Source organism: Danio rerio, chromosome 21 (genome assembly GCF_049306965.1).
Source record: "Danio rerio strain Tuebingen ecotype United States chromosome 21, GRCz12tu, whole genome shotgun sequence".
In the NCBI taxonomy this organism is placed as follows: domain Eukaryota; kingdom Metazoa; phylum Chordata; class Actinopteri; order Cypriniformes; family Danionidae; genus Danio; species Danio rerio.
In genome coordinates, this window is record NC_133196.1 from 6518260 (window position 1) to 6590348 (window position 72089).

Sequence of the window (72089 nt, forward strand, 5' to 3'; positions counted from 1 at the left end):
AATAAAAAGATTTTAATAAAAGACGTTTGTTTGAGGTCTATGTGATTTCAATAATCATTATAAATGTGCTGAAGTGGTTTTAAGAACAGTTTTGGTTTGATTTCTGGTTTTGCTGCATTGTTGCTTAAAACTTTAGTTCGTTTGAAAAAAAAAGTTTGCATCCGAAATTTGCTAGCAAGCAGAAAAAAATCGGGGGTTGCCACAGCGGAATGGACCGCCAACTTATCAAGCATATGTTTTAAGCAGTGGATGCCCTTCCAGCTGCAACCCATCACTGGAAAACATCCCTCACTTGGCCTGTCAAAACAAATCAGCTGCCTCGGGAGTCCTGAAAGCCAACCAAGCCCTGTAGGACTCCTTCAGCTTGACGGCATCCCTTACTTCTGGTGTCCACCACCGGGTTCGTAGATTGCCGCCTCGACAGGCACCACAGACCTTACGGCCACATTAACAATGGAGTTGGAGAACATAGACCACTCAGTCTCCATGTCTCCAGCCTCACTTGGGATCTGGTGAAAGCTCTACCTGAGGTGAGAGTTGAAAATCCCTCTGACTTGAGGTTCAGCCAGACGTTACCAGAGAACCTTCACAGTACGCTTGGGGCTGCCAGGTCTGTCCAGCTTTCCCCCTTGCCAGCGGATCCAACTCACCACCAGGTGGTGATCAGTTGACGGCTCTGCCCTTCTCTTTACCCGAGTATCCAAGACAAATGGTCGGAGATCAGATGGTACAACCACAAAGTCGTTCATTGACCTCCGCCCTATGGTGTCCTGGTGCCATGTGCACAGATGGACACCCTTATGCTTGAACATGGTGTTCGTTATGGACAAACTGTGATTTACCGGTCAATCTACGTTCCTACTCTCACCTATGGTCATGAGCTTTAGGTCATGACTGAAAGGACAAGATCTCGGATACAATCGGCCGAAATGAGTTTCCTTCGCAGGGTGGCAGGGCCCACCCTTATGGATAGGGTGAGGAGTTCTGACACTCAGGAGGAGCTCCGAGTCTAGCCGCTGCTCCTCCACGTTGAGAGAAGTCAGCTGAGGTGGCTCTGGCATCTGTTTCGGATGCCTCCTGGACGCTTACCTAGGGAGGTGTTCCAGGCATCTCCCACCGGGAGGAGGTCTGGGGGAAGACCCAGGACATGCTGGAGGGATTATGTCTCTCGGCTGGCCTGGGAACACCTCGGGATCCCCCCGGACGAGCTGGAGGAAGTGTCTGGGGAGAGGGAAGTCTGGGGTTTTCTTCTAAGGCCATACTCACACTAGGTACACTGCAAAAAATGGTTTTCTTGCTTAACTTTTTTGTCTTGTTTCTAGTCTAAATATCTAAAATTTCTTATATCAAGAAGCATTTTCTAGACAAGCAAAACATATGGTCTTGTTTTGAGAAATAAAATGCCAATATTAAGTGAGTTTTTCCTTAAAACAAGCAAAATAATCTACCAATGGGGTAAGCAAATTAATCTTGTCTTTTCGAGACGTAAGATTACTTTGCTTACCCCTTTGGCAGATTATTTTGCTTGTTTTAAGGAAAAACTCACCAAATTTTGGCATATTAATTCTGAAAACAAGACAATTTGTTTTTCTTGTCTAGAAAATGCTTCTTGATTTAGGAATTTTAAGATATTTGGACTAGAAACAAGACAAAAAATCTAAGTAAGAAAAGCATTTTTTGCAGTGTACAAATGCCTCGAACTGGGCCAAAAGCACGCTTGTCCCCCCTACCGTCTCCCCCGACGGCCAGCACTCACACCACAATCGGGCCTGGGCACGCTTACGTCATCGCTGCTGCGCTGTTCAGTGAGAAGCGCTCTCTCACTCAGCAGCACAGTGGAGATTTCTCTAGTTATATCGTTTCAGTCGTTTGTTATGCAGTGACATGCAGTCAAATATTTCGCCAAACAGTCCTTAGGGATGCGGTGACACGCAGTCAGATATTTCACCAAACAGATCCGCCACTTTTGGCACTCATAAACAATCATAAAGCTCTCGTGCTGAAGGAATGAGGAGGTCTGCTGAAGGTGCGCAGCTGTCATGCTGTGAGGAGTTCTCGTCTTTAATAAGCTACGGCAGTTTGCGTTCACTGAACAGTAAGAATTATTAATAAATCATATGAAACAGTGCCTTAAAAGTCACGTCTTGCTTTCAGTTTCGGGCTTTAGCGCATTTTGCACTCACACTACAAGCGTACCGCGCCAAAGCCCAAGTGAACCGCGCTCAGGCACACCTCTTCCAACCGGGCCAGGGCCGGCCAAGTGAACCGTGCTTGAGCCCGATTCAGCGCACTCACACTTCTCAAACGATCCAGGAAACGGGCCTGGGCACGGTACAGATGGCATAATGTGAGTAGGCTCTAAGACTGCTGCCCCCGTGACCCCGTCCCGGAAAAGCGGCAAAAAAAATTAATGAATGAACGAATAACTCATAGAAATAACAATGGAAACAGTCTTCAGCCCTTCAGTTCCACTCGATGTCTACGTTACCTCTGACCTAGTTTGGTGACTCCTGAAAAGAGTTACAAAGAGGCAAATGCACTGAACAGTCTTAAATTAAGCAATGTGTTAACTTTATTTATTATTCAATAATCATCTTTAATAAAAATAATGAGAAACAGGATGAGAAAAGGATAAACGTTGATCCAAGCGGAAACGGTTTGGAAGGTAGAAATCTGAATCCTTCAACACAAAACATTCAAATATGAGCGGTAATTTTGTCTTATTTTGTCTAAACGCGTTTATTATTTTTAATTCTTTCAGTACTGTGTTGTTTCTTTATTCACAATTAGTATTTAGATAATAATTAAAAAGGATTTCTCTGCACCCATTTTTACACATCGCCTTCTGTGAGTTTACCAAAACAGCAAATGAGCATTTCAGAGAGTTTTAGACTTACAGTCAGACTGCATTATTCTATTATACCCTGACAGGTTTTTAGCATATTATTGTTTGTTTGTGTGTGTGTTTGTGTGTGTGATTGTGACATATTAGGACTCAAATGTGTATAAAGGCATGGGTGACACAAGTATTACAAAAAATGTAGTGAATTATGAGGACACGTACTTCTCCATTTTTTCAAAAGACATATAAATCATAAAGAATGAGCTTTGTTTAGAAAGTAAAACTGCACAGAGTTTCCTGTAATCGCTAGGGTTAAGTGTAGAGTTGGGCAAGGTAAATAGAGCATGTTAAGGGATGTAAGCAATAACACTGTTCCTAATGTAGTTTCCGAAAATACCCTATTGATAAATAATGTTATGACAGCTGTTTTATTGTTACATTATGATTGAAGCATCTTTTGTTACAGTTATGATAAGCAGGAAATGTTCACAGGCCAATTGACCTTATTCTAAAATGCGGAAGTGCGCCTGTTTTCGCGATTGTCTTAGAACTTCCGATTTAGTCGCCTATGGGAGAAATGACTAGGAATAATAAACGGCAAAAACGGTCAAACTACTCGCTCAACAAACAAATGTTTGCATGACTACACAGACCAAGTAGCATAATATAATAAGAAAATATTAAATTGCAACATCAAGCAGCGTAACGAGCAGTTTTTAACGTCAAAAAATGAATGAAAGTGAATGTGACCGGAAGTCGCAAGACAAAAAGATTCAAATGGCAGCGCCCACTCGACAGCTGAGAATAAGGTGAATAACACCACCGCATTGAAATGGTCTATAGAAAATTCAGTTTGTACTTTTGGATGTTTTAATTTTACAATCGATTTGTCAATTTTCTGATTTGCGCTCATTACTTTTCTATCTGTGACCGCAATACTTCAGCTGGTGATTTGATCCCATACATTTCCAACTAAAACAGAATATTGAAGAGGGGGTGGGGATTAAAAAAGTGGAAAAATAAATAAAGAAATAACACTTTCCAAAGCCTTAAAGAGCTCAAAAATATCTTTATTATCACTTTTATCAAGAATTGTACAGTCAATTTCTAAACACATTGGAAAAGTCCAAGCTTCCTTCAAACAGAGCTGACCTTTGGAATTACAAAAAACCTCCGCTGTCCAGCATGGCAAAAAGCAAAGGAAATAACGGCGTGTGATTAAGAGACACGACGACCAATCAGAGTGCGCGATGAGAAGCCAGGGAAAATAATAATGATATTTTATGAGCAATACACACAAATGATCACAGGATTTTGGTAAATCATAGAAACGTATGATTCTGTAGCTACTGGCGAAATTACAGGATTTGACCAGGAGATGGTAAAAAGACACTAAACTCGTACTCATGACGGGCCGCTTCATTCTGACAGGAAGCTTAATAAATATCTAAAACATTCTGGTACGCTGCACTGTTCCCATGATAACAGGCCTGTCCGCCCTCAAACTCATGCTTTCCGTTAGCAGGACACGGCCACGTTTCCTCCAAACGCACATGCGCTCATACACACTTGCAGACATCCTGCTGAAATGAGCAGACTACACTAGCGAAATCAATCTACACAGGGCTAAAAATCGCAATATTGCACTTTTAATTCACACTGCTCATGTTGAGGAAGCGCCGCCCGGTCCGTACACACAACACACAGGCCGTATGGAGAAACAGAGTCTCGTCCAATTGCAAACATCGATTATGACAGTGTTATTTGAAGGGTTTGGATGGCCACATGCCAGCGCTTCCAGGAGTCCGAACTTCATGATCTAGAACCACAGTCTGATCTAGAACTACAGCGGTACTGTTACTTCGGTGTTGGGTATCCTCTCTGTCCCAGGCGCCCAGGGCGAGTACGGTTTGTGGGAACAGACTGGAGATTAGAGAGAGAAACACATTTATATATGTTAATTTCATCCTGTGATAATATATGCACGTTTACTTAATGAGGTTCTCATGCAAAACCTGTAGCCAGCCTGGGGTCCGTTCTTCGTACCTCGCTTAAATGATCTAAGATTATTTGGCAGATCCTGGATCTTTTAATCTTGATAATTTATCTCTCGCTAATTTGGTTCTTCAAACGAGTTCGCGAATCAGATTAGAATGTCTGGATGAACTGATCTGAGATCGCTGCGTGTGTTATGAAGGACAGATCTATCGATCCTCGAAATCATGATCAGCAATGCAACGATTGGCTGACGGCACAGCAGCGTAATGACATCATCTGATTAATATTCAATTATCCATGTGAGCAAAATGACATCAAATTAGCAGTCGACGGTTTGTTAAATATGACGCGCAATAACTTTACACATTTGTTGTGAGCTGCAGGCTTTACACTTTCATTTGTCAAGACAAGAGTATTCATCATGTATTTCAATGCAAATCAATGTATTTAGTTCTACATTTAGAAAAGATTTTCTTTATTATAGTAGCCGTTTTTTAATCGGTGTAAAGAATAACTGGTTGTTTACAAAAGCATTTTCATATTGGTAAAGGTGTCTGCAACTTTTGTGAAGCATCAAATCACTGGCATATTAACTATCAAAACATGTTTATGACTGCATAAATGTATTATTGCTTTAAAAAAAGTCACATATTGTGCATTTCTATTATACACAATTTGTACTAAAGCGATCTAAAAAGTTCATATCAATAAGTTTTCTCTTTGCACCAGATGGCAGTCTTTGTACTTTCATTTCGAGGGTGCAGATTGCATAAGTTTTATTAATATGTATAACTTTATTTATTTTATTAATGACTATAACTTTATATATATAGTTAAAAAATATGTACCATTTTCCCAAGTGTATATAACTACAACTGTAAGAAAATATCAGAATTCGGAACATACTTTCTGTATTATCTTTGCTTGAACTGAGCCGATCTAATCCTGTTTATATGAATTGAACCTGCTCCCGATCAGGTTTGACCTAGCAGAACTGTTGCCATGACAACAACTCTCGGATCAGCTTTGAAGAACGAAACGATCCTGGATCGTGTCAAATCGTCAACATCCAAATCCAGCTAACTGAGTAATCCACGTACGAAGAACGGACCCCTGGTGAAACGGGTGATTATTATTATTTTTTTCTTAAAAAGTGGATCTTTTTGCAGTTATTCGGCTCATTTTCTATTTAATTATGAGGTTTGAATCCTTCATTTTAGGGAGATTTTTTTGATGGATTAGCTTGTTGCATGGTCACACTTTTTGATGGACACTGTAAAAAAAAAAATCCATCATTTTACAGCAAGGGTGCCAAAAATAAACCGTTAAAGGGTCACGAAACACCAAAACACATTTTTTGAGCTGTTGACAGACGTATTTGTGTCCCACGCTGCTAAAAACACTATTAGGACACATATGTTTTACTAAAAAGTGAAAATTGGTTGTTTTTGCGTTATATCGGGCAAATTCGTTCTTCCGGTTTGAAACTAATTTTTTATGCTGCGTCACGGCCATGAGATCTTAGCATGTATTCTAGTGTGAAGACTGGACGTCTGTACCTTATTACGTCTCTGAGTGTGCTGCATTCATTCATGACTTGGTTCAAACCAATCAGTGCGCTCTAAGTTGAAGCAACTTCATTAATATGCATGATACCTTGCAAGATTGTTTTTACAGGTTGCAGTGTTCAGATGGCAGAGAGACGCCTTGTTGTGTTGCCAAAACAAGCGTGCAGTGTTGCTTTTATAATTTGCTGCAGTGAAAGTTTCGTTTTCATTTTCTCTCTATGAGAGCGCAGCTGGACTCACGTGTGGATTAAAGTGCACGCGATGCTCAATAACGATACGCTTTAAGAACATTTTTTAAGCCGAGAGCTTTTCTCATCTGGAAATGGTGAGATCCGTATTTGCTGCTCGTCTCCTTATAATAAAGATGAGGCTCTAGCTGGTGGTGATTGTCCTGTCTCTACAGATTTGGTAAGTAAGCGACCAGTGCTCTTTGTTTGTTTTTTCAGATGGCAAAGTTAGTTTGTATCGAACTAACTATTACACCGAGTGTAAACATGTTAGCACCACAATCAAACTTGCCGTCGTGTAGGATTTTCACCGCATTTTGTGACAGGAATAACATACACGGCTTTTTGACGCTACTTGCCGTGTGCATCTAAGTTTCCGGGAAATGCAGAGTTTTTTTTTTTTCTCTCATTCGCCGTGCGAACAAACATTGCATGAAAAATACATGCTTAGAGCAGTTCCTCAAATCAAATATCTCATTTGTCACGAGGGGTATGCATGAAATTCCTTAATAAAAGAGCCAAACTGCAGTTAAAGTCCACCATTTAATAACTTGTCAAATAATTTGATTACTGATGTCCAAGTAAACACAGTCACTTACTTTCTCCCCTGTGTATGTGTGTGTTGCCTCTGAGAAAATCAGCGTGTGCCCAAACCGACACTCCCATTTTTATGCAATTTTTACAGGCCCTCCCTCTTTAGCTCCCCCCTAAACAAACTTGGACACGCCCACTTTTCTGACTTTTTCCAAAGTAGAGGTGTGAAAAAACCCTGCTGAAACAGGGGGGTTTCATGGCCCTTTAAATTACTGATATTTACTGTAAAATAACAGAAGTTGAATTACAGAAATTTACCAGAAATTAAAATTGAAGTTAATTTCTATAATTAAACGTCCATTATTTTACAGTAAATTTCTATACTTTAACGTCCATTATTTTACAGTAAATTTCTATATTTTAACGTCCATTATTTTACAGTAAATTTCTATATTTTAACGTCTATTATTTTACAATAAATTTCTATACTTTAACGTCCATTATTTTACAGTAAATTTCTATACTTTAACGTCCATTATTTTACAGTAAATTTCTATATTTTAACGTCCATTATTTTACAGTAAATTTCTATACTTTAACGTCCATTATTTTACAGTAAATTTCTATACTTTAACGTCCATTATTTTACAGTAAATTTCTATAATTTAACGTCCATTTTTTACAGTAAATTTCTATATTTTAACGTCCCTTATTTTACAGTAAATTTCTATACTTTAACGTCCATTATTTTACAGTAAATTTCTATACTTTAACATCCATTATTTTACAGTAAATTTCTATATTTTAACGTCCATTATTTTACAGTAAATTTCTATATTTTAACGTCCATTATTTTACAGTAAATTTCTATACTTTAACGTCCATTATTTTACAGTAAATTTCTATACTTTAACGTCCATTATTTTACAGTAAATTTCTATATTTTAACGTCCATTATTTTACAGTAAATTTCTATACTTTAACGTCCATTATTTTACAGTAAATTTCTATATTTTAACGTCCATTATTTTACAGTAAATTTCTATAATTTAACGTCCATTTTTTTACAGTAAATTTCTATATTTTAACGTCCATTATTTTACAGTAAATTTCTATATTTTAACGTCCATTATTTTACAGTAAATTTCTATATTTTAACGTCCATTATTTTACAGTAAATTTCTATACTTTAACGTCCATTATTTTACAGTAAATTTCTATATTTTAACGTCCATTATTTTACAGTAAATTTCTATATTTTAACGTCCATTATTTTACAGTAAATTTCTATACTTTAACGTCCATTATTTTACAGTAAATTTCTATAATTTAACGGCCGTTATTTTTCGTTTTCTTCCCCGCACCCATCTACAGCCACTCATGATGCAGAATACAATGCACTGTAGAAAAAAAGCATGTCAAATTGCACGAAAAAAAATCTGTGAAACTGTGAGGCTGCGAAAAGTTAACTGTGTTGTAGCGAGGAAACGCTGTATTTAAAAAAATACATCTTAAAATTCTGGGAGATATTTCAAGAAATTCATATTTTGTTGAGTCTTCTTGTACTTGTTAAGGCCTGTCGTTACCAGTAGGGGGCAGCAAGTCCCTGTGTTAATGAGTGAATCACTGAATCATTTATTTACTCAAAGGATTTGTTTAAATCTACTGATTCATTAGTAAAAAAAAATAATAATAATAATAAAAAAATTCCTTACATTTATAAAGCACTTTTTTATATACTCAAAGTGCTTTACATATTGGGGTGAATCTCCTCACCCACCGCCATTAAGAAGCAAGTGACTGTGTTTATGAATGGTTAAGAGTTTTTACCTTTCATTTCGCCAATTATGATTCGGGGCCTGATAAATCTAGTTAACATTTGAAAACAGCATCTCAAATGACAAAAATATGATTGTCTATGACATGTTCAGCCAATAGTTCAGCTGTTTTTGTGTATATTTTTACAGTGTTGTCATTTATACATCAAACGTTTTGAGCTGTAATGGCTCTCTGTTCTTCATAAATGCTCCTTGTGTTTCCTACCTGTGCAAACTGGGAGGGGTTATAAAAGGTCACACCCCCTGCAGGCGGAGCTCCTTGCACTGGTTGTTGAGCAGGAGCCTATGAGGACACATTAGCGGTTACCATTGGAACAGGAGAATGACATCTCTACCCAAACATACAGACTGACATTCGTGATTAGCATGCAGCATGTGATTGGTTAATATGTGCATGGACCAAAAGAGGGTGTGGCCTCAAACTTCAGCACACCCAAGAGCCTTTCCTACTGGCCAAGTAGTCAGTCAGGCAGTGCTGGAGGTGTGGCCACAAGTGTGTGACATCAGAAGCGTGCACGTGTTTTACTACGCAGCACTTTAAAGCAGTGTCTGGAAAATGTGTGTGTGTTTCAGATAAAAACCAGCTGAAAGTACCTGATTTAAATGCTGACTCACTTCTCGCGATAGAGAACTCATTGAGCTAGAACGTGACAGCTAGAGCAGCAGGAATAAACGAAACAAACAAACAAAAAAACACCACAATCCCGAATTAATCCCATGCAGCGCCATGTTAAATCACACATCATCATGATTTCATCACACTCAAAAGTCTCCATTGTAACACCTCAGTAGTAAGTATTTCTTCAACATGCGCTCTTGCTCTCGAGACACACTCATGCGCACACTCACACTCATCATAATGAATAATTAATCAGGAATATAGTTACATTTGCAGGATTAATTGTGTGTGTGTGTGTGTTTCTGATGTATTAAATACGAGCATATGTGCTGTTATAAGTGTGTTAATCTGCATTCATGGGTGAAAGAGCAGGGCATGGTTGGATGAAGTGGCTTTAGGGAAGAAGTAATGGAGTATTAAAGGATAATCTGACCTCTCCAGACTGGGTTCCCTCCGGGCCGGGAGGCAAAGCAGCATTCGGATTAAACATCTACATAGAAAGATACATACTCTTTATAGAGGCATGAATAAAGCAATGAATATTCACAAGCCAAAATGCTCTTAAAATAAAATAATCAAATGCCAATAATTGTCCAAAAAATTGTCTAAAGTGACATTTAAAAAAATATATATTTTTTTTATTTACCAGCTAATAACCTTCTCTTTTTTATTTTTTTATTTTATGTTTATTTTGAACATTCAATTGAGTAGTTATACAGCATTTCAAGGTATATTGGTATCTCAGTATGTGAACTTAGGTGGTATAAAAGTTACGTACATTATTGTCAGGTGGATTTACTACATAGTAAGTAATTCCTTCAAGAGTAATCTCAAATGGCCATCGTCATTATACACATGGGGACACATTATAATATGAATAAGTGTAACCATATACATGTACATACATTAGCATATATTTATCTGTCAGAACATCATCTTCTATTCATTTATAGCAACAAAGTCAGGTCTTCTAACTAAAATATATTCAACCCATTTCCTCAGGAATATATCCTTCTTTAAATTGACAACAAAGGTGATTTTTTCAATTTTATAGATCTCAATAGTTGCGTCTACCCAATTCCTAAGGGTTGGTCGCTCTTGCTGTAGCCATTTACGTATGATTACTTTTTTGCTGGCAGCCATGAGAGCACGCATGAAGTATTTATTGTCTGCCGTTACTGTATCTGGATCCACACAGCCAAAATAGCCAATAACCTTTTCATTATCTATTAAATAAAACTTCTGAACCTAATTATTCTTCATATATATATATATATATATATATATATATATATATATATATATATATATATATATATATATATATATATATATATATATTTAAGCAACGTTTTACCCTTCAGACATTTAACTAAAAGTGTCAAAAAGTGCATGATAAACAAGGCAGTAGACACAAACTCCTGCATGCAACATATGTGAGAGGAAAATAAGGTAAAACTAGGTTATAGGCAGTGTGCAAATTATACACAGACGAACACGCTTCAGTCATTTATGCATTTATTTTTAATGACATCTAGTTTATTAATAAAACATATTTAAGTTTCCAGCGTTTTGAGGGAATTTTAGTAGAGCTGTAATCGGGCCGTAAAAATGAATCGAGCCCGACAGGTACATTTTAATTGACAGGTTTATAAAGCCCGAACCCGTTTATAGCCTGACATTATTCAAATGTGCACAGTCACACAGCTCATTTGCCTTTCTTCATGAATGAGTCCTTTATATGTTTAACATAATTTATTCATAACAAACATAGGCTATAGACCACTTAGAAGTTGGAACAAAGAAATAAAATAAGTCTTCTGTAACATAGTAATATCTCAGCACTCTAAATAGGCCTGGGTACATAGACTTTACATTGGCCAACACACCAATCAAAAGAAGTCTTTCTTAACAAATTAAATTAAAACAAATTATAAATTATGATGGGTATGTGGCAGTAATGAAATTAGAATAAAGGCTCTGCAGGATTTGTTTCGCAATTTCTCTTCACAATCTGGCCTTAAGGCGACGGTGAAGCTGAATATTAAAAAATATTGCCAACATTAGCCTGTCTACTCTGGCTACATTATGCATTTATGGTTTCATTAATATTTATTTATAATTTAAAAACCCTTTACTCATCAAGGTTAGGCTACGTGTTTTTGTGAAGGAACATTATTGAATCCACTGTGAATGGCTTTAGCGCAGTCCTGCGCTCAGGATGGTGCGTCCAGCAGCACCAAAAACCCTTTCACTGCTGCTGCTACAGGCCGAGATGCATAGTACTGATCTGGCTAATTTTGCAAGTTTTGGGTAGGATTGTTTGCTCATCCTCTACCAGTCAAGAACATGCATTTAATTTTCCATGACAGCAGTTTCAGTGTAGCAAGTGACCTCGTCATTTTCCCTGTCAGCTTGCTGTACATACATTGCTGTTTAGCACTCTACTGTAACACGCAGTGTATGAGTGACCGCTGAAATACCTCGGATAGAATGACCGTTCTTTTTGGACTGGCAGCTGGCCTGACCGCAGTCAAAATTAGCTCTTTTTAACTAATCCGTCATTATTTATTTTACCTTTGCAGGGATGGATTTTAATGTTGTAACACATGATTTGATTACTTTCTCGCGCTAATCAAAATGCATCACATGACTATTCATTTACCGCGCAAGCCAAGCCCGGTCCGACCCCATCTAAAATTTTCGAAATTAAACCAGTGTCCCGTCGGTTCTGGCAAATATCTTCAGCTCTAATTTTTATGCCTAGTGCAGGGGTGGCCAACCCTGTTCCTGGAGAGCCACCTTCCTGCAGATTTCAGTTGCTACCCATATCAAACACACCTGAACCAATTAATTAGGACCTGAACACCACGTGATAATTACAGGCAGGTGTGTTTGATATGGGTTGCAACTGAAATCTGCAGGAAAGTGGCTCTCCAGGAACAGGGTTGTCCACCCCTGGCCTAGTGTATTCTGAGCTACAGTATTTTGATTAGCAATTTCAGATGCTACTGTAGGTCAAACTACAAACGTTATTATGCATCTAATTTGACTTTAGTTTCAGGCTAAATGTAGATACCAACAACTATTTTGAAATCAAAGTCTTGAGAACACGATGTCTACCTGTGCTCTAGATCAAGGGTCACCAATCTTGGTCCTGGAGGGCCGGTGTCCCTGCAGGGTTTAGCTCTAACTTGCCTCAACACACCTGCTAGGGTGTTTCAAGTATACCCAGTAAGACCTTGCTTAGCTTGTTCAGGTGTGTTTGATTAGGGTTGGAGCTAAAATCTGCAGGACACCGGACCTCCAGGACCGAGATTGGTGACCCCTGCTCTAGATCATCCAATTTCAGAGTTTTTCCTAGAATAGACTGATTGGTGTGATTATGTTTCCCAATGGTTTTAGGGGTGGTCAAATGTATATTTATCAATTATTTTGATTAATAACATTATTATTTAAAACACAGATCAGAGTGAAACATTTCTCAGTATTAAAGGACTGACTCCCACCATACATCTTGTTTTGACGTCCTTCAGGGGGGATCAATCGTTAATTAGTAATTCCCACCCTGGTTATAGGGCAGGTGTGTGTGTACCTGTGGCACTGTGGCACTTGTCTGCAGTGTGTTTTCTCCACTGGTGTCTGGAACACTTCCCTCCATCGGCTGCTGCTCATCTGGGGCTGAAAGAACAGTGTTACACTTCTCACAAACATACACTGATGTACTCGCATACATACACACAAACACAGTGATGCGCATACACACACAGTGACACACACACAGCCATGTGCATTCAGACAGCGACATGCACAGTAGGACACACACAGTGCCAGACTCACAGACACAAACACACACACACACACACCTGCAGCTGGTGTGAAGAGGTTGGCTGGCATGGCCATGGGTGCGAGAGGAGCGAACAGATCAGCAGGAGGAGGCACTGAAGCCACTGCTTTAGCTCCTCCACGACCAGGATTCAGCACATCCACATAACGACTCCTCGTGCCTGAAACACACACAGATTATTATTTTACACATATTTCCTTTCATTTTTTATGAGCCAAACCCAAGCTCACATCAGACTAGTTAAATTAGTAATAAATAAAGGCAAGTAATATTAAATGCAGGCAGCGCGATGGCTTAGTGGTTAGCACTGTCGCCTCACAGCAAGAAGGTCACTGGTTCAAGTCCCGGCTGGGAGGGTCAGCATTTTGTTGCGTGGAGTTTGCATGTTGTCCCCATGTTGGCGTGGATTTCCTCCGGGTGCTCCAGGTCCAAACAAATGCACAATAGGTGACTTAAATAAACTAAATTGGCAGTAGTGTATGACTGTGTGTGAATGTGAGTACTGGGTTGCTGCTGGGTTGCTGCTGGAAGGGCATCAGCTGTGTAAAACATATGATGGAATAGTTGGCGGTTCATTCCGCTGATAAATAAGGGACTAACTCAAAGGAAAATTAGTGAATGAATGGACAAATGTGCAAATCCTAGGATTGTGACAAAGTTAATAGATTAATATTAATAAGTAGCACGGAAGTGTCTTATAATGCGTCACCACATTATTCTTGCTCTAAACATGCATATATTTCTGTGGAGTGTAAACTACTGATGAACTAAATGAATTCCAGTGGTTCTCTTTTGTAATCATAATCAAATATATATGATTTCCATAAGTGGTTAGAAGGGTAAAAGAGGTATAATTCCTGGTAACGGCACCTGCTCTTCTGGAGAACATGTTCACAGGAGGCCCTGATGGTGGGCCGGCCACTCCTGGAGGTACCATAGCTGGAGCGCTCATTGGAGCTTTGGGGAAGCCGGTGGGTGGGGGAGGAGGAGGTTTACTCTGAAACACACACACAAGCACCATTACACATTCAACAGTTCATTCAGTGATTAGGACTGCCGCCTCACAGCAAGAAGATCATTGGTTTGACTCCCGGCTGGGTCAGTTGGCATTTCTGTGTGGAGTTTGCATGTTCTCTCCGTGTTGGTGTGGGTTTCCTCCGGGTGCTCCGGTTTCCCCCACAGTCCAAACACATGCGCTATAGGTGAATTGAATAAACTAAATTGGCCATAGTGTATGTGTGTGAATGAGTGTGCATGGATGTTTTCCAGTACTGGGTTGCAGCTGGAAGGGCTTCTGCTGTTTAAAACATGTGCTGGATAAGTTGACGATTGATTCCGCTGTGGAAACCCCAGATGAATAAAGGGACTAAACCGAAGGAAAATGAATGACTGAACTATTTAAATTTGCATACTTTACCTCTTCCTCTGGCTCATCCAGATTCACCCATTTCTGCTTCTTTTCATCCCACACAATCTGAAAAAAATAAACAGCGTTAAAAAATAGCTAATAGTTCACACCACACTTTCCCAGTTGATTGAATACATTAAAAATGACTAAGATTTGTTTGTATTATGCATTATTTTAATGTATGCAAATTATTGACATAATTTGCATTCATTTCTATCAAAGAAATAAGATTCATAATTCATCTTTGCTTTATTTTTTTTATATAGCCAAAGGTTTTTTCACCCCATTATTCAAAAATAAAAGTTTGTTAATACTTCATATTTTCAACAAAATATTGTGGCTATTTGCAATATGAAGTATTAACAAACTTTTTGCAAATTTCCATAAACCTATACAGTGCTCAACATATACGAGTTCACCCCTTTACAAATCTCTCATTTAGATGAATACTTTCTATAGGAAATTCTATATACAGTATTATATTTGTGCATGTAAATTAGATTAGTCAGCACTGAAGCCAAATCTAGAGCTTATCTACCAAAATAACTCAAGATAATGCTCTAAAATTAGTGCACCCAAATGCATATGCTGGGGAAAAATCTTAAATAAAAAATTAAAAGAGCAAGAAAATTCACGAGAAGCAAAAATTTAATAAAATTGTTGAAATTTTGTAGTTTGTAGAAAGATGGGAGAAGGAAAGTAGTATTATCTTCTCAACTGAGGATTGGGTAAATATAAGTAGATTAAAATGGGCAACTTCCTGTTCTCCGTATTGGAGAGAGCATGTCATTTTATGGGAACTCAAATTGTTGGAGGCATTGCGGATCTCAGGAAGCTAACCATTTTCACATATTTTGAGGATGTCCTAATAAGTTTTTAGAAAGGTAAACATAGCAATTTAAAAAATATCTTAAATACTTTTTTTAACAGTTTTTTTTTATTATTAGAACACAACACAAAATCAGAGATACATTAAAATAGTCAGTAAGGATACAGATGGATACTTAAAAGATTAGGGAGAAAGGGAAAAAAAGGACATCTGCACATTCTTTTTTTAAAACAATATATATTGTGTTGAAATTATATATAAAAATACATTAAAATGAACACTATAAATAAAAGATAAAGGGGGGGCGATCTATGTAATGTAGCTTTTTATTTAATCTGAGTTGTATGTTTAGTGATGTATAATTGTTAGAATTGGGTTCCATCTTGCTTCAAATATATTCATATGGAGTCTCAGGCAATACGTTTTTCTTTCCATTTTATAAATTTAAAAAAAAAATTTATTCATTGTTCATACATAGATGGGTCTGATATGAGCCAGTTATACGTAATACACTTTAGTGCTGCAGAGAGCAGTATTTGAAATAAATAAAGACTTCTTCTTTCCCACATGCTCTCAGGCGCCATACCTAGGACTGCCACAGTTGGATCAAAGGGAATATCAATAGAAAATATGTCTCCAAGTACCTTATAGATATCATTCCAAAATTGCTGCAGTTTTGGGCAATACCAAAAGATAAATACTTCACTTTTGAGGTACTCTATTTGGGTATGCTGTCAATGGATTCCTTGGGGGAAAAAAACAAATATATTATGTATAGAGTCGTCCTTGCTTCAAGTAAAAAAGCCATTACTAGATTCTAGTATAAACCTAATCCACCACAAATGCAAGATTTGATTGATGTTTTGGAAAAATATATTCAATATGGAGAAAATTTTATACTGTGTGCATAACCATAATAATACATTTGTTAAATTTTGGTTCAAATGGATTGAGCACATTACTCCCATTCAAACTAATGTCTTTTTGCTATAGAAATTGAAGATTAATTTTAATAAAATTAATTAATAAAATTAAATATTGCCTCAACACCCCCACCCCCCTCTTCTATATATAGTTTTGATATGGATGTTGTAAGATAAGGCAAAGGGTTATGTTGTTCTGTTACTGTCATGGAGAAATTTGTGTTTCCTCTTTGATCCCTGATTAGGTCATTTTGTAGTTTGTAATTTTTTCCTGATATTTTACATCAATTTAAATGTATTTTCTTTTAATTTCTAAAGATGTTCGGCGACTTAAATATTATTTTAATAAATATATCTGTTTTATAAATCTGTTTTGTTCAAATACACCACTGAGAAATGAATCAAAATATTAATTTTCAAAATGGGCTGTACTTGAATATGTTGAGCACTGTATTTATTTTAATTGTTTTCTTTAATGATCAATGGATAAACAATACTTATAAAAATTACTAAAACAAAATTCAGTTTAAGTAATTTTCATAAATCATGTTCTTTTGCATTTGTACACAACATGAAAACATAATATCTGAAAATTAATAAAAATAGAGTGATTGGTTTTGACAAATAAGCACTTATATTCAGTTATATTCAGACAAACTATGCTTAAACATATCAAACAGAAAATGCGTACAGATTTGTTTTTGTCGTCTGGAAGATGTGCTTCATTCTTCCGCTTTGGAAACAGCCAGGTCAGCAAGCCGCCACCAGATCCCTGCTTTATGAAGCACTCATTACAATCATGAAAGATTTCCTAAATGCATGTTTAAAGGGTGAATATATGTTTATAGGCAGGTACATACTTTTTTAGGAGAGTCTTTCTTGGTTCTCTCTGGCACATCCTGTGGTGGAGCCTCTGGGATTGGTGGAGGGGGTGGAGATCCCTGATTGGCAAATGAGCTGCTGCGTTCCCGGCCAGAATGATTGGACGATTCAGATGTTGTCCGAGATCGACGACCCGGTGCCTATAAATCAGGACAAGAAATTTTATAAATGATCTTCAAAATGTTATTTTTTAACATTCCATGTTGCTAAAAGAAGTCTCTACTGCATTTATTCATCTAACAAAAAAGTAAAAATGGTAATACCATGAAATATTGTTACTTAAAAATCATTGCGTACATTTAAAATGTATTTTGTTCCTGTAGTGTAAAGCTGGATTTTCAGCATCATCGCTTTAGTTTTTAGTGTCACATGATGTTTCAGCAATCTTTCTAATATATTGATGTACTGCTGAAAAAAAGACCACATTACTGAAACTATTATTATTATTGATAATAGACGGCACGGTGGCTCAGTGGTTAGCACTGTGGCCTCACAGCAAGAAGGTCGCTAGTTTGCATGTTCTCCCCGTGTTGGTGTGGGTTTCTTCTGGGCGCTGCAGTTTACCTCCAAAGACATGCGCCATAGGTGAATTGAATAAACTGGCCGTGTGTGTATGGGTGTTTCCCAGCACTGGGTTGCGGTTGAAAGGGCATTCGGTGCGTAAAACATATGCTGGAATATTTGGCGTTTTTTTCTACCGTGGTGCCCCCTGATAAATAAGGGACTAAGCCGAAAGAAAATTAATGAATGTATTATTGATAATACTTATTATTACAATTTTAAAATTAAAAACCATGATAATTTTCAGAGGTTTCTAGGATGAAATTAAAGTTTCAAGTATTTTGTAACATAATATATGTATTTACAGGCACTTTTGATTCATTAAAAGCATCCGTGTTGAATCAAAGAATTAGAATCAGTTAAAGTACCATATGCATTGATGACTGTGAAGTTGTTCTTGATCTTCTGCCTGGGCCCTTTAAAAACACACACACAAACAACAGTAATGTATCAACAGTAAAAATTAAACATTTTACCTCATCCTAACAGGGAAAACCACCAACAATCAACAAAGCATGATTATATGGTGTCATGGCTTTACAATACAAAAATGTGATTATAATGGAAGTCAAAGGGGCAAAAACTGACACTAACATAACGAAAGGGTAGTCAATTATCCCAAAGTGTATTGTTGAATTTTCTTTAATATTCCAAAGCATTTTCCCCAAAACGTGTCAAAATAAAATTAGTCACCAAAAATCATTCAATTTGCTGAAACACAGAGAAAGTTGTGGGCAAATTAAGACTAAAAATCAGGCCAGACTGGATGAAAACATCCCCTAAAGCACACAAGGGTTAATATAAATTGGGACACCGACAAGTAAAAAATGAAAACACAGTTAGCTGTTGCAAATTATAGAGTAAAAAAATCAACAGGAATTCAAATTTTCTAAACATTTCCAACTCACCAAACGTGCCATTTCATCATAGAAGTCCTTCCCCGGTGGAGGAGGGTTAGCGAACGTTGGAGACGGCTGGGGGAACTGCTGAGGGGAGGAAGGAGCTGAGCCCCGTTCGGCTCCGTGCATCGGTGGAGGCATCTGACCAGGCATTCCTTGTGGCATCTGTGGAGGCATTTCTGCAGGGTTGTATGTCGGCATTTGCGGGGGCATATGTTGGGGTATTTGGGGTGGCATTGGCATGTACTGCTCTTGCATTTCAGGTTGGTACGGAGCCACAAAGTTTGGCTGCGGCGGCCCTGGAGCCACTGGGTAGAACGGAACACTTTCACTTGGAGGCGGAACTTGCTGAAGAGAAACCGCCCCATCCTGAAGAATAGTGGGAGGGGCTACAGGGACAGTCATAAAAGTGGATGGTGAATCATTTACATTATGTCATTTAGCTTTTTATCTAAAGCAATGTACAAATAGGGATAACAAGAAGTGCTTCAGTATTCAGTATATATCACCATTTTTCTCAGAAATCTTTTTCTAAAGGTGCTGTTGACTTCATGTCACCAGCTCCTTTAAAAATAATATTCCCAGACATGTTCAATACTTATTTTTCCCGCTGAATATAAAATGCCATGAAAATTCTATATTGGATTGCTTTTTTTTAAATTAGATGATAGAATGAAATTATATTTTTTTCCTGAGTTCACATTATACTCCTGTCATACCTGGAGGCATGAGTTGTACAGCAGCTGGGGGCACAAGAGAGGTCATGAGAGCGTTGTGGGGGTCTGGGGTCAGAGCTGGGGGTTCAGGCGGGCTGCACTGGTCTTCTGAACTGGGTGTACTGCAGGGGTAAAGCTGTGGGGTGCTGCGGTCCGTACGCAAAGAGATCACACCCTCCTGAATGGGACAATACCATGCAGATGATCGGCATACAGAATAATGTGAATGCGCACAAATTTGTTTTATACCCTTTAAATTCTGGCATAAGAGATGCACCATTTGGGCGGAGAATAATAATTTATTTTCTTTTTTTAATTAGATTTTATATGACTATATGATTTGGCCAAAATGTTAGGATGTCACCCTCTTTTTACTGTATAATAATGTGATACAAATAAAAAATAGTAGTAATTAAGGCAAAAAGAAAGCATTGGAAAACAACAGGTTGAGTAAAAATAAATATTCTTAAAATTAACTATCCCTTCAATTTCTTAACTTTCAAACAATATATCAAACACTACATTTTTCTGAAAACTTAAATCTATTTTTTTTTTACTACAATGCTTTCCATTACAAATCTGGGGAAATTGGCCAACATACACTTGAGGGTAAAATTATTAGCAAAATAATTATGAAATGATACAACAACAAAAATGTTTGGGATTTCAAAGATTTCCCAACTGCTGTTTAAAGCTTCATTCACACTATGAGCGACATGCAGCTACAAAGTCGCTGCTAGTGTGAATGAGGCATATCGGAGAGAGGAGCTCTTGTTGGGGAATTTATTGTGTCTTGATAAATTTCTGATGAATGTATTGCTCTCATTTATATGCTGATTTGAGTGATTTCAGCATTATTATTATTACCTATTGTATTTTTACCCATACATGTGGCATTATTATCAGGTATGTGTGCTTTGGTAAATAAAACAAGTCATTCTGTGTAAATGCAGTCAGAGACGAGAAGATAAATTAGAAGAGCAGCATTAATGTCACAAGGAGAGTAGATTTATGGAAGCAAGGCCATAAGGACACCTGCGTTCTGTTCTGTAACTCATGATAAGGCACACCTCCACGTGCGCCCACACTCATTTGTTATGACTTCTAAAAAAATATGAGTACCCGTGAACTTCAGCTGAACTTACAGTTGACAGCTCAGTGGACAGTGAACAAGATATATTGTTGAGCATTGTTTTTGAGTCATCACTTTTGAAACAGGAAGGAAAGACCTTAAATGGATATGGGTAAGACCCCTGAAAGACCATGAGACTTTATTGGTGGGGGGCACTTGAGAGATTTAAGATCCCATTAGCGGAGAAGTTGATGGAGCTGTGTAATGTGTAAATTTGGTTGGAGTATTAAGACACAGAAATTTATTTAAACTGTGTGCAAGCCTATGTTCGGCAGACATTCGAATGACCTGTCTCTGTTGTTACTGATGCTGTAACAGTAAACTGCTTTGCCAAAAGACTTCGGAGATCTCAGACTTTGTAATTTTTTAAAAAGTTTGACTAATGCTGCATTCACACCAGACGCGGAACATTTGAGTTTACTCGCTTCAGTCGCGGGTCAAACCCCGCTTCAGTCGCGCGTCATATCCACTTCATTCACGTGTCAAATTCACTTCTGAACAGACGTGGATTTGCCTGATGGGCAGGGCTTCTGTCTGCCCAGTGACTCTAGTTTCATTGCTAAATGGCTAATGAAGAAGATTTCTATTCTCTCAGTGTGAAGTATTTTCTAAGTGTAAAGCAGTTAATTTTCTCTTCACAAAATGTATGTAGTGTTTGCAGCAAACATGCCAGCGTGTGTTAAAAATACAGTGATATGTCTGTGTAAGATGAGTATGCCTACAGGAGCAACACTAGGAGAAGGCTGAGTGACTGATTGTGTAGAATAACTGAATATGTAAAGCACTGATCATATATGTTAAATACTTGTATGAAGCTATATTTTTTTAGAAGTTAGAATGAGTAACATATTATCAAGTTATTATCCTATCATAACAATGTATGTAAACACTTAATCCGTTTGCATAAGTTGCATCTATACTTTGCTGACATAGACCTGTAACATCTCTGCTGACATGAGCTAGTGGGCTGAGAGCCAAGAATAGCAGGACCCCTTAGACTAAAAACCTATTCAAAAATGGTCAAGAGTTAAAAAGAGACTTAGGGGTGTGTCAAATAATCCTGTATAAAAATTGTAACAAACACACTGAAACTTTAGAAGGTGCAGGAGAGACTTCAGAAGGTGCAGGAGAGACTTCAGAAGGTGTCCAGGAGAGACTTCAGAATGCTCTGGGGTCTGCTCTGCTCTTTCTCGGCTTTATTATGGAGAATAAAGTCTATTTCCTGATATTCAAAACCTCTGGTCTGATAATTTGTAATTGATTAGTCGTCAAAATTTACGACAAATGGCGCCCAACGTGGGGCTGGACAGAGACGAACGAGTGACACTGGACATGCTGAGGCTTGGAGGAAAAACACAAATATGTGGCCACGATAAAAAACGGTAAGCAATTTTCGCTTATACGTTTGTGTTTTTCTACCAAGGACCTGCTTGTAACGGTAAAAAGTCACTTGAACTGTTTCTCCAGCTATAACGAACTACAAGTAAAACTAAAAAAGTAAAAGTAAAGATATAAAAGGAAAACAATGGGGTTTTGAATACCAGAAGAAAATAACAATTTGCATGCAAATGATCTGTGTTTTCCTAAGAGGGCCTTGACGGATAGGATAAACGTTAACTAGTAACTGTTACTCATGTTTGGGAAATTTTTAATAATGAAGAATATGCATAGAGCATTTTTAAGTTTTAAGAGGAAGTTCTTAAAGTGTGGTGACAGTTAAGAGATTAAAGCAGATTAATAAAGTATAGAGAGAAGCGCGCAAAGACCTCGGAGTACCCGTTCTGTTTTAATAATAATAAATATTATTATTCAGGAGGCTGGGGGAAAAAAGGCAAAAATCCTGTGAAATGCTATTTTTACTGAAGGACAGTAAAGACGGGAGCAGAAGTAACAGGCACTCAAGAGGAGTGTAGTGAAGAATTCTGTGGTTACAGCTCTAAGGTTAGAGGCTGTTCGGACAGGTCACTCAAGAGGAGTGAGATGTATTTATGTAATTGTAAGTATTTGTGTATTTGTCTGTGTTGCTGGGGTGCTTAGAAGCTTCAACTTTGATCTAAAGAGACTAGAATAGAGGTGAGGTTCAGGTTACACAGTGTAAGAGATGAGGTTAGGATGAGTGAGAAGTATGATTGTGTTTAGAAGTATGTTTGCAATAAGAGTGAGTTTAAAAGAATTATCGTTTTATATAATAATATAAAAGGAAGATTGCATATGTTGTGTGATTTAAGAACAATAAGATAGAGAGTGATGCAGTTTAGGGAAGAGATTGTGATACAAAGGAGGTTTAAGCCTCATAAAATTAATTGAGATCATATTGCATTTGAAAGACACAGACTGAAAAGAAGAATATATACTAGTTAAACATTTTTCTGAATAATCTCTGTGTGTTTGAAGTGTTTTTAAGTATGAACTAGGCAGAGAGGTGACTGAAATTCCTGACATGTTGACAGTCTGGAAGAAGGTCTGCTTCAGGAGTGGTAAGAATCTGTCTATTTTAAGAACAAAAGTTTCACAGGACAGATAGAAGCTAAAGAGTAAAGATATATTATAAGGTATTAAATAAATAGAAATATAAAGTAATGTAATAAGATAAATGAAATAAGAAAAATATTAATGATAGAATAAGATTTAATAAATAAAAAGTGTTAATAAAAATGCAACTTGAAGCTATACTAATAAATATTAAGAAATTCATAAAACTAACTACATATGGAGATAAATTGTTAAAGTGATCAGGAAACAAATGTACTAAATCAGTATAAAAAAAAAGATAAGTTAATAATTTGAGTAAATAAAGAATTAAAAGAAAAAACTTTAATGAATATTGATTAATTAAAGAGTTAATGATCAAATGTTTAAGGAAAATAAGCTTAAAAAAATTAATTAGGAAAATCTAAGAGATAAAAATGCTAATTTTTGAAAAGGAAAAGAAGCATAGGAAAATGGAGAAAAAAGAAGTCCAAACATTGTTTAATAGAATAAAAGAGAAGATGTTTAAAAATATATATTATAAAGAAATATAAGATAAAAATTAGAAAAAACAGTAACATTTTAAAGACAATAAGATTTGGCTTTAAAAGATAAAATTATGTTTAAGTGCAATAAAAAATTGTTGTGGAGTAAGTTGACTGTTGTCATCTGTTTTAAAGTCAGCTACAGGCTGTCATCTGAGCCAACAGCTATTTGTAGTAAAAGCAGTGAGTCAGATGTAAAGCATAGACACTGAGGAAAAATGAAAGAACATCATAGTGAGTTCAAAAATTATATATAATTAATATTTTATGTACCTAAAAATTAATTTAAAATTAAAAATTGCATTTCAGATTGGAAAAATGCTTAAAGTAAACAAACATGTAGAGTTAAAATAGTACTATGAACTTGAAGCTATTGCAGTAAGGATTTTGAATAGGTACAGGGTATCTGCACATTTTTTTACAGAAAATTTAAGACCTTTTAAGACCTTTTTAAGTCCTCTAAAATGAAAATTTAAGACTTTACCTAAAAAAAAAACAAAAAAAAAAAAAAAAACAGGAAAATGTTCAGTGTGAACACAGAATGATGTGGTGAAGTATGGCGGCAAATCTATGGCGGCAAATCAATGGCAATATAAATCGAGAGCAGCGGTGATGTTTGCGCGCGAGGAGAAGTGAACCGTGAGCAGATTATTTGGTTGACTTGGTTTACTTGTTATCTCTAACGCTATTGGCTACTCTGCCTTTCCGGAAGTTAGCCGGGATTGGACGCAAGTTAAAAGATCACGCCGTTAAATATATATACAATTTGCAAGTCATAATCATAAGAAACTTTCTGAGAACTTTATGAACTTTATGAGGATTCAATCCCGAGAAACAGTCAAATAATATCCAAAATAATGACTTGCATTCTTGTAACATGACTTTCTGAACCCATTTGGTTTGTCCGTGCAGCACTTGTCTGGTTTGTTGTATTTTACTTCATTATTAGCCACAACAGCAGTGCTCATTATTACACTTGGGGATGATCTTTCTAGGAAATATTGTCTTCAGAAGAGTTTATTTGCGTTTTAGATCTTTCCATACAATGCATACTATATGTGCAGTGCAGCTTTGTATATTATTATAATTGTTAACATTGTTTGTAATATAGATCAGTGTAAAATATATATATATATATATATATATATATATATATATATATATATATATATATATATATATATATATATATATATATTATATATATTTTTCAATCTCATTTTAGTTAGTGATTGAATAACCTGCATATAAAGACTTCAATTAAAAATGATTAGCCCAATTAAACATAAAAAATACAGTGACAGACATTCAGATGGGTTTTTATCGCCACCTATTGAGCAACAATTTAATTTCTACAATCTTCGTTTGGCTTTATTCACTATCCATTACATCATTCCACTTTAGAGGCATACAAATACTACTTTCTATACGACAGGCCCACATCTTAAAGGTCACATATGCAGTTGAAGTCAAAATTAGTAGCCCACTTTTTTCTTGTTTTATTTCGGCAAGAATAAAAGCTGTTTTAAGTTTTTAAAACCCATTTTAAGGTCCATTATTACCCTCTTTAACCTATTTATTTTTTTCGAAAGCCTACAGAACAAACCATCGTTATACAATAACTTGCCCAATTACCCTAACCTGCCTAGTTAACCAAGTGAAGCCTTTAAATGTCACTTTAAGCTGTATAGAAGTGTCTTGAAGAATATCTAGTCAAATATTATTTACTGTCATCATGGCAAAGATAAAATAAATCAGTTATTAGAAATTAGTTATTAAAACTATAATGTTTAGAAATGTGTTGAAAAAAATCTTCTCTCCGTTAAATAAAAATTAGGATAAAAATAAACAGGGGGCTAATAATTCAGGCGGGCTAATAATTCTGACTTTAACTGTTTAGTGGAATGACAGACTAATGGCAATATATTTACTATAAACCTTTGTACTTTATGCACTTTATAGCCTATTTTGTATACTATTGTCCATCCAATTTATTCTGACTTGTTCTTCACAGAAAATGAGTCAAGGACCATGAATCTTAGAGAAAAAAAAAGATTTTTATAAATTTGAACACGTTTGGCTTGAGTTCCGTTTAAATGTAGGTGCTAAACTTCATCAAATGGTTCAAAACACATTTAAAGTCTGAATTATTCGTCCTGATTTAATAGCCCATGTATATTTTCCCCAATTTCTGTTTAATGGAGAGATCTTTTGCCACATGGTATAACTCTCTCTTTCTCTCCCAAGTAATAAAGTTTGTTACAAGAATATATCTCATTATTTTGATATGTCATTATATGACTTGGTCATGATGGTAAGAATAGGCATTATTATGAGATTAATTATTACAAGAAATATCTCATTATTGAAAGTAAGTCGTCACCTATTATTACTGAGAAAGTAAGTCTATGTTTCACACTGTGACATTATGATAAGATTTCCTATATATTTTTATTTAACGGGGAAACTAGCTTACCTGCGTCCAATCCCGGCTAACTTCTGGAAAGGTAGAGTAGCCAATAGCGTTAGAGATAACAAGAAAATCAAGTCCCGCCCTAGGACTCACAAAAATCCAAAATGTTTCGCGCAAGCAGAGAGAAGAACCAGCAAACGAGCGTAGAGAACTGATCGCGCGCGCGCTGTCGGCATGACCTCGCTCGCGAGAGCGTACATCGTGCGCACAGATGATAATGTGCGCGCGCGGGACTTGTTTTCTCGCGCTGGATCAGTTGAGCGCGCGCGTGAAGATCCCCTGTGCGCTCGCGAGCTGTAATTTTCTCGCGTGTAGACCTGTAATCTGCTCACGGTTCACTTCTCCTCACGCGCAAACATCACCGCTGCGCTCGATTTATATTGGCATTGATTTGCCGCCATAAGACGAGTCGGACATATTTAAGAGCCCACATGAAATTTAAGACCTCCTTATGGAAAATTACAGAATTTAAGACATTTTCAGACCTTAAAAATCGAAAATTTTATTTAAGACATTTTAAGACTTTTTAAGGACCCGCGGGGACCCTGAGGTATATTAGACATTTGGCCACCATATAGTACTGTTGAATTAAAACAGGTATGGAAATGTTAGAGATATTAAAATAATGTAAGATGTAATGTAACTAGTGAGGAAGCACTAGAATAAATTAGGAAAAATAAGTGAAGCACAATCTGAAGCCAAAGAAATTATCTATAAGAACATTTAACAAATAGAAAATTAAGCATATTTACATATGATAAAATGATTGAGAATTAGAAAAAATAAGTTGTTAAACAGTAAACAAAAATAGATAAATAAATAAATTAATTAATAAAAGAAATAGATAAAAGGAGTCTTTATTTGATGAAGGAAAAAATGGGAAAAAAAAAAGAGTCATGAGCTAAATTCTATATATATTAATTAAGAGGACATAGGGATGAACTTTGGGGGACTGTAGTCTTGTACCTACCAGACATCTCTGAGTACACTGGCAAATGGAAAGGTGTTTGAAATACAAAGAGCAAAATGGCTGTGGACACTTGTGACATGAACTTTTTGCCCAGGATTTACTGAGGACTGAAAAAGCTACATTTGTTCAGAGACATTCAAAAGAGACACTAACAAGAGACTGATGAACTGATCAAAGAAAAAACGCTCCACCAGAACTTTACATCAGCTGAGTCAAAGAAAAGAAGCCAGCCCAAAGAGAGAGGGGGAAACACAGTGCCCTGATATGAAGCAATTTCAGGACAATATAGAAAAGACTGTTACACCAATCTGTGAACTAGTTGTCTCAGGTTGCGAGGGGGGATAGTCTGACAGTCCATCTCAAAGTAGCTCCTAAAGTCCAAATTAAGTTCAAGCATTACAGAAGGAAAATTAAGAACAAAAGTTTAGCTACCCATTCTTGTATCAAATCAGACTCCTGTCAATTTGAGAGAAATTATTATCATGCAAATTTTTAAGTAAGAAAAAGTGTTATAAGGAAATTCTACAGTGAAATTTTAAATGCGTAATGATAAATTATGATGAATGTTAAATAATTTAGGTTTAAGTTTTAATAGGTTTAATCATAAAAGTCCTTAAACATTGAAGGATAAATTACAATGCAGCAGATTGACTAAAGAAAAAGAGAATAAGCTTTTGATAAGGCAATAAATAATTTGGAGAATAAATAAGAATATAACTAAGTATTTAAATAAAATTAAGTAAAGGAAATATCTTAACATAATCATGTTATGAATGGCCTAAATCAAGATTGAATATTGAAAACTGGAAAGAGATTCAAATTTAGAAAAATGATTACAAAAATGATACAGTTAAAGGGAAGATTGAAATAACAATTGAAATAAATTCATAAGATATGGTAAGGTCAAAAAGTAATACTTCTAAATTACTATAAAACAAATTGAAAGAGAAAAGTGTTTAAGAAAAAAATATTGTTTTACATGAAAACATATGTGAAGAATAATTAGAAGAAAATATTAAGGAATAATAGTTAAAACAGAGCAAGAAGAAATTTACAAAACATACAGTAAGTTTTAGTCAGCTAATAAAAAAGTGCATCAAAATTGTATAATCAACTAGTTTGAGGGGAATGCCTTAAGAAATAAATGTTAGCCAAAAGACAATACCACAAATTAGGACGAAAATGAATTAATATATAGCTCAGAAAATTAATTAGTAAAAGAAAGAAGTGTCAAATTCCAACTAAATGATTGTCATTACAGGACTGAGATGCAGATAAAATCAGCCAGCACAGTGAGGGTTAAAATGGATTAGATGCAGATCTGTCCAGAAATAAAACCACTAAATGCTGAAATAGGTATAAAACTCTATTGAAAAGTGTAAAAATATAAGAGCACTAATAGAAACATCTATAATGTAATATGCAATCTGTCCTAGACACTTTTATTTAAATTTAAATTTAAAGTAGTAATAAATTATAAGTAACTAATAATATTTAATTGAAGTTAATTTGATAATTAAAATAAATGGTTAATCAAGACAGATAAAAGAGGCTTAATGTTGATAATATGATTTAAGAGCAATCAACAGAAGAAGATTTTCCAGCTGAAGTTCATATTGGATGTGAAGATATGCTCTTTTGGATGGTAAATATATTAAGTGCTTAGTTTCTATTGAGTTTATTTTAGGTAACTACCAGAGGAGGGTAGAAACTTGTTTGTACTTGTGTAGCTTGATGAATAGCAAACACTGTATACACCAGAATGCATAAAGGGTTAAAATTAGGGAAAATATCTTAGTATGGACACTGTCGCAATATGTGGATGATTGTCTTGTCTACAGCTTCACAAAGATCTAGTTCAATTAAAAGACTTGACTGGAGACCATTGCTCCAAACAGTGAGATGATGACTGTTTTTGGTGTTGACTAGATAGAGAATTATTCTGTAAACAAGCACAGTTGAGAAACTATGATGAGTAGATGATTTGAGGTGGTACCAGAAGCAAATTATAAAGCTGGAACAGTTATTACATTTGTGAAAAAAGAAGTACTTCCTAGGATTTGAAACATCAGCAGAAATAAGTTCATAATGGGTTTGCATTCATAAAGTATTCATGAAGTTAATAAGTGATCAATAAATAAAAACATCTAAAGGAGTATGAAAAATTATGAATAAAGAAAAAGAGAGAATAATTGTATTATGCTCAATTACCAGAAATGGCTGAAAGAGATGAAGATGATCCATCAAGACCAACGCTCAATGAAATATGTGAAAATAATAAACTTAATAGAATTAATTTGCTAACAAGTGCATTGGTGAGTGATGGCATGGAAACTGACAGAAACAGGCATCTAACACTGCAGCGCATGAACTGCTATTGGGTCGACCCATGAAAGAAACCTTGCAAGAAACAGCATGACCCTTGCAAGAAACCACATGAAACTGCATAAAACCTGGCATATAATCTCACCTATAACCTTGCATAAACCTCTTGGAATGGTTTGCAAAGATGTCTAATGCAGTAGGGACTTTAATGAAGAAACAATTAATTGCCATGTGCAAAGCGATATCTGTGCAGGAAACCAGAAAGGAGCCATGTGAGAGAGCAGTGATACAAGGTCCAATTGGTCTAGGTGATTGAGTCTATCTGTGGATGCTCTGGAGAGCTCAGGAGGAAAGGACCATATCTGGATGAGGGCAAATCCAACAGCTGCCAAAGAGGATGCCATTGATGGGGTACCAATGCCTCAAAGGAGCGAAAGGGAACAACTCCAGCAAGGGAAAGCTGACCGGAAACCGATGAGCCAGAATATTCCAAAGCTCAAAACTACGAAGTTCAACTTGTGGAAGGAGAAGTTTATCAGAACAAAGTAAAGAGTGATTCTGATAATATGCCTGATACCACATACAGAAGTGCCACAAGTCAAGGGATGATGAATGCACAACTGCAGATTTCAGAACTCAGACTCTTAACCACACATCTCCATCAACATCTTTTTAAAGTCAAGTGAAGATGCTGATAGCTTAGAAGAAGAGAAACAAGGATGAGCAAAGATCAAGATCAACATTTGATGCTTTTTACGTTTGCATATTGATTTTGTTTGCATATTGCTTTCATGGTACCTATATATAATATCACTTCAGTATATTCTACATGAGTGTGAAAACTAGTAGCTAGCACTGAACCAACTGAATACTTATGCTTAAAACTTTATTGTCTTTGATGTGTTAAGAGAAAAACAGAGTACAGTCTTTTACTTCCTTCAAATCAACTGGGAAGATGTTTGGCTGGACTTCTGTCAAAGTACGGTGGCATAATCTGGTCAATTGATAACAGCTATGTGGCTAATATCAGTCACTAGATAGAGGTAATTAAGAGAACTGGATTATGAAATTGCACTTTGGGTTAAAAGACAATAATATTAAGACTAAAGTCTTAAGAGGAGGGATTGAAGAAGATTTCTATTCTCTCAGTGTGAAGTATTTTCTAAGTGTAAAGCAGTTAATTTTCTCTTCACAAAATGTATGTAGTGTTTGCAGCAAACATGCCAGCGTGTGTTAAAAATACAGTGATATGTCTGTGTAAGATGAGTATGCCTACAGGAGCAACACTAGGAGAAGGCTGAGTGACTGATTGTGTAGAATAACTGAATATGTAAAGCACTGATCATATATGTTAAATACTTGTATGAAGCTATATTTTTTTAGAAGTTAGAATGAGTAACATATTATCAAGTTATTATCCTATCATAACAATGTATGTAAACACTTAATCCGTTTGCATAAGTTGCATCTATACTTTGCTGACATAGACCTGTAACATCTCTGCTGACATGAGCTAGTGGGCTGAGAGCCAAGAATAGCAGGACCCCTTAGACTAAAAACCTATTCAAAAATGGTCAAGAGTTAAAAAGAGACTTAGGGGTGTGTCAAATAATCCTGTATAAAAATTGTAACAAACACACTGAAACTTTAGAAGGTGCAGGAGAGACTTCAGAAGGTGCAGGAGAGACTTCAGAAGGTGTCCAGGAGAGACTTCAGAATGCTCTGGGGTCTGCTCTGCTCTTTCTCGGCTTTATTATGGAGAATAAAGTCTATTTCCTGATATTCAAAACCTCTGGTCTGATAATTTGTAATTGATTAGTCGTCAAAATTTACGACACTAACAGGGATTTTATTAAGAAAATAACAGTTTAAGTGCTTTACGAAGGCTGAAAAACAGCGTCGATACGTTTAGGGCCGTGTCTGAGACCACTAGATCATTTCAGAGGTGCATCCACCTCTGTGAGCTCATAAACTCCCCCAGAAACTTAACCTGGATGATGGAGGCTTTCAGCGGTGCTTCTGACTGAGCCCAGCCCAGTTTGATGAACTTTATGTCGGTGTCGACGGGAGGATTTCCTAACTCCAACAACACGTGTACGTCACAATCACGCCCCCACAACAGGTGATTGGCTAACGAGAAGGTCCTGATTGGTTAACACGGCGCGAATGTCCGCTGAAGCTCTGACTTTCGAACACAAGCAATTCGCGCGAAACACTCGATTCGCGCAATTCATGCAATTAATTTTATTCGTGCCGCGGCATTTGTGCTCATCGCACCGCAGGATGTCTATTTGTGCGTTTGCATTGACTTAACAAGTAAATCACTCGCGCTTGGCGCACGTTCCGCGTCTGGTGTGAACGCAGCATTAGAGACTTAGAATAATTTGCAGACCAGAATCTTTTTTTCACAACATTCTTAAGGGGGCTGAAACATAGATTATACACCTTATTATTTTGTGAGAGAGTGCATATTCTGTGCTTCTGAATGGTTGTATTTAAATTTCTGTCTGGTGTTTCGTCTGGTGCAAACAGCCAATTTGCTTATCACTTCAAATTTTGTCAAGTAGCATGCTGTTAGGACACAGGGTTACAATGTAACCTGCTAACCTAATGTTCACGCTTATAATATTTATATTACTGGCTAATTAATAACCTCATGTGGAACTCTAAATCTGTGTCTCATTTCGAAGACTGCTAGTGTCCACCGGAGGTTGCATTTCGGTCTCGGACGCATGCTTTGAGAGCCTTCCTGACTGTATGAATGAAATAAGCGGTTTTCTAACAAGGCAACCCCGGGTGTTGAAATATCATTCAAGAGTTCCCACTTAGATATGTTCATCGTTAATAGCAGGTTTGGCATGCTGTCCTGGGAGAGAACCCTGAGCTTGGTGATACTTGAGCCCAAAGCCCCCGCCCAGTCAATAAGCATTTAAGGGGATCCGAGATCAGGTAGGTCTCAAGAGCCCTCCCCTTAAAAAAGGGTGGAAAATGAGGAGATGGGGTGGAAGGGGGGAATCTTCTCAAACGAAGATAGAGCAGTAGGGAGAAAACGATTCATTTATAGTAAGCTTGGTTCACTCTAATTGGATTATTACTGATTACAGATGAGAAGTCAGTCATGCTCAGTCATATCACATGCTCCTCTCGAAATTAGTTGGTGAAACATTACTTGGTTAAAGTGGCAGTGTGTGGGTTAAAAGAACCAAAACAAAAACAGCTGTTCCGACTCGTAATGCACATTTTCAAAGCAGAATATCTGACTTCAGCATTGTTTTTCAGACAAACAAGTGTGTTCACTTGGCATGTTTCTTAAATATCTGCAAACATACTATGGTATTTGTATGCTTTAGAAGAGTCAAAAACTTACAACACCTTTAAATGAGAATTAAATCACACCTATTTTTTCCTATAGTACCATAAACCAAAGAAGTAAACTATGAATTAACTTGTTCTTTTCAAAAACCAGAGTAAAGTATTTATGTAACATGAAAACAAGCACACACCTTGATCTGTCCATCGAGTTGTCTGAGATGAAGTAACCAATCAGGCTCTATAAACAACTCCTGCTCCGGCCGTTCCTTCAGCTGAGGGTCAAAAAACCTTAACCTCAGAGACATCTGTATATCAAAACAAGAAACATTAGACTTGAGGGAATAAGTCCGCAGACACACAGACAGAATGTTGTTGAGTGTACCTGTATGAGCTGACTGATGAACACAGGAGAGTAATACTCCGGCAGACTCAACAGTGTGCGGGAAATGACCTCACAGTAATGAAAAGCTTGAGCGCAGAGACCAGACTCCGCCAGACGACATGCGTAGATGAACTTGAACACCTGTACAGGTCAAAAGGTAAAGGCCATGAGTCACGACCTTACTGCATTTGTGTAGACTACAAAAGCTGAACAGATTTAGAGCTTTTATGATACTGGAGGAAAAACCTTGCAATTAGGCATATGGTGTTTGTAATTGCACAATAATTGGTAATTATTTAAAATGACAATAATAAATAATACTATACATTTTATTTGTAATGCGCTTTTCTTAAACTCAAAGCATTACAAGGCAAAATACTTACAACACAAGTCAAGGAGAACAGCACAACAATAAAAAGATGCAATAATAAGAAATGTAAACCGAAAGATAGAATAAGAAGTTAACAAATTGATCATCCTCAGTTAAAAGCAATGCTAAAAAGGTGAGTCTTAAGAAGTTTCTTAAAACAGTCCAGAGAGGCAGCATTCCAATATTTTGATAAATTATAAAAATATATTTTGAAGTGTTCATGACAACAATATTGTGGATGTTCATTACCGCAGTATACTGCATTACTGAATACCGGCACGGACATTTCTAACAGATTTGTGTTTTTGGAAACTAAACATTATTTAAACTACAAATAATACAAATTATTATTATTAAAAGTAGAATGACAGTAGCAATTTTGTCAGATGCAATTTTTATTATTATTTTAAAGATTAAAAAAAAGCATCATTCAAAATAAAACGTTTGTTTTGACAAAATATATGTTTGTTTATGCTATATATATATATATAGGGCGAAGCAGTGGCGCAGTAGGTAGTGCTGTCGCCTCAGAGTAAGAAGGTCACTGGTTCGAGACTCGGCTCTGTTGGCGTTTCAGTCTGGAGTTTGCATGTTCTCCCTGTGTTCGCGTGGGTTTCCTCCGGGTGCTCCGGTTTCCCCCACAGTCCAAAGACATGCGGTACAGGTGAATTGGGTAGGCTAAATTGTCCGTTGTGTATGAGTGTGTGTGGATGATTTCCAGAGCTGGGTTGCAGCTGGAAGGGCATCCACTGCGTAAAAACTTGCTGAAAAAGTTGGCGTTTCATTCAGCTGTGGCGACCCTGGATTAATAAAGGGACTAAGCCGACAAGAAAAAAAAAAAAAAAAAAAGAAAAAAAAAATATATATATTTTTTATTATGCATATGTGATAAAACAAAATTATTTTGTTACATAGATATACATTTATTTCATATACACATATTATATTTAAACATAATTAATATTTTTCTCAAATATATGCATGTGTGTATTTATATATACATAATAAATGTACACAGTACACACATACAATGTCAAAACAAACCTATTTTGCATGAAATGAATTTTTGAACAGCACTAAATAATATGTATTTTTTCTGTTGTCATAACTCACATTTTTTCCAGAACAGCGTTTTTAATTAGGTTGTCTGTTATTTTATTTTATTGTTACTTTGATATAGCAAGCAGACCTAATAAAAACGAATCAGTCTAGTTATAAAGCTGTCTATAAATCTAATAAGCTGGCGTATCTTTTAGAACTCACTAACTGGCTTTTTGTTAGGAAAGTAGCGATGTGTTGAACTGACCTGGAAGTTAGGCAGAGAAAGAGGCTGAGAGCCAAGAGACTGAGCGTATTCGTATGATTCTGTCCGCTGAATTGCCTCTGATGAGCAGAACTTCAAAAAAGGCAAGCTGGGAACAAGAGAGAGAGAGAGAGTGAGAGAAAACAATAGTAGTGCACATACAGAATTCATAGTTTCTATGATTTTTCTTGAGAATGCATTGCATGTATTAGTTGTGTGTATACCTGTGATTGGAGCTGATGAGGACCATCTTGGTGCTTTTCTTGGTATAAACACCGAAACCCACCTGAGCCATCAGGTAACAGAAATGGGCTGCGTCTACAAGACCTTTAGATGCTGTAACACACAGAATATTCCACATCACACATCCAGAGTTGCAACTACAATGCATTCAAGTTCACATATTGCGTGTTTGCTGTTTTAATGGTTGAAATGGTGCAAGTGTCAAGATTAAATCAAAGCTAAATTAAATAAAATGTTACATTTTAATAAATGACATTTCAATGATTATAATGATTAAGTTCAAATTTAAAAGCTACATATAATTAATGTAATAGTTCTATACTATAAAATAAAATATGCTTTATTATTATTGATTATTATTGTTAATAATAATAAGCAAAAGACAACATATTTGAATTTGTGCAACTGTTTACAGTTCAAAGATATATAAAGATTTATATCTGGATTATTTTAATTCATAGAACAGAAAAATCATACATACATACATATACATATAATGCTGATACATTTAAAGTCAACATGAGATAGCTATAATAGTCCAGAACGATAATCATAATCATAACATGATCATTACATAATATGAAGAGAAGCAGAATATTCAACAAGAAACAAAACATACGTTTACTTGGATAATATCCATTAGCAACTGACTGAATCATAAAAAGTAGTATATATATGTCAAAAAGGGTACACAATAATAAAACTAGCAGTTGACCGATATATACTTTTTTTTTTTTTACTGCCGATATCTTGGAAAGTAGGGTGGAAGATGACTGATATTTAGCCGATAAAATAAAAAGTCCCTCTCAAAAACATCGGCCAAACTTTAAAAAGATTTATTGGCTGATGCAGATTAGGGTTGTCATGCTACTGCAACTCAGCACCATTCGATACTGAAGTTTTAAAAACGTCCAGTTACCGCTTACATTTAAGTGATGTTAAGCATGTTCTTAAACAGCGATGATTTGCCATTGTGTTCACATGCTCAACAGAAATGACTGTGATTGGCCGTGAAGCTCATCAGTTCACCAAAGTCACTACTGTTTACTGAGTGTGACCACAGATACAGGGACACTGGAGCGTTTTAAAGTTACGTCAATCAGCTGGTTTATCTATATGCTGACATAAGAGTGATCAGCTGATGATTTGCGGCTTTAAAACGCTCCTTTGGTGAACTGATGAGCTTCACGGCCAATCACAGTCATTTCTGTTGAGCATGTAAACACAATGGCAAATCATTTCTTTTGTTTGTTTAAGAACTCGCTTAACAGCAATCAAATGTTGGATGTTTTTGAAATTTCAGTATTGATTGGTACTGAATTCCAGTATTGTAGAAACCCTAATGCAGATGTCGATCAGACCTTGGCAATATTTCGGTCAACTACTAAACACAACATGAAAAATAAAGACATATTTCTTTCCACTTATGTGCCAGACATGTTTGCATGTACATTTACACACCTAAAGTGTCACCCATTGTTGAAATAGTGCGGGTGTCAAGATCCAGAGTGTGAGTGAGGTTGGACAGCACCATGGCTAAATGTGGCCTCCAATCCCCCCATTTCTCATCTCCACAACACTGGAAAAAGATGCATATGTATGAAGCATTGCGTAAATTACTACATTATCAAATCAAACACACACAAATTCTGACGTACAGTAGCAGCAGCCGGCATACGTCCTGACATGAGCTGATAAACTGTCTGAAGAGGGTCATTAATAGGCAGGCTGTTGGCAAACCTATAAGAGACAAATTGAAACGTTAATTATTACTCCGTGCTGCACAGAAAGCATGCAAACAATGGTTGTTGTGAGGAGAAATGGTTAACCTGGTCATGACGCGAGCGTGAGTTCTGTTGTCCATTTTACTGGCCAGTAACAGAGCGTGACCCCACAGACCATTCTTCATAGCAGACTCCAGAGCGTCCTAACAAACATACACATCATTCTCAAATGTCTTCTCAATTCTCAAATGTGTTGACGCTGTTTTATAATATGATTTTGCCAGCCTGTGAAACTGTGTCATCTATATTTATTTAAAACAGTGAAGGCATGGGGTCAGTATTACAATTTTTTGGTTAAATTTGTGATCATTACCAATTTTTCCCTATTTATTACAGCTATATAACATTAACAACAACAATTATATAATTATAATTTTATAGTATAAGTAATATAGGTCTATGAATACTTAATTGAATCAACAGTAAATATTATTGCAATGACACTATCATACTACAAATATAAAATAGTATTTCATATTATTATTTTATTTTATAATGTATCATGTCATAATATTAACAAAAATTATTAAATATGAATAATTTAAATAATATAAATAATATTAATAATAATATTATTATTAAAAATATAAATAATACATTTTTAGAAATATAAATAATAAAAATATAAATATAATATAAATAATATTATTAGAAATAATTGCAATCCTACTGGACTAAATAACAAAATAATAATAACAATAATATAAGCATAAGCATAAGACAAAATAACAAAAAGAAGCAAAATAAGAACAATATTAGGTTAATAAATAATAAATATTAATAACACACACACACACACACACACACACACACACACACACATATATATATATGTAACTATTATGAATATATATATATATGTAACTATTATGAATATATATATATATATATATATATATATATATATATATATATATATATATATATTATTCAAAATATTATTTAATATTAATATAATATAATTTTGAATAATAGTATCATCCTATTAATACATCAATTCAAATGATAATTTCAACAATACTATTGTACTATAAAACATAGATGTACTATCACAAATTTGTTATAAGATAGCAATACAGATAAAACATAATAAGAAAAATGTAGATATAATCAACCATAACCTAAAACTTGTCATAACATGACCATTAAAGAACATAAAAGGGAAAAGGATATTTAGAAATATATATATTTTACTTAATTATTTCCATATAGGAAATGATTGGGTCATAAAAAATGTTTTCTATGTGACGAAGGGAGCCACAGTGAGACATAACTGGAAAAGAAGAGATTGTGTCTTGCCTTCTTGCGGCCAAACAGCAGTAGTTCTCTGAAGCGCTCCGTATCCTTGCCAATATTTTCAGGCACACCCATGAACGTGTCTGATAGGAGGGACATTTGCCCCATGTCTTCTTCTGCATGCTCTATTGCCTCATTGTTAAAGTCAATGAGATTGGCCTCATTGGGTGATTTTCCTGGCAACCACACAGAGCGATGCTCCTTCAGCAGCAGGTCAGCAATATCTGTACCCACTACGGTCTAAAAGAGACCAAAAAACAAGATAGCATTATATTAACAACATAGCAAACAATTTAATCAACATCATAACAGATAATTAACCAAACATGACACACCCTCTTAGGCTTCTCTGCTAATTAAAGTGTGTGTATGTGTTTTTAACAACAGTTCAAATAAAAATGATCCTTGCACAAGATTACTGAAGAGATCTTCATCCAAACTACATGACCAAAAATGCATGTCAGAAGTTAAAAGCAGCTATAAAATTCTAATACAAAACTGTGGCCTACATGCAATTATTGAATAAGCACTAATTATAATAGTACAACTAGCATTCATCATTGAGAGCGAAAGTAGTACGTTTCCTGCATTCACAATAAAACAAGATTAAAACCATGAAATTTGCATGTATGTAAAGCAAAAATAAATCAAAAACACTTATTATGGCATTTGCAATAAATAACAAACATATACTATAAAACATAACAGGCATATAAACATACAGGACAGTGGATGTGCTTTCTGCCATCTCAGTTTTTGTAACTTGAGGGCTCGTCACAAATATGCAAAATTCAACATTCAATAGTCTTTTGCTACTTTCACCTCGGCGCAAGGGTCATTTTGAGGTGTTGCGCCACACTGTTTAAATAGCAAATGCATTTGCGCTCAAATGTGCGCCTGTAGGCGTTCTGGTCTAAAAAAGCAGGCATGTTTTGGCGCGTTGCTATTTTGAGAAACTGTAAATAGTCTGATCTTTAGACCAGAACAAAGTCGGTCTATTGTCTGGCGCAATGTGCGCCTGGCTTACACACTACACACAAGATGCAGAGCAATACGCAAATATCTTTACATATGAAAAATATATAATATATTAAGGATATATATATAAGGGATATATATAGGATATAAATATAAATGATTAAAATATTACAAAGCATATTAATTTCTAGCCTACATGAATTTATAAACCACTGCCGTCATACTTTCTTCATCTCGGGAGGCTTTTTCAGTTCATTCAATTTGCTTTTCTATGATGTTATTATTATTAGCAGTATTATTTTTTATATCCATATTTATATTTGTTTTATTAAAAACAAGCTTAGATTTGCCCAACTGTCAGGTTTTAGACCATATAGGGCATAGCAGGTGTGTTTGGAAATAACTCAGTATTTTGAACACACTTTGTTGTTATTGTTCATTTATTTGTTTGCTGGAAATTAGAACTAAATTTAGAAATAGTTTTGAAACCAATCTTTGCGCTTAACAAACGAAATTGATTATTTTTAGGCTAATTGATGTCTGTGCGTAAAGGTTTCCCTATCCACGAGAGCAAAAGCGAAAGTGAACTTACTTTACGTCATGTGCGCTTATGGCGCGACGCAGCTGCGGCTCTTAAAGGTAATGAGACATGAGACTCTGATTGGTTTATTCTCAAAACACACCTATAACTCATTAAGAAAATAAACTCAACCCTTTTAGACCATGCGCCACGGCGCAAAGCGGATTTTCCCGTCCTTAAATTAGCAAAAATGCGTTCTGACACGCCCTGAAATCGTTTGCGCCTTGCGTTTTTCGCATGGACCGTCAAAATAAAGCCCTCTGGCTAAATGATAAATATTTCAAGAGTTCATACTTAGCTGATGATTGATAAGTAAATGCGTGATGATTGATAAGGCTTGCTGTCCCACCATAGAGCCCTGAGCTCGGAGGATACTCGAGCCTGGGGATCCCTAATGTTTCATTGGGAGAGAGTCGAGTCTGAGTTTAGGTAGGTTTTAAGAACTCTTCCTGTAATATGCTAGGAAAGAAGGGAAGGAGTCGAGGCAGATTTTTTCAAGACAAAGATGTCTAAGGTAAGGGAATCCGGTTATTTATGTGCGTTCGGATTCATCTGATTGATATATCATGTGTTAGCTAATGCAGGACCAGCCGTGGTCAATCATAAGCACGTGATCCTCTCGAAATTAGTATATAAATAAACTTCACAGAGGCTATAATAAAGGCTTGACGAATCAAAGACAAACAATTGAGTGAACATGGGGAGACAAAAACTTTTTGTTCCATCAATTCTGAAAGCACTAGGTCAGTGTTGCTCAACCCCGTTCCTGGAGGACCACCAGCTCTGCACATTTTCATGTCTCCTTATCCAAACACACCTGATTTAGATCACCAGCTTATTAGCAGAGACTGAAAGACCTGTAACGGGTGTGACAGACAAGAGAGACATCCAAAACATGCAGTGTTTGTGGTCCTCCAGGTACATGGTTGAGAAACACTGCATTAAGTGTACAAATAACCTGTGTAGGTTAAGCCACTGCCAATAAATGATTGTTTTGGTAATCTTCAATCAAATTTGACCATTTGCCTCTACATTTGGAGTGGTGGTCCTTCTCTGTTGAAGTTAGTGTGATGGCATCAGCCACAATATTCTTAACCACGCCCCTCTTACTTTTAGTTTGCTATGAGGGAATGATGCACAAAAAAAGCACTGCCCCCTACTCCATATTCTGTTTCAGTTGGAAGTATTGAAATAACATATTGAAATAAAAGTCTCAGCAACTTTCAGCTAATGTGGACTTTAATGCTGGCAAATTCTGGAGTAGTGTAAATGCACGGCACAACCATAGTAAATCCTGTGCATTTTAAAATAAAGAGCCCTAGCGTAAGCACAGCATTAGCTTGGCCTATCAAACACTCACCCCATTCTGGCGACACAGCAGCACAATGAACTCCCAGATGAGGTAGGCGGAGTCTTTGTCGATGAGGTCATCGTTTCGCAAACACTCTTGGGCTTTGTTCTGAGCAAACTTCATGACATCCACCTTATGAGTCTCCTCTCTGTGGACACACACACAAGATTGTTTGACAGTATACGTGGCTCTTACAGGGTCAGATTATACACGTGCAAGCTTTTATTTGGTAAGGGAAGGATACTTACTTGACCAGCGGGCCTGGGAATGAACGCATGTCTGACTGCTCTGGAGAATCCTGCAGGAGCGTCTGGAAAAGCATCACAACCAAGATATTAGACGCATGTAATGTAACTGAAATCATTGTGAAAGTATTTAGAACTAATTATGAAAAGCAAAACTACATGGAGGAACATTAAGAGGCACAGTGGTAAAAATGTACCTAGATATAAACATATGCACAAAATGAAACTCAATCAGCTGAACGACACAACTTTTTTGTAGAGGTATTGATTTTAAATGCAGGTATTGTAGTTAAGAAAGATCTAGTTTTTTTAACTAAAACCCTCATAGTTTGAGATATAACAGTGTCGAGAACTTTTGATTTATATCGCAGTGTATTTTTTTTACCTCCATACTGTGGATTTCTACTAGTGTGGGCTGACCAGCAGAGGGCAGGTTGGGTTGGACAAGGATCAGCTGACCAGCTGGACCAAAACGAGCACAACGATGAGGAATAGAAAACTTCTCCGGGGTCAACGGTCTTGGAGGAGCTGTGAAGGGAAAGGGAGGGAAAAAAAAAATGGAGAAAAAGACAATTCATAGTTATTTCAATTCCCAACTAATGTTAGTGAAACAAAATGAAGAACATACGTATTGTAAAGCAAACTTTTGTGTTTAATTCTTACATAGAATGCAGGGCCACACTTATGCCAAGCTGAAGGTCACAAAAGTTACCAAAATTTTTTTTTTTAATAAAATATACATATGCTTCCTTTAAATAAATACTATATAAAAAAACACTGTATTTAACCCTTTAACAGCAGTGTTAATTTTGTCAATGAAATGGCTTGACAAAGAGAAACTTCACTGTAAAAAATTTGGGGTCCCAGAGAATCGATTTCTGTTAGGACAACATGAATTAGGTTAACTTATTTACAAATTTAAGAGGATTGAACATAAAATAATTAAGTTGTCCCTCAAAAAAACCTCAACAATTGTGTTGATTTAGCTCATTTAAACAAGCAGTTTGAAAAAAAAAATAATAATAAAAAAAAAAAAAAAAATATATATATATATATATATATATATATATATATATATATATATATATATATATATATATATATATATATATATATATTAGGGATGTGCGGAGCAGCCGGTATTTGTTGAGGGGGGAAAAGTATTTGTATTTGTATTCAAGTAAAATTCAAAATGGCGCAAAAATATATATTTTTTCTATTACACTTCTAATTTACGTTATAGTGAAAGTATTGTTTATTTATACCCATTATATAAATTATAGACATGCAATATTGGCTGTTGTTTTTGAACATGTGACAAGAAATGTCATTGAAAAGAAAATAACATATAAGCCATTATCTCATCCATGGTTAAACCAACAACTAATAAAATACCATTGTGAATATTATGAACCCCACCACCACCGTTCTTGTTGAAGGACACTGAATAGACAGAATAAAAACAAATAATACTTCAAAAAAACTGTTCTTCTTCTGAAAGAACTTCTTTCCAATTGACAGAATTCCAAAAACTAATATTAACTAAATAAATCTAAATAAACCCCTGCCTGGGAGATCTGGCAGAACAAAAGTATTCTATATAATACTAAAAGATACAGCCCTACTATTATCATCTGCCTGCCACAAAAAAGACACAAAGTTTTTTTTTTTTTTTTATGTTTAAAACTGACTTGCTGGGGCATATATATATATATATATATAAAAAAAAAAAAAAAAAAAAAAAATATATATATATATATATATATATATATATATATATATATATATATATATATATATATATATATATATATATATAATATGACAGGTCTTCTGTACCAGTAACGTGACTGAATGGGTGCAATGAAATTAAATGCAGTGGATTATTAAAAAAAATAAATTAGATTTTTGACTACATTTCATCTCATATTTTTATTGTCAACAATAACGCGCTGTTTATTCATATCATGAGCATGAATCCATACTTTTCACTCACGTTACTAGGACCCGTCAAGTTTCTGTTTGTATCAAGCTGTAGGCAATGAACAGATTTTGTCCTTACTTTTGTTTGATGAAATGAACACGGCTTAACTGCCTTGAAAATTATATATGATACAGGAAGATGACATACAGGTTGTCAAGATAAGATAAGTTTTAGACCAAATGCATTATAAAATTAAACATGTACTGAGAAAATGGCTTAAGGAACCTGAGAGGGCAACATTTCTTGTCAATTTCTTAATTGCATATGCTAAATAAAAATATAATATACACAAGGTGCATCCCAAATCACATACTTATGCACTATTCTACGCCATTTTGTAGTATAAATAGTGTAAGTAGTGCGTTCACACTGAAAACTCTAAAAATATTAAGTGCACTTTAATTACACGGACGATGCACTCATTTAACTAGTGAAATGAAGTGTGGAATGGACACTTAATGCACTCAACGCCCGCAGTTTTGCTCACGTAGCGAAAGGGGCAGAGCTTTCGAGTGCACATGTTGGATTACTTTATTTATTTTGGATTGTGAAAGCTAAATTCTCCTATGAGAATGATTATAGTGCCTTCAATGGTGAATGCGGGTTTACTCATGGCAGGTATTATTTGGTAGTTTGGTCATTTATTTCACTGATTTGGCGACCATCAAACATCATCAGTAAAACAGTTTGAATTTCTGCTTAGTAAAAAAAAATTGTGTTCCATTTCATACTATGCTGTTGAGTGAGTGAGTGCTTAAGTACATAGCGTATAAGTGCATGGTGTGCCATTTGGGACGCTGGAACAGTTTATGCATTAGCAAAATAAATTAGCAAGGTTAGCAAAATACAAGCTAAAATATAACATATTGTCAATTATACAGTCAAGCAATAAACTTCATAATCCAGCTAAAATAGTGAAAAGCTTATGATTATTTTTTGTGTTTGTGTTGTATACATACGCTGTTCTGGTGCAGACCAGGTGTTGTCAGCAGAATTATAAGGATCCTGACCATAATTCACAGTATCTGAAGGGTTAGGATACTGGCTGTAGGTGTAATCTGCTGGAAGAGTGGTGCCAGTGGCATCGTAGGCTGCGCTGACCAAGTCTGGTTGACTCCTGTAAACCTGACTCTGCAGAAGGAAGAAGATCCTGTTATGAACATTATGCAGATTTGTTTGTTTTTTACTGCCACATCAGCAACTTATGGCTATTTCATGGGAACATTAACATCGATAAAAACATTTCGCATAACAATAAGAACTTCAATATTCAATGAGATATGATAAAAAAATAAAATAAAACATTTACCATTAAACAAAAATTCGATATGATTTTTTCAGTTCAAAATATAATCAATAACTTACTTTTTTTTTTCTGGGCATACATTTTTAAAAACCATCCATCAACATACAGTACAGAAATCTTATCTAGTAGTCTATAAAATTTCACATTCTATTAAAATATGCTTTATGCTGAGGGAGGCTTAATGTTGGTGGTGCATCATTCCTAGAGTCATTCCTAGAGTTAACCAATCTAGTATAAACAGTTTGGTCATGCCTGGTCTCAGATTAAATTTAGGGAGTATACTTTCATATATAACTCATTATTAGTACAGTTTTCCCATCCCACTTGCCATTTTTCGCATATATACTAAAGAATTTTAGGTTTCAGATAGGAATTAAACGTTCTGTCAATTAACATTACGCAGATAAATCCACTAAATCACATACATACATACACACACCTGTTGTGACCGTGAGCTGAAGCTACTACGTCGACTGTGTGATGAATGCACACTGTGTGCTGATTGTTCACTGTGAACCGAACGCCGGTCAAAATCATCAGCATATGGGTCACGTCTCCGAGAGTCATCGTCAAAGCTGGAGTCATAACCAGGGTAATATCGCCATGGATCGTCATACCCTTCCCTTCCCCTAGTGACGATTACCAAGAAAAGTGTTCATATGCAAAAACTAAAAGTATTAATAATAATAAAAGATGAATTGCATGAGTGCCTGCGAGTACCTGTTTTGATATTGTTGGTTGTAATACGCCTGTCCTCCTCTGTAACCATCTTGGTTATAATACCATCCATACATTTGATCATAGTATGCTTTGTAGCGTGGATCATAAGCAGCATTGGGATCATACCACCTGCTCCTATCTAAATACACACAAACACCCACAAAATAAGCAAAAGAATATAGAATACATAGAAGGCAGAGATTTGTAGCACTTAAGAGTCTTTACCTCCATAGGCATCGTATTGTCTCTTATAGTAGTTTGCATAGTATTCGTCATAGGCACTACGGCTGGATCTTGAAAAGTCTTCTTGATACCCCTGTCTAAGATTAGAGGAAAAAACTAAAACATTGGTTTCAGAGTAATTTTAGACAAGTGCACACTACCAAAAATCACTAAATGGCATACAGTTCAAGTGCTGTATTAAAAAGCCTTTCTGTGAATATAATGTTTTTGCAGAAAATCAATAATCCTACTTATGATAAACAGCTAGTAAGCACTGGTATGCAAGCATAGCGATGGTATCGACTGATTAAATTCTCCATTCGTGATAAGAACAATGTAATCAGCAACGTCAGGGGAATAGTACAGAAATTTGCTCTCAAATCAAACCAAGAAATCAAAGTGTAAAAACAAAAATCTGACAAAAATCTCAAATCATTAGAAAGTGAGTGAATGTGGAACAAGCCCTCACCTTGAGCTGGGCCTGTCAGAGTATTGACTGGTTCTAGAGCTTGGCCTCTCTGGTTGGCGTTCAGCCTCCCGATAGCCAGGATTCTGTCCATCATACCATCCGTATCGAGGATCGCCTCTACGGTAGGGATCATCCTACAAAAAAACAAACAAACATGTTGATACAAAATGTGGTAGGAATTGAATTCTTTATATGGAAATGTACTGATCATTACATCATGCACCTGATAATAATTTTGAGTTCTGGGATCCACAGGATACTGCGGTGGGTATGGTACTCTTCCATCCTGGTACTCCGGGTAGGCTCCTGGGTAGTACCCTGGGTAACCTGGACCAGGGGGCATGGCAGGAGGAACCCCATAACCTGATTGACTACCTAGAGATGAAGGAGGCCTTTGAGGTTCTTGAGGTGGTTGGGTGGTAGAGTTTCCAGATTGGGGTGGGTAAGGAGGTGGTTGGGCAGATCCAGGTCCAGTAGGAGGGGCGCCAGGATGTGTTGGAGGGGCCTGTGGAGGAGGCTGGTTTTGAGCTGGAGGTGGAGGAGGATGGGAGTTCAGAGTCTGATTATTGTCAAGTTGGTTGCTAGAGGGTAATGGGGGGTTGGAGTTCTGCTGATGGGACAGAGAATCAGTGTCAGACTGTCCCCCTTGCTGTGCATCTTTGGTGACCTGCAGGTAAAAGCCAGGTGTGTTATTCACCAAGCCTGCAGGATGGGTTGATTGAGAGACAGCTGGGACTGATGTGACCTGATTTGTAGACTGTGGCTGATGCATAGAAAAATCAAGCAGCTGATAATTTGAAGGTTGGTTGTGATTGGTGGAGGCAGCTGAAGAAGGCGGAGCTTGAGTAGCAGAAGGCGGAAGAAATTGGCTATCACCTTTAAGAGACTGGGCCCTTGAGAGGTTTGGTCGGGCTGCCTGACCATCGTTGGCCTCTCGCGTTAGATTCAAGACACCTTGAGCTGAGGAAGAACTGAAGTTTACTGGTGTCTGAGAAAAAAGAAGTGGTGGCTGATTTGTTGGAGGAGAATTCTGAGGCATTTGATTGGTCAATGAAGATTGAGGATGTGGGTGAACAGGTGCTGCTGTCTCTTGAGGACTTGGCAGAATTGATGGTTGTAAGAGATTTTGGGATGAAATCAAACTGTAATTAGAGGAAGGTGGCGCAATCAAGACGGGCTGGTTCAGAGCCTCTTCTGGAGGTGAGGTCACAAGCAAGGAGGCATATCCCAGACTTGCCTGAGGTGTAGAGTCTGGAGGAATCTCAAGGTTTTCAGAGGGAGGTTGTGGATCTGGCCTAGCTGGATGCAGATCAAGTGGCCCATCTTCTGGTGGCTGAATTACTTCAGATGGATGTGCTGGAACAAATGTTGCAGTCAGAGACGGTGCTGCAGGGGCTAACAGTATGTTAGCACTTAGACTGGCAGTGTCATTTTGAGCCCAGAGTGCAGTTGCAGGACTTTCGATGGGGCGTCGTGCCCCCTGAGCTCGAGATGAGGGTCGGCGTTCTGATAAGTAAATAGTCTCCAAGTTATCTGGAGGATGCTCTAAATTGCCAGGCTGCATGTCACGTCCACCCTTTTCCATGACCACACGTGCACGATCAACTTCAGCAGGTCGAACTCCTACACCATGTGAACGAACAGGCTCAAATGAGGAATTTGCACTTGCCTGGAACACACCAACTGGTTTAGGTGGACTAGGAGTTGGGAAAGTAGGACTTGCCTCTGCAGCTGGGTTAGAGTCTATTTGTTCAAAGTATCCACCAGTTGAGGGATGCAGTGGAGGGTGATCAGGTGGACGAGGACTCTCCTGTTGGATAAATGTTCCCACTACTTGTTGTCTACGAGGGACATGACCCCCACTGTGAGCACCGTGTCCACTACTGTGACTGACATTACTGTAGCTGGATGAGACACTTGCAGAGCGGGCAAGGCGAGGAGCAGAGTCTGGTGTCTCCAAGTTAGGTCCCCCCTCAAAGGCATGACTTGGAGGTGGCTCACTAGGCAGAACTTCCTGGTTTGGAACACATTCCAGATTCTCCACTGAATCACTTGGTCCTGTCCCAGCTCGTATGTTACCACTGTCATTCAAATAGGGACCAGAGAATTCTGTTGTTGAATGGAGAGGTTGATGAATTCCATTTACACGCCCCTCCCCTGTTAGAGTTTCTTCATTTTCAACATCATTTCCCCCAAAAAACATTGACAGAGTTCCTGAGTCACTAGGGACTTCAGAGTAGGGGACATGGTAGGCACGCTGAGATGGATCCTGTGGGTTCTGATTGAACCATGGCTCAGAGGGTCCGCCTGACTGACTGAAATAGTTATGAGCAGGGAAGTGGGAGTTCTGTTGATAAGTTGCAGCAGGGCCACTAACATTTGGTTGAGCTGACTGAAATTGATTTTGAGATTGTGTCAAAGGTGGGGCTGTGAGAGGAGAAGTTAAAGGGGGTGGGGCTGTAAGGGGAGAAGGTACAGGAGGTGGGGCTGTAAGAGGAGAGGGTCCAGGGTGTGGGGCTTGAGCTTGGAAAGGCTGAGATGGGAGATCACTAGTTGGCTGAAAGTAGTTTTGAACAGAAGGTGGTCTGCTTCCATGTTCAGGCACCCAGTGTGAAGGTAAGGGAGGGGTTGGCTGGGAATGAAAAGGAGCCTGGGACTGAACTGGAGGTGTTGGGGTAGTGGAGGGAGGATGTGATGTACTAGGAATTAAAGGAGGAGCAGGGTTAGGCAATTGTGCAATATAGGGGATTGGTTCTTGGGAACTGAAGTATCCTGCTTCTGCAGGAGGAGGGATAGAGCTTGATCCAGGCCGTGATGGAACGGGCTGTGGTGTAAAAATTCTTGGTGGTGGGCCAGGTGAGGCTGCCTGTGCGGGTCCTGGTGGTGGCCCTTGTGGTGGAGCTGTTGGGTTGAACCCTGGCAGGGGAGGACTTTGCATAGGAAGTGGGTTGCTGTTTGTGGGTGGAGCTTGGCTGCTCCCTGCCATAGATGAAAAATTTTGTCTCCCAAAGGCAAAAGGATCAGTCACTGGCATTGTGGAAGGGGCAGCCGGTGTCATAGCAGACGCCGCCCCATGTTTATGGGGTCTGTTTCTTCTGAATGAATTGGGGCCTCCAGAAGGAGGTGGAGGTCCACTTGCTCCAGGAGGAGTTGTTCGAGGAGGGGGCTGCATTATGTACACTCACAGGTCTCCACAATGTGTATACTAACTGGCAGTCTCCCTATAGAAGTGAAAAACAGATGCATGTCATTTATCAGTAGAAATTATGCATTTGGAAACTTATCAATTTGATAAGTTTGACAATTATCAACATGCACCCCGAGAGTAAAATCATGTGCTGTGAGGGTGTCAGCACAGGGGCCACCTCAATAAAATAACAAAACTAGCCCACAAAACAAAACACCTCACCAAATCATTAAACAAAGAAATGGTTTTACACAGCATGAGTAAAATGATTAATTGTGTAAATGGCATCAATAAGTTTCTCCTTCTGTACACAAAGATCATCACACCATATAATATTCATAACCCTTATGATGAGCAGGTTTGAAGACAGCACTACTCTACTATGTTGGCACATGAACAGTCACCATGATAGAAACCTGACCACAAGCACACAGTGGGCAGGGTGCAAGAAATGTGCATTAAGTTACATTGAACTTTGAAACCTGTCTGAGATTTTTCTTAAGCAGGGGGCCTCTGCAAGTGCATACTTTAATCTACTACCACAGGGAACAAAAATGTCTCTGTTATGAAATTGCAGCATTTATTTACATTTTTTCATAAAAAAATGTAAATGATTCCTGAAGAATGACAACATGTCATGCAATTTGTTATAGAGGTAAAGTTGGTTTTCAGATCCGCACATTCATTCAATGTCAACTTGTGACATGTTCCCTATAGTGTTTACTATGGTACTTTGAATATTCGGTTTAAAATCAGATGCAAGTGTGACTTCAAACAACATCAGCACTATTTAGTTTACTATGAACAATGTTATACTTTCAAAGTAATTAGCTGCTATAATGTTTTGACTATTTAAAAATAGCAAAGAATACTTTTCCGAAATTCTATTGGTAAGGAGAAAGTCTGGAGGTTCTATTTTGACGATCCATGCACAAAATCTAAAGCGCAGGGCGTAAAAGCAATAAGGGTGCGTCAGAAAGAATTCACTTTTGCTATTTTAAGGACGGAAAAAACCACTTTGCCCCATGGCACATGGTCTAACAGGGTTGAGCTTATTCTCTTAATGAGTTAGAGGGGTGTTTTGAGAATAATCCAGTCAGAGTCTCATCTCCCATTCCCTTTAAGAGTCAGTTGTGCGCCATAGCGCATTTGCTATTTACATGATGGACTTCGTAAGTGGAAAAACTGAACACTTCACTAGAAAGAAAACAGTTAAACAGAGCATCTACAGCGCAAGAATGAGAGATGAGCCTCCTCATTCTTTACTTTCACTTTCACTCTCGTGGATAGGAAAATGTGTTGTACACACAGACATCCATTAGCCTACATAAATAATTTTGTTTGTTAAGCGCAAAGATTTGTTTCAAAACTATTTCTAAGTTCAGTTTTAATTTCCAGCAAACAAATAAATGAACAATAATAACAAAGTGTGGTCCAAATACACATGCTGTGCCCCATATGGTCTAAAACCTGACAGATGGACAAATCTAAGCTTGTTTTTAATAAAACAAATATAAATATGTATATAATAAATAAAAATACTACTACTAATAATAGCATTATACAAAAGCAAGTTATTATGAATAACCTGAAAAAAGCCTCCCTGAGAAGAAGGCATGTAAGTATGGTTTTTATATTTATGTAGGCTAGAAAAGAATATTTTTTTGTAATTTTTTAATTCTTTATAATTTTTAAAGATATTTACGTATTGCTGTACATCCTGTGTGTATTAAGCAGTGTGTAAGCGAGGCGCACAAATAACCCACTTTGCGCTAGACTATAGACCTGCTTTGATCTGGTCTACTGAACAGTGTATTTTAGTTCCTCAAAATAGCAACATGCCAGCAATGTGTCTCAACACGCCTTCCTTTTTAGACCAGAACGCCTATGGGTGCACATATGAGCGCAAATGCATTTGCTGTAACAGCTAAACGCTGTAAGAATAGAGCTGTAAAAATCTGTAAGGACTTAAACCATCCTGACAATTATCTATTCACTTTGCTTCCATCTAGAAAACGATTTTGTAGCTTGATGGCAAAAACTGTGAGACTTAGGAGGAGTTTCTTTCCCCAGGCCATCAGGCTACTAAATTCTAACCCGGTGTTACACATTACGTGATTTTTTTCGTATGTATCATTGTAGTAGTCATATTCATAAGTACATCAAATTGCTGCTATTCTTATTACCTTGTATAATTTTTTGCACATCTTTTTTTTTGCACGTTTTTTCTTTTTCTTCTTTTTCCTTAATATTTAATTTTTTGTTTATCTATACTTGCACTATCTCTGGAGCGGACCTGGGGCCTGTTTCAGAAAGGAGGTTAACTGAAAACTCAGAGTATTTTAACCCTGAAATGAGAGAAACTCTGGGTTTTCCGTTTCAAAATGGCAGGTTTGTTAAACTCGAGAAAGCAGGGTAAGTCAAGCCTGTTTCTGAAAGAGAGGTAACTTTAACTCAGAGTCAGTTACTGTGGTAACTTACTCTGTGAATCTAACCTGGTCAGAAGCAGGTTTTATTCTCTAAACTCAGAGTTTCTGTCTGTCTCCTCCCCTTTTTTAAAGATGAAGCGGCATTTCTCGCCTTAGCCTTACATTTCCACACACCTATTTTTATGCTCATTTTGGATACGTGCATAAAAACGATTGATAGAAATGTCATGATGCACATAACTTTTTAAAATATGCATTAAAAAAACGCGCATAACTGAGTAGGATAAACTTTTATTCGATAGAAAATGTGCGCATAAACTACGATGGAAACACTTTTACTGAACAAATTACAGTATGTACATTAAAAAAAAGATCATGATCATATGATAATGAAAATGTGTGTAAATGGACAAACCAGCAAGCTGAGCACACTGTAACATGTCTTAAATATTGTTTTAGTCATTCTAAAATGCCTTAACTGTTTCAGTATTAGTGTATATTATTATTACCTCCGAACGTCTGGTGCGTGTCAAGAGTCTCTGCGTCTCATGGCTTCAGACGCCCCCACGTGTTCATTGTGTTTCAGCATTGTCTTCTGACATCGAGGCGCAAGTACATTAATTAGGCTAAATAAAGAATTAGGCTAATTGACGCAGCTTCTTCTACCACAGTAAATTCTGTTTTTACTGTTGATATTTGGTGCCAGTTTAATCAGGAAGTGACGATTTTTTTCTCTTTGACTCGTTGGATGGAATTTTATTCGCATCTTTTATGCAATATGCCAGTTTTGCACATAAATTTATGTAATATATTTGGATGGAAACATAGCTATTGCCTACATTTTAGTCACACACAGAAGAACTGTACTAGAATGGCTTATCCTTTTTTAATAAATAATTAAATTAAATTCACCTTCGACATGCACTGTAACTAGATTAATGGGATTATTATTCTTTCTAAAAATTATTTTTAGTACTGCTTACCTTCTAAAAGTTATATTAACCTCTATCACTTGATCAATAAAAAAGGCAGACACACAAGTGCACTGTTAAATCATTTAAAACTAATGTATAAAAAAGTTTAGAAAAAAAATATAAACGTCACAAATTACATTACTTATTTTATTATACTTAAATATTTAAATACTTAAAAAGTGAAATTAGGCATTAACTTGAGCAGCTGTTTTCCCACGCTAACTGTCTCTTCTTCACTGATGGTTGTTTCTTTTCAAATATATACACACTCATATTTGCTATAACTTTGCATGAGAACATCAAGTTCAGCTGGAGAAAGAAATGGTGATCTCTTTTATAAGATATTCCCATAGTCACTCGTAATGTCTACGCTCCATTGATAATGCCTTTTTAAAGTCACGGTGTGCGCGCTTAACTCTGAGTTGGTCTACTCGAAGTTGATTGACCCAACTCAGATCAGCTGTTCTGAAACCGAAAACTCTGAGTTTTTAATCTCTCGGTAAATCAACTCAGAGTTCAAGTTTAAACTCTGAGTTGTTTGAACCTCCTTACTGAAACAGGCCCCTGACCTACATTTCACTGCTGGTCATACTTTGTATAACTATGTATGTGACAAATAAAACTTGACTTGACTTGATTTGCTATTTAAACAGCGTGGCTCAAAACATCAAAACGACTCTTGCGCCAAGCTGAAACTAGCAAACAACAACTGCGTCGCGCCTTGCACCTCATTGCGCCGGGTGTGTAATAGGGCCCTATATGTGTGAATATAAAAGCAACTTTACCTCAATCAATTTGTTTTATAAACAAATAAAACATTGTTTTTAGAAATGTAAAGCATTTACATGTACACATGAATTCCTTTATGGTTCCTTTTTGCAGAGTTGAAATCTAGACAAAGGATGGCAACTATGGCGACTCTCAAATATAAATTAGATTTGTGTAGTATTGCATTGACCAACCCATATAGTCCAAAAAGTAGTATATAAATCTATTAAGAATTTGCAATGTATACTTTTCTGGAATTATATAATTAAGGAGAAATTCTGAATATGCAAATATAAAAGCAAATTTACCGCAATTACATACTGCACACCATCACTGATTCTGTCTTAGCTTGTGTTATTATAAGTCACAAAACACTCAGCTGTAAAACTGGCCTTGATACAAAGCCCAATGGTTAATGAGTCAAATTTGAAGCTACTATATAACTGTTTAATTGTGTTACCACGAATTGGAATACTATTATTTTACATTTACAGGACTTTCTGTTTCAGCTGCAGTGATTTGAGCTAAGATGACAGATAACACTCTCACCCCTGGTGAGAATAAAAAAGATGTTATACAATAACTGAAGTAAAAAGTGAAACAAAAAATGCACATATAGGGTAGGAATACTGCAATATGCTGCATTATATCCGGCTATAAGGCGGACACGTTTAGCGCCCCTCACTGGATTTACCATCTGATGTCACATCCTGCTCTTTAATTCCTGTCTCTTTAACTTTATCAGCAAATACGCTTAAACAGAGTTTGAATAAATGAATTTAAAACGTACACAAAAACCCACATGGTATTCCTGTGAACCGTGCAGCTTAATATAAGCGGACAAAACTGTCAAAACAAAACACTGTATGAACTTACAAGTTAGCAAAAGGCAAAAAGCAGCAGGTAAACAACAGTGTAACCATCCAATGAAGCCAGCGTCTACACGATAACATTTCAGAATGTCACGTGAACAAACACAAAGGAAGAAGTATTATAAATGTAAACAGAGGATGTAAGGAATTACAGGTGACAGCTGACTGGGCCACTAGCCGCTAGCATGCTAACATTTCTAGTTAATCCCTCGAACCACAGAACGCTCTAGACACAATCATACAGCCCCACACTTTATCTCTTACCCGTTATCTTCCAGTCGAGATGCCTGAATACAAACAAAACTCAACACGAGCGCGGCTGGAGTTTAGTTTCTCAGAAAAGTGCAGGACACCGCGGCTGACACTTGTCCGCCATCTTGGCCGAGCGCGTCCTGCTTGGCGACGTGTACATGTGACGTAACCGATGGTTCCCGTTTGACCACGCCTCTTGTATGATATAAAATAAAACACTTCATGGTCAGTCTCCACAGTCGGCTTAGAAGTTGAACGTATTTTTTGTTGAAATGTAGTTTTTAAAAGTATTGTGGTCTTCTACGTTTAGTTTATTGCTGATTTTATAAATAAATAAACGCTCATCAAACTGGCCTACAGCTCAATGCCGCCCTCTCTTGATCTCAGTGTGTAATTGACACATAAACAAAATTGAGCAAGCGGTCCAAGGTTTATTGTCCAAAGTGGAGATTTTTGTAGTCATTCTCCTCAAATTTCTATAAAATTTTGAGGTTTTAATAAAGCATTCGTTACATTTTAAGCACTAATATTTGCTGCATTAGCTTGTCGGATGGTGATCATAACCATACTTTTTGATAAAGCAATTTTGTCATTGCTTACCATACTATTTTACCACAAAATGTTTATTTACAAATGTGCACTTACTGTAAGCTATTAGAGTATTATAAATAATGTTGTGTGATTAGAGCTTTTAATAAAAACAACATTTAAAAAAAATACTTATTTTTAAATTACACATGTATTATCATGCATCATTAAAGACAATTATAGAATCTGTTAAAACTATTTAAAAACCAACTAAAACTTATTAAAAACTGTAGCCTGTAGGTAAATGAATAACTCAAGAGGCCTGTTATCACTACAGTTTAATAATGTTGTAACTTTAAAAAAAATCTATCTTGCTGATTACATTAAAACCTTTAAGTTGCCAGAAAAATGTTATCAAGTTTTCACAACAGGAAAATATTAATAACTACATCAACTTAAAAAAATGCATGCTAACAAATACGTAAATATATATGTCAGTTTAAAATAATATTTAACTTGTAGCAAAGAAATTGGGTTGATAACTTAATTTTCCAAACTAATGGAGTTGTTTAGTATTTTTAAGTCCACACACTGATGTTTTTTATACTGTTTATATAGGACAGTACATGTTTTTGTTTTGTAAAACACTAAAAACTGTGGTTTAAAACAAAACAAAATGTTGTTAAGCGTATTTCTTACACTACAAAAAAAAAAATATTGTGAGCTAAAACAAAACATTTCTTGAGATTTTTTTTGAGAAATGTAATTGTCATATGTTCAATCTAGCCAAAAAGACAATGAATAAATGAATGATTTTCATTCTGAAATAAATATATTTGGGTGTCACGGTGCCTGAGTGGTTAGCACGGTCGCTTCACAGCAAGAAAGTTGCTGGTTTGAGTCCCGGCTGGACCGGTTGGCATTTCTGTAGTGTTTGCATGTTTTTCCCTGTGTTGGTGAGTTTACTCCAGGTGCTGAAGTGTGCTGGATAAATAAAAAACATTAGAAAACATGCCAATAAATAAAACATACAAAAACATAGAAAAAGCACACATATGATGCCAATTTGATAAAATAAACATGAAGTAAAACATTATTTAAATGAGTCACTTTTGTTATAATTATTATTATTATTATCATTAAACAATTATTCTGAAAATAAATTTCCTTCAAAAATAAATATACTGAATTAAGAGTTCACAGATAGAGGAAAAGACAAATGTAAAAAAATGTGCAGCATGGATAAAAAAAAAAAAAAACATTACAAAACATATTTTTTTATATAAAATAAGGGGTGGCACAATGGCTCAGTAGTTAGCACTGTCATCTCACAGAAAAGAATAAAGGCCGCTGGTTCAAGTCTCAGCTGGGCCAGTTGGCGTTTCCGGGTGCTCCGGTTTCCACAGTCCAAATACATGCACTATATGTGGATTAGGTCATCTAAATGGGTCGTAGTGTATGAGTATATGGGTGAATGAGTGTGTATGGGTGTTTCCCAGTATTGGATTGCAGCTGGAAGGGCATCCGCTGTGTAAATTATATGTCAAAATAGTTGGTAGTTCATTCCGCTGTGGCAACCACTGAAAAAGAGACTACTACTAACGTACTAAATAACCTAACATACTAATAACACTTGGTACAGTTGCCTTGAACCGTACCAAAGCGTGATTGTTCCCCTCCCCTCCTTTGACGGCCAGCACTCACGCTGCATTTGGCCTTCAGAACATTGCTCAGCACAGTGGAGATTACTTTAGTTATACTGTTTCAGTGGTTTGGGATGCAGTGACACGCAGTCAAACATTTTGCCGAACAGATCCACCACTTATTCCGCTCATAAATCCTCCTGCTGCAGTTATTAAGAGGTTTGCTGAAGGTGCAGCCAACGTGCACCTTCGTCTTTAATAAACTATGACAGTTCGTGTTCAGTGAAAAGTAAGATAAATATATCCATATGAAACAATCCCTCAAAAGACATGTCTCATCTTCAGTTTCGGGCTCAGGCACGCTTTGCACTCACACTACAAGCATACCACACCAAAGCCCACCTTAACCCGAACTCTTCCAACCGAGCCAGGGTCAGCCAACTGAAATGCGCCTGAGCTTAATTCAGAGCACTCACACTTGTCAAACGAACCGGGAAACGCGGCTGGGCACAGTTCGGATAGCATAGTGCGAGTGCACCCGAAGCCAAAGGAAAATGAATTAATGAATAAAATAAAAATCCCAAAACTGAGAGATAATGCACATATGAGAGCAAGTCAACTCAGAATCATACGCTTTTATTTTTGCATTGGTCTTTGATGGAGACACGTTTACAAAATGTATAAAACTAACAGAGGGCAAAGTGAACTAAAGTGAATGTACTCCGAATGAAAACACACAAGTAAACAAACACAACATCCTAAAGCTACAATAAATAATGAAGCAATAATGCAGGATTCTCCGAAGGGTTTTTTTTTTTCTTGCATAAAGAAGCACTCCTGATTATGGAAGTGTCTTAAATGACTCCCACACACACATACATACATCGAATGATATCTACTGTTTTGGTCCAGTAACTGATGCGTCAGCGGCATTACATTTGTACAGAAATCTCGTGTAAATTAGTGTATCTGACATGTTTCTGCAACCGTAGTTTGGTCACTGTATTGGGTCTGAATCAACTGTGAATGTTTATAAGAATGCCCAGCTATGGAAAAAAAAACACTTTACAATAAGATTCAATTAGTTCAACTAGGGGTGGGCAAACCCTGGAGGGCCGGCGTCCTGCATAGCTTAGCTCCATCTCTAATCAAAAACACCTGAACATGCCAATCAGTGTCTTCAAGATCGCTAGAAATCTATAAGCAGGTGTGTTTGATTACAGTTGGAGCTAAACTGTGCAGACCCTCCGGCCCTACAGGACCGAGTTTGCCCACCCCTGGTTTTTACCATTTCATTTATCATGAACAAACAATGAAAGACACATTTAAGCAACATATTTATTCTTCTTTGTTAATGTTAGGTTATGAAAATAAAGTTATTCATTGATAGTCATGTTAACTCATAGTGCAGAGGTGCCCAAACTCAGTCCTAGAGGGCCGATGTCCTGCATTGTTTAGCTCCAACTTCCTTTAACACACTTGATTAGCTCATTCAGGTGTATTTAACAGGGGTTAAAACTAAAATATGAAGGACACCGGTCCTCCAGGACAGAGTTCGGGCACCCTTGTCCTAGTGCATTCGTCTGAAACTTAATTCCTGGAGGGCCGAAGCTCTGTACAGTTTTGCTCCAACTCTAATCAAACACAGGTGATCCATCTAATGAAGTGTTCATGACTCTTTTGAACACCTTGATTATTTGGATCAGCTGTGTTTGATAGGGTTGGAGCAAAACTGTGCAGAGCTACGGCCCTAAAGGAATCCAGTTAAGTTTGTCAAACTCAGTTCCTGGAGGGTCACAGCTTTGCAGTTTAGTTCCAACCCTAAATAGCTTGTTTGAAATCTACAGGCAAGCGTATTAAAGCAGGTTGAAACAACTGTGCAAGGCTGCAGCCCTCCAGAAACTGAGTTTGACATTCCGGAACTAATCTAAACTAGCATGAATTTAGATTTTCAGTCAAGGAGGGCCGATGTGCTGAATAGTTTAGCTCCAACTTCCTTTACTACACCTGCCTGAAAGTTTCTAGTATACCTAGAAAGAGATGGAATAGCTGGGAATGGAACTAAAATATGCAGGACACCCCTTTTTGGGCACCCCTGTCCTAGTGCATGAACTAATCTAAACTAAAATAAATAAAGATTTAAATAACGCATCAGAAAATGATGAATATTAACTAACAAAACCTTATGGTAAAGTGTGACCGTTTTGATTAAAGTCTTTTTTTTTTGTTTTGTTTAAGTCTAATTTTTCTTTTATTTTGAAATCTACTGACGACATTTCTTTGAAATAACGGTATCATTTAGATTGCTTTACAATAAATAAAAAAATGGTGCAATTGTACATTTTTAATAATTTTCATCGTCATTTTAAAAACAATCCAATACTATTATTTTTTTTAACTTCAGAAGAGTAAAGAAATCAGCATTTGATCAATTAAACCAGGTTTTCAAACAAAATATGTTATTCTGAGCGACAATCTGACCAAAAAAATGCTCAAAATGACGATATTTTTATTTGAAATGTGAAAGAAATGCTGTCAGTAAAATAAAACAGATAATAAAGGGATAGTTTACTCAAAAATTAAATATGATGTCATTATTTACTCAACTCAAAGCTGAGTATCTTTCTTCTGTTAAACACAAAAGAAGATATTTTTTTCTGAGGAAAAACAGAACCATTGACTTCCACAGTATTTGTTTTTTCTTCTACCTTTCTTTTTTCTGTTGAACACTAAAGAAGATCTTTTGAAGAAAGCTCTAAACCTGTAACCATTCACTGCAACAGTATTTGTTTTTCCTACTATGGAGGTCAATGGTTACAGGTTTAGAGCTTTCTTCAAAATATCCTCTTTAGTGTTCAACAGAAGAAAGAAACTCTATTTATAACCACTGAATAAATGTACATTTTTGGCCTTTTACTAAACCTCATCCAATAAATCCAGAGAAACTTTGAATTTGTCAGATGGCCTCTTATTATTATTATTATGCTTTTTGTACAGCGTATGCATGTATGTGTATAGAGATCTGATTGCAAGCATTTAGTCTATATCAAGGTCGCTGTCTGAATCGTCGGGGTGTGTGACCGCGGCGTTGCGAATGGAGGAGTGTGTGTTGGGCTGTGCGTATTTCTCTGGCAGAAGGCCATATTCCTGCAGAAGCGCTTCCACGTCTGTGGCGTAGAAATCGTCTCCGAGCTGATCAGACACACGCACCAGATTTCCCACCAGATCTCCACCACGGTAAAGCAGAAGTGCGGGTAAAGCTGAACTGCGGAAGAGAGCGCTCGTGCCCACAGCCGAGCCGCGCACCCGGCAAAACTTCACCTGCAGGAGAACACACAGATATTAAAAACACTATAGAGTTAAACTAGAGCGGGTTTCCTCTAAGCCGAATGTCAGATTCACAGACTTTTCCATGACTTCATCAAAAGCTGATGATGACCGATCTCCCCCTTCCCGCACCCCCCCACCCAAAAAGGCCATTGTCTCATTCACTTCCACACATTTTTAGTCATAAAACAGCTTGTTTTGCTGCTTAATGTTAAAATAAACTGTATTATTAATAAACTGCTTGACATAAACGGCATTTTTCTTATATTATTTTAACGTGTTGTCAGAATCATGCTGAATGTTTGAAGTACAAGTAGTTAAAGTCTTGTTTTGCTACTTTAAATTGAATTCATATTTTCCTAATTGTAAAGAAGTAACCTCTGTGTGGTTTGTACTTTACTTTTTATCTGTTTATATGTATTGTAATTGCTTTGTTGCTATTGAAAAAACCCCCACAAAAAATAAGTATATTACAAATAAGTAGTTTGATTATGACTAGGCCCACACGGAATCTGTGCGGGCAGAATTCCAAAGATTTTTTAGCCCTTTGTTGATTGTTTATTTACTTGTGTAAATGTGTATACGTACATTTTATTCAGGTTTTAAATGCATTTCAGTAATATTATTGACTAATATGAAAATATTTATATGATTTATTTACAATATAGCTTGTAAAGTATTATTTTCTGTCTTTTAGTAGATATATTATAAGAGAGACTTGCTTTGTTTACCAAATAAAGTGGATCTAATTGGATTTGCATTGTGAACATTAAATACAAGTTAAAAAGCTATTAATTTTTATTTCCTATATTAAGGTTTTAGTTATGATACTCCCAAAATAATTCCACATAAATCCACAGATTTTTTACTAAATTCTAAGCAGAAATAGCAAAAATGTCTGCAGATTCCGTCTGGCCCTAGTTATGACAGACTTTCCGCTTGTTACGTTGTGATGTATGGAATACTGTTTCCGGGTCCAAGCCGCTACTAATTTGAATAGGACTAAAAAGTGGCCCTGAACCAATATTTTCTCTATCACACTTTAAAGTGAAATGTATATAAAATCATGCTGTACACAACAGTCTCTGGACTTGCTGCATTACAAATACCAAAATTGTAACAATTAAAAATCATCAAATGAATCACTTTCTGGCCATCAGATATTAGGCATGGACATCTACATTGCGATCATGACTTTTGAAAGTATTACAGCGCTTTGTAAATGTTTAAAATAAAACAAGAAAATGTCAATTTGCAACAAAAAAAGTTGTATTTTAGTTTCATGGGACCTTTGGAAAGTCTGAACTGAAGACATGTCTTTATGAGTTTTACCATCGGGTACTGCAGCGCCAGACAGAGCAGGCTGCCGTCCATGGCCTGGCAGGCGGGCACCTCAGGCTCATAGATGTGGACCAGCACCAGCGTGCTCTTTCCCTCCTCGTCGACGGCACGCAGAAACTCCTCTCCCGAAGAGATGTCCATCACCTTCTCAAATCGCCTGCCTCCACACAGCTGCCGCCGCATCTGCTCCATCCGCTGCAGACGATACTGCTGGAGGAACGCTTCATCATCGTCATCCTCCTCCTCTTCCTCATCCACGCGCAGGTTTAGCTGGAGATGTAGGAGAATTACATTTTTTGGATTTTATATGTGAGGAAATATTCAGGGTTAAAGGGATAGTTCACCCAAAAAACTCAAATGATTTATTATTTACTTTAATTGTTCCGTAACTTTATGAGATCTTTTTCCTGTTAAACACAAAAGACGATATTTAAAAAAAATGTTAGAAACCTGTAACCATTGACTTCCATAGTACGACAAACTAACAACATGCAAGTCAATGGTTACAGGTTTTTAGAATTTTTCAAAATAACTGATTTTGAGTTCAACAAAAAAAAGAAAAAAGAAAACAGGTTTGTGGAGCTTGAGTAAATGAGAGGGTTTGTAGTTTTTAATGAACTATCCTAAACTAAACTAAACCCTCAGAAATTGTGTTACTTTAATGCAAACTGCATTACACTAAACTAATATATTTATGGGAGTATTTAATTTTTCTGATTATCAAAATAAAAAAACAAATAATTCAATAATAATTAAAATATTATATCTATCTATCTATCCATCAGTCCTTCCGTCTGTCCATTTGTCAATCTATCTATCTATCTATCTATCTATCTATCTATCTATCTATCTATCTATCTATCTATCTATCTATCTATCTATCTATCTATCTATCTATCTATCTATCTATCTATCTATCTATCTATCTATCTATCTATCTAATACACACAGTAAAAAGTCATATTGTAAGAGTTTGAGATTGTTTCTCACTTTGCCTGTGAGTTTATCCTGCAGCTCCTTCTGTTTCTGCTTGTCGGCTTCTTCCTCCAGATGGGATTTGCAGGTCATGCTGAGTTTCTTGATCAGTTTCTCCATCTCTTTCTGCTGCTCGATGCGCTGCTCGTTCTCCAGCTGCTTGTATTTGCGCCAGTCATTGATCACTCCCTTCGGCCCTGTGGGGAAAGTAATCAGATGTAGCGCTCAGCAGAGTTACTGTTTACACCTGCTATCATTTAAGTTACTGTAATATAATTCAATGAAAATAGCAATGTAAGGGATCACTCTTCATTTTTAGTATTTGTGAGCTTGTTTATGCAACTTTTTTCGAACCTCATGATTCAGTTTTCTATAGGAGAAATGACTAGGAATAATAAACGGCTAAAAACAGGGAAAACTACTCAGTGTTTCCCCTACCACTATATTCGGTGGCACTCCGTCCTCCCAACGGATCCCAACTTCTTTTAATAAATTAGCCAAATAGGCGTATGTAATATCTTATTTACACAGAGGCATGTGATTTCTGTCTCTACATGGTTGCGCGATTACAAATGTCTGCTCTCTGAATAGCGCACGGTGGAGTTCTACACAGCCACTCTCTGCTGTATGGGAATGAGAGCGCGCGCGCCACACCTGACAGGACCCAAGATGCCTGTGCCCTCCCATATATTATCCATAGCCTACAAGCAGCCACAACGGAGGTAAATGATGTGTGGGAGTGTAATTTGCTCGCGTCACAGCAGCTAAATGTAAATACAGCTATTGTATATTGCACTGTTTTGAGCTGATGCTACCTAGCATCTCATCCAACCTTTTGACCGCTCCTGGAAGCTCCGCAAGTCTCCCGCAAAGTTCTACCGTCCCTGTGATTCCCAATAATGAGTTTAAATACTCAGAAATCATAGGGCCAGGGGTAAATAAACAAGAAAACAGATCGCGAGAAGGACAGTGATGGACTAAGCTTTACATTTGTTAGGTTGAATAAATAGAGCAGTAAAGATATCACGAGTGCAAATCCTCTCTCCCTCATTGAGAGATCTGCTGTCAATAGTTGTAGACGAGCAAAATATCATTTAATCGGTAACACTTCATAATAAGGTTTTATTAATTAACGTTGATGTTAGTTATTGTACTTACTAAGATGAACAATTAACTAATGCTAACGAGAATGACTTTGGATTTTAATAATGCATTACAGGGCTCAAAATCAACTTTTTTATTTGGTAGCACCAGTGCTCTCAACTTCAAATATTTAGGAGCACCAAAAAATTTTTAGGAGCACCAGAAAAAATTTAGGAGCACCCACCAAAAATGAATGAGCACCGCTGCAAATTGTTTTTAAAGGATTTATTGTATTTTAAAACAACATTAATAGGACTGACAAAAACCAGAAACAACTATCTAACTAATGCTGCGATTTGTGTGCATTAATTCCAAAATGAATGTCTAATAATTAGGCCATAGAATATTAATGATGATAAAAAATGACAATAATAGTAATGAATTCCATTTCTCATTATGATACTGCCTTGAATGTGCATGAATGTAGGTTATCTGCTATTAAAAGTCTGTTCCTTTATGAAAAATAATTGTATAGTTTGCATCAAACAAAAATGAAGCATTGCAGTAAGAAATATTTGGCTGATTCCAGCGTTATGGACGTGACATTTGCAGTAAAAAAATGAAACGTATATTCTCAGAGAAGGTATGTGTTAACAGTATATTGAAATATATGTTTATATTTTTCTTACCCCTTAACCATGGAGTTCAGGCATCAAAAAAATATCAGTCTATGCAGGTGTTTTATATTTAAAATGACGGCAAAATGAATGCGTTACGGACGTGACAAAAAAAAGACATGAGTTTTGTGAGTTGACATACTTTGTGAAAATTCTGTGAATGAAAATGCAGAAGCCAAAAAAATATATAACAGTCAAAAGGATAAGGGTTGGCTCTGCATGGGACATATATAATTAATTTTATTTAGTTTTTCATTTTTGCATTAATGAGGAAAAACTATCGTTACGGACGTGACTTGTCTTCGTTACGGACGTGACTGCTCTGAAATTGACAGTTGACACATTATGAAAATCAGATAAATGCTTTCAAAACTTGACCAAAGACCTATTTGTGGATATCTGTTGGGTGTGTAAACCAATAAACTTTAACCTCTGAGACATCTGAATGGTAATGTTGCACAATTAATCAAACTTAAATAGATATCACCTTGTTATTTAATTCTTATTATGGCATGTGTGTTGTTAAAGGTTAACGCACGTTCGAATGTTCAAAACTCAATTCGGTAACAATGTTGCATGCTAACATGGTGCTTTTATACTCTGAATAATATAGAATTGATAATAAACATAATCAGCTATAATGGGCCTATGTTTAGCAGGCTCCTAAAGTTAGTGTTTCCAGACAAACTTGAATTAAATCATTGCCCGACTGTTGCGCAAGACCGTGTCTACGTGGAGAATATTTAAAATCTAGTTTTGTCACAGATATGGCAATATTATATTTGACAAAGTTTATTTTAGTTTTTTTCTAGTTAATGTGTTAGTTGATGGAATAAATAATTTAATTTCTCCACTCGCGCTTGCTTTCTTTTTCTCGTCGGCAGTCACTTCAGGACAGGTTGCAAAAAGTTCATACGCACCAGGGTGAGAGAGAAAACTTTAAAACTTAAGAAAGGTTTTGTGTAGGCTATGTTAAACAAGCATAGAAAAATAGTCATTGGTTGTAGGCATGTACGATGGATGACTATAATGTTTATATTTTTAGGCTATAGTTTATAACCGATTGTGTAAAATATTGAATTAAATATTTACAGCTGCAGGTCCTATCGATTTTCTAACAAATTTAATACTCATATAATGTAGTTAAAGCTTAGATCAATATCAAGATTTTATTCTTATTTTATTCTTATTCTTATTAAAATAATTTTAATAAGCACTCAAGCGCATTTGCCGGGTGCTGGAAATCTTTGAAAATGTTTCAATTTTAAATGTAGGCTATAGCCAATTTTCAAGCTTTGAAAGTGCTTAGATTTTGGATAAAGGGCTTGGAAAATGAATTGTGTCGCTTTGATAATTTATCTTTATAAATAGTTATTTAATTAATGAAATAAAAAACATATTTATGCTCTGCATGAAATGAAAACTCCGCTGTGGCCTGACCCGCGGCGTGCGCATTTTGAGCAGTGGGAAAAGACCAAATGCATGGAGGTTATTGATTATGCGCTTTGCGCGCCTCGCGTTTTGTCATTGCGCGCTTTGTGCGCTCCAAAAGAAAAGCATGTTACCTCAGTGGCGTCTTTCATTCTTCAATCAAACGAAAGCAGAGGCGGGGTTTCCTTGGAGGTGACAGCAGTGTCAAGATGACTACGGCGAACTTTTTAATGACGGAGAGACTTGTGGTCGCTGTTTTAAGTCATCCAAAGTTGTATGACTTTACAAATCTTGAATTTCATAATGTTATTTAAAAAATTTAATTATGTAAACATTGACAGCAACACTCGCGCACAATAGACCAGCTGATTCAGTTGTTATCTATAGTGACATTCAAAAGAGCACCGTGCTCCTTTTCTTTTTGTCAACATAAAATGCATTGCGGAGCGCCTGTCTCTGGAATGAAGAAGCGCGTTCGTTGTGATCGGCTTTTATGAGCAACACATATTTGTTAACTCGCATGACAGTAACACGTGCAAACACACGTGCTTACAGATATTTTTTTGCCAAAAAAGCAAAATGAAAGAAGGATATTCTGGCCAGTTTGACACAGGAGTTGACGAACCAGCGCTGATCCTGGTCGTCTGTGCTGCCTGGAGCCGCGTCATAAACTCAACTAGGCATATTCATGATTTAGTGCAGACTACTATCAACAAACCACCCTTTTTTCCATTTGGAAAATAACAGTTATTAATAGTTCTTATATACATTTTAAATAGCCTAATCTACAAATCAAACAAAGACAAATATTTTATAACTTCGCACCAAACTGATGCTTTCATTTTACAGCTTATAAAAACATGTATGCAAATTAATGCAGTATCACATGTAAATAACAAAATTGTTATATGCTTAGCCTATACTTTACAAAATGTATAGGTTCAAAGCCTTATGGTTCATTGTCATTATCTTTCACTATAGGCAGTGCGTGCGCACATGAACCGCAAGTAAGACGGAGGAAATAGGTTAAGTCATTATGGCCAATTATGGCAATATGTAAAATGTTGTTTTCTTATTAAACATTTATTTCTGAAATGTTACTAAAGTGGTTTATAGTTAAATGAAATGTTCAGTTCTTGATATAACATATGGATGTTATGTAATGTAAGTCAGTAATTGTAATGCAGCATCATAATGAACAAATATGCGCTAGTCATTGGCTTATATTAAAAGGAGTTCAAAAATGGTCACGTCCGTAACGCAAAATTGTGGTTGTTTAGAGCAAAGACCTGAGATGAGTTGGCGATCATAATTAGTATAAACATATATTGGCTTTGTATACAAAGTTTCATTTTATTTGTTATAATATTTATTCCACAATATAAACTTTTTCATTAAATCGTTACGGACGTGACCGAAGCTGCGTGATGTCTTAAATATGTAGCTCATAAATCAAAAGGGCAATAATGTTATGAAAAAGTAAGGATAATTATTTATACTACAGACTCCAATCCTTCTGCAGAATGATTACTGTTAACATAAAGCATGGAAAAGGTGAGTCTTTAACCCCTTTTTTGAAAGCACGAAAAGTGGTTGGATGATAATGAAAATTAGCATTGGCACAATCCTCATATTTCATGGATAAACAAAACAATTTCCTTAAAAATTCAACAAGAGCACATCATAACAATAAAATATAGACCTTAATAAGCAAATTGAAATAGGTTTTGTTATTTTGGTCAAAAGTTTATTTTTTCATGATAAGGTTGACATTTTCATGGAATTGCTCATTTATTTTGTACTGCGGTTTTTATATGCATGTCAATTTAATAAATAATATTTCTGCTACAAAACAAACAAAAGATTATAATAAATCATTCAATTCAATAATGAAAGCTGCAAAGCAGTTATCAGTAAATAAATAAAAAAATAATATACACCTCAAAAAAGAATAGACAAAAGAAAGTAAGTAAAGTCTCACTTCTATCACTCTTTAAAAGTTTTGGTTTCGGTTTGTGTCAATTTAAATGTTCAGTCTGAGCTGATCTTCATTTTTCTGTGTTAGTGGAAAAGCTGGCGAGTCAGCCGACCCAATTTATGAGCAGGCAGAGCAGGATTCTTGCGCTAACCATCGGCGCAATACCGGTCTTTGTTATGAGCCGCAGTTTCAGTGTGAACTTAGTAAAGGCGAGCTTCTTTGGCGATGATATGTACAGTATTAGATTTGACTTTTAGCGGACAGTTGCGCTGAACACGCAGTGAATGCAGCGCATGGAGATTCGGGCACCTTCTCCAAGAAGCGCGTACTCGATTGATCTCAGCTGGCGGATCATTATTCACCACGTGACGTGTCATGATCGCTTTCATCTGCGCCTCAACTTTAGGTGGGGTTTGCAAATCTGTGTGCTTTAAGTTTTTACTCTTCAGCCGTTTGCATTTCCTGTGGTCATAAAAGCTCCTTCCCTGTCACCTGACAGCGGAATACCTTGAGTGAATGACAGCTAATACGAACCAATATAGCGGCAGGGAAGAGCGATTCAGCACGTTTTTACAAAAAATCAAAACAGGTCGCACTACAACCATTATCTGCAGTCGCACTAATGCGGCCAAATATATTATAAGGTCGCATAGATAAATTTTCGGGCGCATATGCGACCAAAATAGTCGCAATTGAGCCCTGCATTAGTAAATGTTGAACTATGATTAAGAAATGTGCTGTACAAGTATTGTTCATTATTAGTAGGGATGGGTGGTATGAAGGTATATATCGTTACCACGGTATGAAATGTGTACCGTAAAAGTGCAAGAAAAAAGATGCTTCATATATAAAAATTTTTTGCTTTAAATTTCCTTAAAGTATTTACATATTTATATTTTCATATTTAAGTTTTCTTTTCCTGCTACTTACTTGGGATATATTTGATATCTGTGAGAAGATGTTACTTGAGAAATGTTTATAATATTAAGGTCCACATAAAAGTGTGAAATGTGACATATATAGCCTTTGTTGTTGATCTAACGTCATATTTTGTTTACTATATCAATAAGGTTAAAAATTTAATCGTAAATAATCAAATAAGACAAAGTCCTTTTCTTGTCTAAAATATTAAAGCATATTTATTATATGAAACCCTTTTGTACATTTTCTGGAATAATTATCTTTATAAAAAACTATATCACAAAAGATATTGTTACTGTGAAATAAAATTGATGTCTTACCGCTTAGCCATAATTTTAAGTTCATTTTATTAAATAAATAAATGAACATTAACTAATGAAACTTTAATGTAAAGTCTGACCAAAACTTTGATGTATCATGTTTATTCGTACCAGTGTTGACCGAACTGCCATCTGCGCTGTAGTCGAGCTCCACGTCCAGCACCTCCTGGTCACGGATGGTTTTGTGTGCGTTCTCGTCTTCCTCATGGTCGCTCTCTTCATCTTCACTGCTGCTGTAGTAATACTGCAGCTTCTCCCCTAGAATCTTATCATCCAGCGTCGTCATGATGCCACCCTGAGACACATTTTGGAGGGATAGTGATAGTACAATTTATACAAATTCATATTTTTATGAGTTTCATAAATCAAAACAAGCGTTTTTTTAGTTACACAGACCGCAAAACATGTAACTGGTTACTAGGGCTGGGCGATTTATCAAAAAGAAATCGAAATCGATATTCAGAACCTATAATAGATCTCATTTTTCCAAATCGATATTTTTCAATTACTTTTCCCACCACGTGTGGAGTCACGTGATCCCGCTCTGTTAAAGGCTGAGGCTAATTTTTACATCTGCGGCCACTTTGCACCCGCATCTGATCTCTGGTCAAGTATGGACCCATTCTTGAGCCTTACTTTGCACTACGCTGACGATGATTGGAAGCTGCACCAGAGATGCACAGAAATGACTAAAAATGACTAAAAGATGCCTTGAGGTGGCATATTTTCCATTACATTAATGTTATTATTTACATAAAAGTATTTGTTTACAGAAGATGCAAGAAATGCACTGTTAATGTTATACAGGAGTTATACTATTTAGAAGAGATACTGCTTAATTTCAACTTTAATTATGAAAAACACTGAAAATTATTTATTTTGCTTCCAAAAGTGCTAGTTATTTATTTTCAAATTTTTAATAAGAAAAGTTTGTTTTAGATAATGTCTGTTTTAATTTCAGTTGTTCAGCATTGATGTTAAATATTCATAAAAAAGTAGATAGTGTGTGTTTTCTTAAATTATTTTAAAATCCAGTAATGCACCCTTCATTCAGAAATCTCTCACTTGTAAAATGCAAGCCTAATTACTGTACAAGACTTAACAGCGAACTAAATTTAATAAAATGTATATATTTTTCTATTTCCGCATTTTAAATTAACTGCAATTGAAATAAAATATTGAATTAATCGAGATTTGGATTTAAGGCCAAATCGCCTATCCCTACTGGTCACCATTAGTAATTTAGGGGTGTCAAAATGAATAGTTTCTTCGGTGCACTGCGATGCAGACGCGGACAATTTGATATCGGTTCAGTAATAATCATAACCGGTTATTACTGACGTCATTTACCTCATATGCGCTCTGTCACGAGGGAGGCGATCGCGAGTATTTACAGCGCTCTAACTACTTAAAACTCATAAACTGTGCACAATTTCACTGTGTGTGTTTGCTGGATCAGTCTTTCAATGACATATACAACAATAGCCCCTATTTCACTGAGATTGAGAGAATGAAAGTAGCTTACTCCATTTCTCTCTCTCTCTTTCTCTCACACACACAGTGGCCCATTTGACCTGCTGGCGTGGCTTTTTCTTCTCTTCTCGACTGTTTTACAGCGTTACTTCTGGATACAGAAACGAGCGCGTGTCTGCAGAGTTTTCTCCACCGTGTCCATCATACATCAGCTGTGAGATCGCCACTGCCGCCTGCCGCTTATCAGTGTCACTCATCTGTGAAGAGCGCAGTGCGCAAGAGCCAATCGCAACCGTTTTTGTTGAGGGTGTGACCAATCAAAGGGGTGTAAGAAAACTAGACAGGGGATCAGAAATTGAGCTGGATATTTATATTTGTTTATATTATTTGCTAAATGCTCGTTTTGTTTAAAGTTACAGTTTATATATCTGACTGTTTGTATTAAATGACAAAATTGTATTACAAATAGTATGTAAATATAAATATATTCATACATTTTAATACAAGAAATGCTCCTGTGAAGAAAATATAAAACTGTGTATGGAAAGCACCGTCAATGCACCGTGATGCACCGAAATATCGAATTGAACCGAATCGATGGCATGATAATCGTAACCGAACCGAACCGTGAGACTAGTGTAGGTTCACAGCTCTATAGTAATTCCTTTTATTTCTTTTCATTTATAATCACTGAAATTTGCATTGCACGCTAATATATGATATAATGTATGATGATAATTTATTTGCCTACTTAATGAAGCTAAATAATAAAAAAAGTCTTCTTGAAAATATTATTTACTAATGCATTATGTAAAAAAATGGAAAAACTGTACAAAAGCACGCACATCTCTCTTAATTGGGTGCTCAGCCAAAACCGCAAAAAGTGCAAATTAAAAGTAAATCAAAGGCGGCAACACCCAGGCTCCAAAAATATTCAAAATATATTAAAATTTATAATACAAAAATACAATTTATTAAATGAAAAAGGCTGACACAGAGCGTGTAACGTTTCGAGCCACCCGGCTCTTCATCATTCTTAGATATCCAAGCTATAGACTATATGTGAATGTGTATACATGTATTCATGTGTATACATATATATGTATATATGAACGATTGTATATGTATACATATGCATGTATGTATATGTTGGCATATATGCGAGAGGAGATCGTGTAAAAAAGGAGCACCTGATTGTGATGAACATTGTCTGATGAAGAGCCGGGTGGCTCGAAACGTTACACGCTCTGTGTCAGCCTTTTTAATTTAATAAATTTGTATTTTTGGAGCCTTGGTGTTGCCGCCTTTGATTTACATCTAATGCATTATGTAAACAGCAAACAATTGCATTTATCCACAGTCTTTATTTATATAGTTTAATACTTATAAGAAAATGCATGCATTAAAAAAATTATAAATAAACAAATAAGCAATATGTAATGAGGAAACAAATAACCAATAGATTTGTTCTACTTGATTAAATCATAACCTACCCTCACCCTTACTGTATATAAACAACTATACATTTATATATAAACAATAACTGATCCAACTAAAATTCACTATAATTCAAAATATTTAAAACTTGCTGATGAATGGAAAAAAACCATAGTGGTTTGGAAGAAAGTGGCAAACTATACAGATTTTAAAAGATGCTTTCACCCACGAGGGGCATGGGCGGGACTGTGACTTGCACCTTGCATGGCTGCTGGTGATGGACCAGTTGGCTGCCCGCACTCATCTGATTGTTTCCATTTCCC

At 36.4% G+C, this 72089-nt stretch overlaps 3 protein-coding genes across 10 annotated transcripts in view; 1 reads left to right on the forward strand and 2 right to left on the reverse strand.

The window, feature by feature from the left end:
- Positions 1 to 38, forward strand: part of LOC570835 (uncharacterized) — a 3968-nt gene extending 3930 nt beyond the window's left edge. The window contains exon 7 of the mRNA XM_694356.11: positions 1 to 38. This exon is cut by the window's left edge and continues 395 nt beyond it. The gene's annotated coding sequence lies outside the window, so the exon portion shown is untranslated.
- A 3853-nt stretch (positions 39 to 3891) lies between these two features.
- On the reverse strand, positions 3892 to 54778 carry sec16a (SEC16 homolog A, endoplasmic reticulum export factor). 6 transcript variants are annotated; one of them, XM_073935727.1, is made up of 31 exons: positions 54645 to 54778; positions 46374 to 49371; positions 46151 to 46284; positions 45685 to 45779; positions 45460 to 45598; positions 45179 to 45368; positions 44393 to 44564; positions 41835 to 41977; positions 41453 to 41514; positions 41214 to 41352; positions 38299 to 38535; positions 37045 to 37142; positions 36874 to 36955; positions 36677 to 36794; positions 35197 to 35308; positions 34976 to 35081; positions 33300 to 33440; positions 33109 to 33222; positions 19695 to 19869; positions 18985 to 19364; positions 18445 to 18492; positions 17494 to 17655; positions 17325 to 17405; positions 14891 to 14947; positions 14344 to 14470; positions 13493 to 13633; positions 13222 to 13307; positions 10060 to 10116; positions 9623 to 9661; positions 9213 to 9290; positions 3892 to 4765 (listed from the first exon to the last, which is right to left on the reverse strand). In XM_073935727.1, the coding sequence occupies exons 2-31, from the start codon at positions 49320 to 49322 to the stop codon at positions 4700 to 4702; spliced, it is 6528 nt and encodes a 2175-aa protein (XP_073791828.1). In that variant the 5' UTR covers positions 49323 to 49371; positions 54645 to 54778; the 3' UTR covers positions 3892 to 4699. The 6 variants fall into 6 exon arrangements, with proteins under 6 accessions (XP_073791828.1, XP_009290987.1, XP_073791827.1 ...); XM_009292712.4 differs by having other exon boundaries at positions 9602 to 9661; XM_073935726.1 differs by having other exon boundaries at positions 17325 to 17408.
- Positions 54779 to 57418: 2640 nt separating this feature from the next.
- Positions 57419 to 72089, reverse strand: part of pdcl (phosducin-like) — a 16337-nt gene continuing 1666 nt past the window's right edge. Inside the window, exons 2-6 of one of the 3 annotated variants that reach the window (XR_012396463.1) lie at positions 68968 to 69151; positions 62462 to 62643; positions 61463 to 61741; positions 58079 to 60124; positions 57419 to 57926 (exon numbers count right to left, since the gene is read on the reverse strand). Coding sequence is in view for 1 of the 3 variants with exons in the window: in NM_199647.2 (NP_955941.2) it covers positions 59840 to 60124; positions 61463 to 61741; positions 62462 to 62643; positions 68968 to 69142 (921 nt within the window). In the remaining 2 variants the exon portion in view is untranslated. Of the gene's footprint in view, positions 60125 to 61462; positions 61742 to 62461; positions 62644 to 68967; positions 69152 to 72089 lie in introns of all 3 variants that reach the window. The other 2 variants (XR_012396462.1, NM_199647.2) reach the window with 2 other exon arrangements.

Bases quoted from the DNA above. Each gene is read 5' to 3' on its own strand.
- sec16a (XM_009292711.4), bottom strand. From the start codon at position 49,322: ATGCAGCCCCCTCCTCGAACAACTCCTCCTGGAGCAAGTGGACCTCCA. The intron at 19,870-33,108 runs GTGTGTGCTTGT...TGTCCCATTCAG, and splicing joins AACTCGATGGACAGATCAAG to GAGGGTGTGATCTCTTTGCG. The intron at 14,471-14,890 runs GTAAAGTATGCA...TGTGTGTTTCAG, and splicing joins TGGATGAGCCAGAGGAAGAG to AGTAAACCTCCTCCTCCCCC.